The sequence below is a fragment of the Miscanthus floridulus genome, chromosome 4, assembly GCF_019320115.1.
Source record: "Miscanthus floridulus cultivar M001 chromosome 4, ASM1932011v1, whole genome shotgun sequence".
Lineage (NCBI taxonomy): Eukaryota > Viridiplantae > Streptophyta > Magnoliopsida > Poales > Poaceae > Miscanthus > Miscanthus floridulus.
Genome location: NC_089583.1, coordinates 100246371 through 100316641, shown reverse-complemented (window position 1 = coordinate 100316641; position 70271 = coordinate 100246371). Strand labels below are relative to the sequence as shown.

Genomic DNA, 70271 nt, shown 5'->3' with positions numbered 1-70271 from the left:
GATGTCGGTGGGGTGACTGGCGGCGCGGTGAACCTCGTGTCGCGAGCCCCGGCCCCCACCTTCCTTTATGGCGCTGTGCGACGGGAGCCCACCAACCATGTAGGGTTGGGCGCCCCCGATCAGGGCGCGAGGACAAGGCCCAGTTAGGCCGTTGGTGGGAGATCAATACTAACACTAATGTCTTCTAACAATTCGCTATTAGTTTGCTCAAGACTAATGCCCGAGTGGATCTAAATTTAATAGGTTAATCCTCTTTTTCAATAACTTGTTGCCGTACAGAGGGAAAAATTTTAGGAGCTGAAGAATCTTGTTCGAGTTGATGTTGGGCTCCGCGACGTCTCTCTACACTCTACAGTCGCGGCATCTGCGCCGTCCATGACGATCCCATCATCCCGACGACGAGCCTGCGAAACTCGCCTAGGACTAGCAGGCCGCAGTCGAGCGGGCTCTGTGAGTGCCCACGATACCGTAAGCTGCTGCACTCACCAACAATCTTGCCATGGCCCATGGGCGAGTGCAGCTAGCTTAGGGGGGATATGCTTCTAGTCCAAGCCCGACGACAGCCTCCTAATAATGACGATGTTGTCTGCTCAAAACTGACGGTAGTCTGATCTGGTGGCTCTACGGCCGCGTACTGCACTGCAGCTTAAGCTCGCGCGTTGGGGACTCCAGTTTGACCACGGCGAAGGTGTGCTTAGATGGGCCACTCGTCTGGCTGCTCTGACGACTATAGGAGGTTTTGGGGGGCTAGCGGCACGGGCGTCACGGCGGAGCTCATCGGTGCCCTGTGATTAGTGGAGGATGGGGACGAGCAGGCCACCGGTGATGGAAGCCGAGGGCGGGGACGGGGACGAGGGCGTCGGGGCAGAGTTCACTGACGGCTGTCGTGTGGTTAGGGAAGGGCAAGGTCGAGGAGACGGCGACGGGAGGTGGCGAGCCACCTGCTGCGGGTGGTGGATGCGTGAGGGAGGTGACGTCGAGGGAGGGGTGTGCGCGGTGGAGCAGAGGCCGCGAGGGAGTGGGTGTCACGACGGAGAAGAAGACAGGTCGCGACCCGTCGCACAATAACGCCGTCCATCCTTTAGTGAGGCATACTCTTTCATCCTTAAATATCGGTTGTTGGAGGATTGGACTGGTTAGGAATCTATGCAAATGGCAAAAGACCTAAATACCCCTACATAGCAATGATTTATTTTCTGCATTTTTTTATGGATATGCCATCAATCCTGTATTTTTTGGCCTCGTTCGGCTAGTCTGAAATTTAGCTTGTTCGGTTTTTTTTTTTCAGTCGAAACAATATTTTTCTCTCACAATATTTTAGTTAGAACCGTGTTTTTCAGCCAAGTTTCAGACCAGCGAACGGGGCCGAAGAAGACACGCGTGCCACACATCACCGATTTTTTTTTACATTAAATAAATCACCGTTCACATCCACTTTTTCACAGTCGCGCGTGAGTGCGTTGTTTTGCCTTGAATAAATCAAAGAGGACACCAAAACATGCATTTCACTTGGCGGCAAACACCACTTAATGCCAAAATAAACCCTGGCTCCATTTTTACACAAATAAAGCAAACTAAAATTTGAAACTAGCGCCATTTCTCTAACACCTGTGGCAATAAAAGCGTCGGAGAGCCATGGCAGCGTCGCGTGGAGTAGGAGCCCACGCTACTGGCTCCCTGTAGCCCAGTGTAAGAGCGGCATGTTCCGCTGATATTAAAGCCGGCTGAAGCTGTTTCGTTGTGAGAGAAAAAAAATATTGTAGATTCTAGCTGATAACCCGGCTGATAAGTTCAAGTGAACAGGCCTAAGGTTCTCAGTGAAGGGGAGTCAACAGAGAACAGGCGTAACGGCGAGGTTGAGGATGAGGCTAGGATTTTTTTTTAACAAAAAATGGTTGTGCATGGTGATGTGAGGCCGCAAGGAAAGGAAGGGATAAGGCTTCCTGCTCAACAGTGCAGCTACATGTGGAACCCACGTTAATAAGCAACGAAAGTTATTTCAGGACATCTTGCTATTTCACTGGCGACAAATATTTAGAGACGGATGAAGTAAGCATGACGCTAATCATAGCCAATTGCTAAGGATGAATTGTCCTTATTTACCAAATTATAGGTCACTTTAGATTTGTCTTAACTTAAACTTCTAATTTTGACAATTTTTTTATAACATATGACAATATCTAGGTGTTCAAATAACTATGTTATCAGGATATATTTCATGAAAAAAATAATGAGACAGAAGACAAACTATATTGGTGGATTTTACCATTTAACTGGTCAGAAATTTAATTTAGGACAAAGCTAAAATGGTCTACGATTTTGAATATAGGGAGAAATGGATAAAACAAATCAGCCATATTTATTTTTTATCTATTGCAGCACCATCAGAGAACTTGTGTCTAAAGTCGAATACACCAATATATATCTCCAAAGATACCGATACAATTTTTTTTCCGAGGATAGACCGGAAACGATTTGGTGGCCTATTTCGTCGTGACATCTTTTTGTGTTGCAAGTATTCACAATTGCATTGCTGATCTCCTACGGAAATACTGGGACTTGCCTGCTCGTGCCATATGTAATATACTCCTTTCAACTTACAAGAGTTTTGGCTTTCTATGTATATTGTTTTTGTTATGTATTTAGACATACACTATACCTAAGTGCATAACAAAAGCTATGAATTTAGAAAAGCCAAAATATCTTATAATTTAGAATATAGAGTATATCATCTTTATTTTGATTACCCCTTAGCCGTCAAAAAAGTGATGAATAAAATTCATGCAACTACTTCAAGGGAAACCTTAGTAGGACTGCAAGCTAAACCAGTACATGCATGACGAATACACGACTGTCATTCTGAGTAACTGGATATAGTATTGAACTTGAGCAAAGACTTCGATTGTTTATAAAATAAAATGCAAACCACAAACTAACACAAATCAGTAACTGCAATTATAACAGCGAACAGAAAAATGCATCCAGTGCAGACACTATTATCCAAGTCTCCTTCAGAGCACAGGGACTTGAGACTTTAGTAGCAAAGCCTTGTTCAGGAGGTTTTCAGTGGTCAAGGACTAGCAGTAGAACATGAGCCTTTTCAGTTCACCCTTGATCTCCGGAAGTGGCTTCGGACCAGCAGCAGCAGCAGCAGCGGGAGCAGATGAACCAAAAGAGCCGACACTTGTCGCTGCATCAGAGCCTTGGTTGACGTAGAAGCGGGCACGGAACGCTAGCTTGTGGGCGTAGTATGCGGGAGGAGCTGTCAATTCAAAATAAGGTTATTTCCTAAGTTTATCCCTTTTTCCATTCATAATATGTTACGTATTTATGTTGAACAGAAGCAGTTTTATATTAAATTAAATACAAAAAAATCCATAGCAATGTTTTGCACTGGAAAATACATAACTAAAGTTCTCGATGACACAAGAGGACATACCGATTGACACAGAGCGAGTGCAGCTTGAATACCTGAAAGAAAATACAAGAGACCCGTCAGACAAATGAGTTGCAAAAAAACAAGATGGCAGGGAAGGGCATGCTTACAAGTAGCATAAGTTATATGTGAGAGACTGCAGAGCATCTGCAGTGAACTTATTGTCATCTCGCAGCACATGGTAATGCGTAGGTCGACTTGTTCCCTGCAATTTCGCAAGCAGCTAATCTTCAGAAGCATTTGGAAAAAAAATGTCAAAATTAGTTGCAACATGCTACACACATACCTTGATACCAGCATGGCTGCACAGGAAGAAATCAAATTCTGTTGGGTGGCAGATATTCTTATCAACTACAGTGCCTGCAAATTCCAGAAACATTTGAGCAAAATCATTGTTAAAAAACACACTAAAAACAGAAGCAAACACGCCTGCACTCCTAACCAGGTAGAATATTTCCACTCCTGTCTGTCCATTGGCGATCATTGGGGAAGAGCCTTGTGTGGTGCCTCTTCTGCACCACTATGAAGGTGATCTTTGGCTTCTCATTGTAACGAGCTTTCCATGCCTGAAGGGTAGGTATTAAGTATGAATGTTGTAACTGAGGCAACACTTGAAGTGCCATTCTCTCAATTTGTTTTTACCTTCTCTATCTCTGGGATTTCTTGTTCCAGCACTTGTTTGAATTGGCCCTCACTTACACCATCCCTAACGGTGAAAGAAGGGGTGGGTTTGTCAATTATCATGGCATCAGTCAGAAAACCAACAAGATACTAAGTTACTAACCTGTAGAAGATCAGCTGCTTGGGTCTCTGCTTAGACCGTTCCTCAAATGCAAGTAGGAGTTCCCTGCAAATATTTTGTAAATTAAGGAACTCTCAATCGAGTGTAAACTCTCAATGGGATGTCATTTAAATTTCAGAGATCACGATGGTCGTACTTGACAATGTCTTCCAGGCCATCGATGAGCTCTTTACGGTGACCTTGTGCACGGGCAATGCCATTATAGTTAGCCACCTTGGGCCAGTCTTGGGAGGCAACAACCTACATGGAACCAGGCAGAATGTGTTATTGTGATGAGATGATACTATCCCTATTGTAAACAGAAAAGAGCTTACAGAAGCAATGGAAGGGGCAGTATCATCTAGAGCAGCTGGGTGAGTGACATCGGCACCAAATATAATTGTTGGTTCAATCGAAACAACCGGTAAGCTTTCTTTGGGATTAGCAAATTCTAAGTTCCTTCCTCCAAACTGCGGAGAGAGTGAATATATTAGTATCATGTTGCTCAACAAATTTTGTGAAGAGATCTAGTTGAGATTAACCTTGGCATTGATCTTAATAGCAACATTAGCAAAGTACGGAGGACCTGCACTTCTAACATTTTTATCCAGGCAACACTGCGACATGATACCAATCTCTGTCTCGCAGATCCTTTTGAAATTACCTGTTGTTCAGAGTAGTCAGGAATGACATATATGTGATAATCAGGGAAGAAAGAAAGTTTGCTGTAAGAAATATTACCATATAAGTTGCCGTTTTTCTCTGGCAGTATAGCAAGCAAAAGATCTATCTTTTGCACTCTTAGCTTGTTCCGAGCATCCTGACACAGCCTATGAAGATCAGTTTCAACTTGTTCAGGACGAACAAGGTATATTGGAAGTCTCAAGTTATCCATGTCCTGAAACCAGAGTGAAATGGTAAACTGGGAGTCATGAAAGAAATGGTAAACTGGCAATCAAAGGCATAACGTAAATGTAGATTACCACTCCAGTAGTACGAGACCATTTAACCAGATCAGAGCAGAATTTACCAACAACATCTCTGGGCAATTCATGACAAAAGTTAACGCAGGCCCAGTTGCCCACCCTTGCACCATGTACTACTTGCTGCACATAACAAAATAGAAAGTGAAGACAATGAAACAAATTAATAACATATATTTACCCTCACAAATTCCATTATTCCAGTGCAAGAAATAGGACCACTTGAGTGAACATGTAGCTAGCCTATTGGGGTAATGACAGAAGAGACCCCTAGTATAGAGAGAACAAAACTCAAGCAACGAGTCAAGTTTCACCTATAAATCATGATATTTAGCACAGAAAGGATTTACTTGTCCATAGACAATACTATGTTGACCGCACATTGAATTAGATAAGGTTTTCAAAATGCTGCAATGTCAATGGTTGATCAACTGCTCATGACGTACCTTTTTAATCATGTTCCACTGCCCATCCTTTGGACTACACAAACTTTCAGATCCAGTGCCACGGTACTTCAGCTACAGAAATAAAAATAGAACATGGTTATAATAAAAAATGCATCACATTTGCAAAAACAAAACAAAACTGCTTGACACATGGAAGAAGGACTACAGTGGGAGCTGGCAGGACTCTGGCCTGAACTGAAGTAGGACGATAGTCAACCTCCATGCCAAATTCACTTGCACGCTCAGTTCTATTGTAGTCATTGTGCTCAACAACCTAAGCAAAAGAGATTTAGAGAACTTTAAGTTTGTTTACCCACAGTTTAAATCAGATAAAACAGAAAAAAAATGCAGAAATAGCAAAAACCTGACGAATGTTGTTCTCACGGTCAGATGGGCGCTGGCAGGTTGAGTCCATTAGTTTAGAGACTTGTTGGCTATCCAACTTCTTCCGGTATTGCTGTCCAGCTACTATCTTGCAAACCTGAAATCCAAATGGAAATTAAGAAACAAGAGCAGACAATATAGAAGGGAAAGAGTGGTGAAGCATAGGCCATAGTCAGTAACCTCCATAGGGAGGTAGTTCGGCCTCTGATCACTGCCAACTTGGAGGCATGGGAGAAAATCGTAGTGCATTTCCAGCTTGTATGCCTCTCTGAAGTAATCTGCGACAGACTTCTGAACTCCAGCGGACGATTCAAAGCTGTTGATTTGAAGAAAAAGTATCAAAATAAACGCTAACATCGAGAAGTTTGATCCCTGCATTTCTGAACTAGGGAGACAAGGATGTTCTCTTCAACATAGAGGAAAAGGAGTGAGGTCCTACAACTGTAAAGAAGGAGGACTGGTTGTCAGGCTGGCAATCCTGTACTTCCGGCGTGCGTCTCCTCGGTGTGTGACTTCAATCCTCACACCCCTGAGGGCTTTCTTGAGCTGCAAATTCAGAAGAGCCAAATCCATCTCATGCACAATGCTCTTTGTAGCTTAGAAATGAAAAAAAAACCCTACCTTGACAAGATCCATGGGAGTAATACTTCTAAAGGTCCTGCTATCTTTGTTCAGAATCTCCATCACAAATTCAATCAGTGGCATGGGTCGAATGAAAGCTGTCGAAGAAATGTCTGCAATGGAAATATGCAGCCGTCAGACATCTTAATAAAACATACAAAAATTTGAACTGGAATGTGAAAGACTCCTTTCAATTGAAACACAAAAGTACAGACGTTCCAGTTCATCTCACTATATGTCAACCAGCCATATGAAATCAAATTGCACAGTGCAGATCGTTTCTACCATATAAGCATCCCAGACGTGTTTTCTCAAGATATCACAGAAAACTTAGACAGATCATAAGAATTCCAATGTACAAGTGAAATCATACCTACGATCACAGACAGGCCCTTCTGTGTCGGCCTGATGCTCTGATAGAAACCCTTCCATCCCTCCACACCCAGGCCAAGATTCTTGGGTCCCTCTGGCGCTATGAGTGGTGAGAAGAAGGACCGGCCAACTGCAACGTACCTGCGCATTGTCAAAATAACAGAATGAAAACGTTGTCATCTCAAATCGAGAACGCTGAGAGGTGTAAAATAAACCCAAGCCAAGTACTTACTCCATGGAGTTGCGTTCGTTGAGCACAATGTCACGCAGCACAATGTCGAGCACCTGCAGCGCCTGCGTCGGGATGTCCGTAGGGTAGCCTGCCATGAGCATGAACAGCTGGTCCAGGCTGACCGCCGTGGCATGCTTGATCACCACCTTGTACCTCTTTTCCACCCTGCCAGGCAAGGTGACCACGAATTCCTTGCTTTTGAAGGGCAGCTCGCCGGCGGTGAACAGTGACTTCTGGCCGTCGTATGCGGGTAGGCGGCCGCCAAGCTCGGTCTGCCTGTTCTCAGAAACCAGCTTCGACATGACTTGCCTGTATATGCCCTTTAGCGTCGTCTCTGGTGAGATGGTCACCTGCAGAAACACACAAACCACCATAGCAACGGTGGGAAACGGTGATCAGATGAACGCCACGATGGATTGACAACGCGGCGCGGAGAGCGGTCTTACGTCGTAGTGGTGCAGGCCCTTGTCGACGAGGCCGACGAAGAAGTGGTTGGCCTTGACGACGCACGGCGTCCCCACGGCGCCGAAGCCCGGGCGCGCTGGGAACATGGGCGCGTCGCGGTAGATGTCCATCGTCTTGAACTTCTCCCTCAGCGCGGCCGCGTCGGCCGCGTAGCGATCCGCGAGCGGCGGACCGGCTTGGCGCAGATCAGGACGTGGAGGTTGCAGACCTCCAAGCCCGCGCTCGCGGCCGTAGTCGCTGCCTCCCTGTCCCTGGTAGCCGCGACCACCTCGGCCCCCGCCACGGCCGTCGTTGTAGCCGCCACCACCACCTCGGCCGCCGCCCTGGTAGCCGCCGCCGCCGCCACCTCGGCCTCCGCCACGTACTTCCTGGAATCCTCCGCCGCCTCGGCCCCCGCGGCCCCCTTCCGGGTACCCGCCGCCGCGGCCGTCGAAGCTACGACCACCGCCCCTGCCGCCACCACGTCCGCCGCCGCGGCCTCCGCTGTCGTCGCCGCCGTAGTACTGGCCGCCACGCCCGCCACCGCCGCCGTAGCCCCGGCCCCCCTGGCCCTGAACGACGTTGGGGTTCGCCTGACCCCGGCCGCCAACCCGACCTCCTCCGCGCTGATGACTCGCCATGGCAGTTGCTCACGCCTCACGCCCCTGGGAAAGATCAAGCGCCCATGATCAACTACTAGTACAACACAGTCGCAACTCGCACGAAAAGAAAGGAAGGCAACGGAGACGGAAATAAAGATGGAAGGTGCTGGCGGGGAAATAGGGAAACAAATCGCATTTCACCGTTCGACGTTAATATCCAAGAATCCAAGAAGAAATGTGAAAGAAGACTCACATCATAAATTCCATAAATGATTGTTAAACTTTAATTCCGGGAGAAGAAAGAACCGCGACAACTTAAAGATTTTTTTTTGGATATAAAAATATGGAGCACTGTTCCTCATCGAACCCCCCACGACTCACGGAGCGGAACCAACAAAGAGCATGTGGTAGGCAAGAAAACCTCGTTCTCATCGGACAGTCTTTTTTAAATAAAAACACATATACATCTGAAAATCCATGAAAATTCTTAGATCAGAAGCTTCGAACACATGGTTAGGGATCAAGAACCCCACCGATTCAAAGAAAAGGAACCGTGTGTCCACGAGAGCTTCTTTTGTAACAGAACAAAGCCAAAACAAGAAACAGAAGTAACCATCAAGAAGAACTGACGGTGCGAGACAAAGCGAAAGAGCCAAGAAACAACCGAGCGACGAGTCCCTTTCCAATCGTCCCCAGAGGGAGACAAGAGGTCACCGTAGACCGCAGTGGCTGGACCCCGTTACCCAGCAGATCCCAAACCAAACCGCGTCGCTCGAAAAGAATTCACCGCGCGTTCGAGAAAAAAAAAAGGAAAGCTCCAAACAATCCAAGAAATCAAACGAACATCGCAGAGATGCGAAGAGGTCCGCGACAGCGATGGGGGGAACCTTTCTTCTGCGCTCAGCGACGGCCGGCGAGGAGATGCGAAGAAGTGGCCGCGGCGGCGGCAGGGGAGAGGGAACGGCCGTCTGGCTGCCTCGCCGTCTGCGCAACTTCCTTTGTCGCGTGGTTTGCCCTGCGAGTGCGGAGCTGTGTACTGGTACTGCGGCTCTGGTGCTGCTGGAAGCCTGCACCGCAGGGCCCAATATATATAGGCGGGGAGGGAAGGAGTCATCAGCAAATCAACAGGTCAGGTGGGGGCCCACCAGGTCTTTTCGGAAGGTGCGGTGGATGTGGTCCCCACCATCACACAACCGTCCCGTCGTCTCCCACGAGCCACGAGCCCACGACTGACCACGACCATGAGTCCACGGCCCGTTTGGCTGCTCCATCTCCATGGACAACAACAGTCTATGGAATGACTCCGCAGTTTAGTAGTTTTCGTTTCTATAATACTCCTAGAGATAATTATATTATTCTTAATTTTTTTGTAGGATATCATCACATAGGATTTGCTTTGGCTCTTTATTTTTCTTTTTCGAAAATTACTCTGCTCTCCTTCAGACGGAGCCCTCCAACAAGCTAAGTAAAAGACTCCCCTCGGCTATTTTTTGGTTTAAAAAAAAACAATGCTCCAATAGGTGGCCAAACAGGCTCTCCCTCATCCCATCTTTCTCGCTAGAGCCGGTCAGACGTGTTCTTCCCCAATCTGATATGACATGTGTTGTTGCCCTCTCCCAATTCACATATCCCCTTTGTGCGCACGGCGCACCTATTTAGTTCGAAGCGTGGTAGACAGCTAATCTTGCCATATAGCTATTCTGACTATTCAGCGACCAAAATCAACAGCTTGGGATTTTTATCTGGCAGGAAAAGTTGCCAAACCGGTCGCCAACCAAACAACTCAACGACCTTTCTCATGCACATAATGAAGTACATGTCCCGGGCCAGGTAGTTGAATAGAGCCTCGTTGCCTAACCAGATTAATCGGATGATAGCTCATTCATTCCTACCCGAATATAGGTGTCTGGAGCTGGCTATGGTTGTCTACCTCTTGGTCAACTTGTTGACAATCCGTTTCTGGTTGGGATGCTACTGCTGGCTATGGTGGGCTAGTGGCAAGGCGTAGGCCACGTGACAACGGGTGGCAGCATGTGACATGACGGTGCAACCTTTTGATCAGAGCAGGTCGACAAAATTGGTTAAAAGTGGTAGCCTTTTTAAAACAAAAAAGAGAATGGATTAAGGGTGAGTTGTTTTCTGGGGGAGTCAAAGTTTTTTATGCCTCCAAAACCAGGTTTTTGTTTAATCTTAGAGCTCCTTCTAATCTAATAAGTACAATTGTCCTAGAGATAATTGTTATTCTTAATTTTTGGTAGGATATCATCACAGGGGATTCGCTTTCGCTCTTTTCTTTTGACAATTACTCTGCTCTCTTAGAGCGATTTGGCATGTGCTGTTGCCCTCCCCCAACTCCACTATCCCCTTGTGCGCACGACGCACCTATTTGGCTCGAAGCCTCACAGATAGCTAATCTTGCCAAACAGCGATCCTGACACTATCCAGCGACCAAAATCAACAGCCTAGGATTTTTACCTGGCAGGCAAAGTTGTCTAACCGGCCGCCAACCAAACAACTCAGCGACCTTCTCGTGCACCTAATGAAGTACTCGCCCCGGGCCAGGTAGTTGACTAGAGCCTCATTGCCTAACCAGGTCAATCGGATGAAAGCTCATTCATTCCTACCCGAATATAGGTGTCCGTAGCTGGCTATGGATGTCTGCCTCTTGGTCAACTTGTTGACAATCCGTTTTCTGGTTGGGCTGCTACTGCGGGCTACAGTGGGCTAGTCGCTAGGTGTAGGCCGCGTGACAACGGGTGGCAGCATGTGACACGACGGTGCAACCTTTTGATCAGAGTAGGTCCACAAAATTGGTTAAAAGTGGCAGTTTTTTTTTAAAATAAAGGAGAATGGATTAAGGGTGAGTTGTTTTTGTGGGGGAGTCAAAGTTTTTTTAGTGCCTCCAAAACCAGGTTTTTGGTTAAAGTGTTAAAGAGCCTCTTAGAGCTTCATCTAATCTAATAAATACAATTGTCCTAGAGATAATGGTTATTCTTAATTTTTGGTAGGATATCAACATAGGGGATTCGCTTTCGCTCTTTTTTTTTTAAATTGCTCTGCTCTCTTTGAGACAGAGCCCTCCAACAAGCTAAGTAAAAGACTCCTCTTGACTATTTTTGGGTTTTTTTTAAAAAAAACAATGCTCTAATAGGTGGCCAAACAAGCTCACCCTCATCCCATCTTTCTCGCTAGAGCCGATGAGACGCGTTCTTCTCCAATCCGATATGGCATGTGTTGTTGCCCTCTCCCAACTCCCCTGTCCCCTTTGTGTGCACGACGCACCTATTTGGTTCGAAGCCTGGCAGACAGCTAATCTTGCCAGATAGTGATCATGACTATCTAGCGACCAAAATCAACAGCCTAGGATTTTTGCCTGGCAGGCAAAGTTGCCTAACCGGTCGCCAACCAAACAACTCAGTGACCTTCTCGTGCACGTAATGAAGTACTCGCTCCGGGCCAGGTAGTTGACTAGAGCCTCATCGCCTAACCAGGTCAATCAGATGATAGCTCATTCATTCCTGCCCGAATATAGGTGTCCGTAGCTGGCTATGGTTGTCTGCCTCTTGGTCAACTTGTTGACAATCCGTTTCTGGTTGGGCTGCTACTGCTGGCTACGGTGGGCTAGTCGCTAGGCGTAGGCCGCGTGACAACGGGTGGCAGCATGTGACACGACGGTGCAACCTTTTGATCAGAGCAGGTCGACAAAATTGGTTAAAAGTGGTAGTTTTTTTAAATAAAGGAGAATGGATTAAGGGTGAGTTGTTTTGTGGAGGAGTCAAAGTTTTTTTAGTGCCTCCAAAACTAGGTTTTTGGTAAAAGTGTTAAAGAGCCTCTTAGAGCTTCTTCTAATCTAATAAGTACAATTGTCCTAGAGATAATGGTTATTCTTAATTTTTGGTAGGATATCAACATAGGGGATTCGCTTTTGCTCTTTTTTTTAAAATTGCTCTACTCTCTTTGAGACAGAGCCCTCCAACAAGCTAAGTAAAAGACTCCTCTTGACTATTTTTGGTTTTTTTTTGAAAAACAATGCTCTAATAGGTGGCCAAACAAGCTCTCCCTCATCCCATCTTTCTTACTAGAGCCGATGAGACGCATTCTTCTCCAATCCGATATGGCATGTGCTATTGCCCTCTCCCAACTCCCCTGTCCCCTTTGTGTGCATGACGCACCTATTTGGTTCGAAGTCTGGCAGATAGCTAATCTTGCCAGATAGCGATCCTGACTATCTAGCGGCCAAAATCAACAGCCTAAGATTTTTGCCTGGTAGGCAAAGTTGCCTAACTGGCCGCCAACCAAACAACTCAGCGACCTAATGAAGTACTCGCCCCGGGCCAGGTAGTTGACTAGAGCCTCATTGCCTAACCAGGTCAATCGGATGATAGCTCATTCGTTTCTGTAGCCTGCTATGGTTGTCTGCCTCTTGGTCAAATTGTTGGCAATCCATTTCGGGTTGGGCTGCTACTACTGGCTACAGTGCTAGTGACTAGGCATAGGCCTCGTGACAATGGGAGACAAAATTAGTTAAAAGTGGTAGCTTTTTAAAAAAAAAAGAGGAACGGATTAAGGGTGAGTTGTTTTTGTGGGGCAGTCTAAAGTTTTTTTTAGTACCTCCAAAACCAGCTTTTTGGTTAAAGTGTTAAAGAGCGTTTACACCAAAATTTGGAAGAAGAGTCGCAGGGACTCGAAAGCTCCCAAGATCATGTCATCAAGGGATAAATTGCGTGCAGATCGGAACCAGCTGATTTGGATGCAAAAACTGGAATCGGCTTTCTTCAGATAGCATCGGCGGATAACGACAAAGGCTACATTCGGCGCTAGGACGAAACAAGTTAGACTCTACAAAAAGGAAAAGATTAGAGTCCAAGTTATCTTAAATTAGGAATGTTTTCTCTAGGGTCAAAAATTGTAATAAGTCGTGCTTAGACAGGAGTCATGCACAGGGCCCGGGTATAAATACCAAACCCTGGCTACTATAAAGGACAACAATCAATCCAATACACAAGTTATTTACTTTTTTGGCTCCGGCCACCCCTTAGGAGTAGGAGTAGAATAGATCTTGGTGAGTTCTTCAGCAAGTACGGCTGCATCGATCCGGTCGACCTCCACTGCTTGTTGTAAGTACTGTCATGGCTTATACCTCTGTTCGTACGGTTGCATCGATCCGGTTGACCTCCACTGTGACTCTGGTATAACTTAGTTATCGATTCTTGCCTAGTTCAAGTATGGTTGCATCGATCCGGTCGACCCCCACTGCATGAACTAGATCAAGGTCAAGTTATCGGCTCTACCTTAGAGTGGCAGTCTTTGGTAGATTCATTAAGTTACCAATATTGCTTATTGCTTTCATTATTTATCTAATTATAGCAATATCACTCTGCCCGATTGAGATTGATCTAGATCGGCCTTATATCTTGTTTAGTCTATCATTTGTTAATCTAAAACTGATCTAATCTATACCTTAAACGATGAGCTACGTTTTATCGGCTGTTTTACTTCAATCTTGATCGTGCATAGCGTGCGGTTAAAGCATGTTGCGTCTTGAGTAGATTTATTGGCTAGCGAGAACCGTTCCATGGCCCGTTATCACGGCCTATATGATTCTGCCTCACACCCCACTGTTAGCACCGTGGAGTGGGGATCGTTATTTGATAGATCTATTCCTGATAAGGCATGACTTTAACTATGCGCTATGCCTGAATCGACTGTTTTAGCCGATATCGAGTGCTTTCACGAATAGTTCGCATCACGAGACCGTTGAAGTAAAGATAGGTTGAAAGATATGTTAGCCCCATGATCTTATTATTGTATTACGGCCTACATGATTCTGCCTCATGCCCCACTGATATTAGTAATGAGTTAGGGTCATCGAGTCTATTGTTATTTCTACGGCCTGCATGGTTCTGCCTCATGCCCCACTGGTCATAGTGATAGATGAGATCTAACATGTTCATTAGATTTATCTTTATTAAACGGTTAAATAATGTCGAATTATTTCTTTATATAAAAGGAGTTCGGTTGCTTGTAATCATTGGCTCAGCATAACCCAATTATTGTTGATATCTTATTGCCATTGATTAATATCTGCTCAAATAACGACATTTATCTTGAATGATAATTGATTCTTCTTATACAACCCAATGAGCTTTAACCAATTTATTCTCATGAATATGCTGGAATCGGCTGTTTAGTCGATCTCCTCTCATATCGGCTCTCAGAGCCGCACATTTGGAACTGTTTGACAACACTGGCAAGTTTTGCCCTTAATTACTGATGAACTTTCTCTCCTTGTCAATTACATGGTCAAATTGACTGACATGTCTCAGGAGGAGTGCACAGGATCGATCATCCCTGTGCTGAAGCTAGGCGGATCTATAGCTCCATCGAGCAGATCCTTTCGGCTTGCTGCGTGTGTCCTCGGCACGGAACAAAAATTCTGTGTCGACACACGTTTCTGGCACGCCCGGTGGGACACCACAATCGTCATGGCGGTTCACAACAATGATGACATCCTTATGCTGCATTATGAAGATCTACCTGATAGGGATAAGGGTATCATCAGCAAAGCTATAGAAGAGTTTGAGAACAAGTGTTTGTTGTCCTACACCAAAACATGTGACAATACAATTGTTCAGAAATTTCCACTACCAAGAGTTCTGTTACACGGGCAGACAGATACAACTGAAGCTGAAGACATGCATTTCTTTAAGGAAGTTGTAAACAAATCTGTTCGTGATGCCATATCAAGCCACAACGAAGCTTTCATGGACATATTCCACAACGCCATGAGAGAGGTGATTCATGGATTTCTAGTTGGTCAAGGCGGATCGGCTTATTACAACATTCCAGATCCGTCGACCCAAGGAACTAATCAAGTCGGTACTAGCCATCAAGAAGTAGCACCAGCTAGTAATGGTGATGTCTAGATAGTTCAGGGTTTATCTGAATAAACTCAAGGAACTACTACAAATCAGGCATAGTATAATCTTGTACCGTCAGTACAGCATGTGCAACAGCCGGCGGGGCAAAGTCAGAACCAGGTGATCAATTTTGACACATCAGGCAACATACCGTCGATGGCTCAAAAAATAGCACCATTAATCCAAAGGATCCGTAGAGATATAGATCCTTATGTCTACAATTAGAGACTTCAAGCAGCAAACTAGCAAAGAACCCAGTAGATTGAGATTTTACAAGGGTATCACTATGGCACAGATTATAACACCCTCCACATGATGCCAAATCCATGATATCAAGGCACGTGGGATTTCAATCCACAGATGAGTCAGCAGGTGTAGAGAATCCAAATCCGCAGGCTGATGAATTATTGCTAAGGGTGACCGAGATGAAGAAAAATTAGTTCGGTCTAAAGCCAAAAGGGCTGACATTTTTGTACAAATGCTCATATCCAGAATGGTATGATTTGGTCGCTCTTCCCACAAATTATAGGCTCCTAGAATTCACCAAATTCACTGGCCAAGATAATACAAGCACGATAGAACATATCAGTCGGTATCTTACATAATTGGGTGAAGCGTCAGTTGAGGATGCCCATCGAGTTCGTTTCTTCTCTCTGTCCTTATCAGGGTCAACATTCACTTAGTTTTCATCATCAGCAGTCAATTCCATTGCCAATTGGGCTGACCTGGAGAAGAAGTTTCATACATATTTCTACACTAGGACTGGAGAAAAGAAGATTACTGATCTAACAACTATAAGACAGAAGACTAATGAATCAGGCACTGAATTTCTTCAGAGGTTTCGAGAAACCTGGAACTCGTGCTTCTCCTTAAACTTGGTTGATGATCAATTAGTTGCTTTAGCTATTCAAGGAATGCTACCGATGTGGAAAGAAAAGCTGCTGGGACAAGAATTTGATAACTTGGGTCAATTGACTCAATGAGTAGCAGCGCTCAATAGCCAATTCCAGAGTATGGGCAGAGATACCCGGTTCCAGAAAAATACCACAATAGCCGAAGCTTATGATCCATACTCAGTCGATGACGGCTATGAAGATGAAGAAGAAGAGGTTGCTGCGGCTGAATGGAATTGGGGCAAGAAGACAGTGATGGTGCCAAATCTTTGGGGAAGAGAAGCTGAGAAGAGCTATGACTTTGATGTCACTAAATTAGACAAGCTCTTCGATTTCTTGCTTGAGAAAGGGCAGATCAAGTTGCCCGATGGTTATGTCATGTTGCCCCCTGATCAATTGAAGAATAAGAAGTTCTGCAAGTTCCATAATGCTACTTCTCATTCCACTAAAGAATGTAGAATTTTTCGGCAGCATATACAGAGCGCTATTTAGTAGGGGAGGCTCAAATTTGATATGCCTCGGAAAATAAAAGTTGATGATAATCCTTTCCCAGGAGATCAAAACATGGTTGATGTTGGGTTATTCAAAGAAAAAACTAAGGTCCTAACATCAACCAAATCAAAAGAAGCTGGAACAGTCGATCCCAAGATGCAAATATCGACTGACGAGTACAGAGAGATTAGAAGATGTCGTGCCGGGCAAAAGAGCCGATATGAGCAGGGGAAGACGTCAAAAGCAGAGATAACAAAGCCGCGGGTCATATCTCGGATTCTGTTGAATAAATGGCAGTGGCAAAAGGAAAAGGATTATCAACGTTGGTTGGAAGATCAAGTGTACCAGCATCAACTAAAAGAAGAGAGGTATGAAAGGAAATAGGCCGAATTACATTGGAATTGTCCTTTCTTCAGATATTGCTGGAATGAAGGTTTGAAGTTGCCTACCAGACATGACTGTCCAGAATGCAGCAATCAATATCGGGAATACAGGCAGTCTCACACCAACTGCCGGTCTATCCATGCTCAAGATGCATATCATCATAATAACATGGATCAGTGCTTAAAAAAATAAAAGTGTTCATGATCGGCTTGGAAAAAGAGTCGTTGACCAGGAGTGGGTTGATCATGAAGAGGAAGGCAACGGAAGAAGATGTGTGTGGCAGGAAGGCCAGTGGTGCCCAGAAGGTTTGACAAGAAAGCCAGAAGAGAAGGGTGTAACGCCTAAGGAATAAAGAGATGGAACAAGCTCAGGCATCTGGTAAAACTCAAGTGTGGCGCACCAAGCAAATGGTCGATACGAAGCAACCATCGGCTAATATCCAAATGGTTTTTCTGTTACCATCGGAATTCAAAGCTCTGGTAGATCAAGAAGTTTATTCGGATTTTGATGAATCAGAGTATGAGGAGATAGTTGCCAAGTTGACGGTTGTACAACAAGCAATATTTGACAAACCAGTCAAACATCGGCACTTAAAAGCTTTATATATGAAAGGTCTTGTTGATGGTAAGCCGATGAACAAGATGTTGGTGGACAGAGGTGCTTCTGTCAATCTTATGCCTTACACTACTTTTCGTAAACTTGGCAAAGGACCAGAAGATCTGATGGAGACTGACATGATGCTTAAGGACTTCAGAGGTAATACGTCTAAGTCCTGGGGGCAATAAACGTTGAACTAACGATCAAAAGCAAGACTCTGCTCACCACATTCTTTGTCATCGATGGAAAAGGGTCATATAGTTTGCTCCTCGGTCGTGATTGGATTCATGCGAATTGTTGTATACCATCGACCATGCAACAGTGTTTGATTCAATGGCATGGAGATGACGTCGAACTGGTTCGCGCTGATGAGTCTATGAGCATCGCAACAGCCGATCTAGTCTTTTGGGAACAAGGAGATTTCAAATGTTTTTCTAGGAAGTCATGGGAAGGAGGCTTCATTAAGATCAGCAATGAAAGCCAACAGTCGATACAAGCGATCGTCTCTGAGAGTTTGTTTTAGTAGAAAAATCATGGCTTCACATCAGCCATTTGATTAAAGGAAAAATAAGCATTGAGTCTTGGAGATGGGTTTAGGCCGACGTATGTGAATGCTGAGTCAGAGTGTGAATGCGATTCAGAGTTAATGGATTTCTCAAAGAAGTTTTGTTTCACTTAATAAGACTCTTGACTTGGGTTGATTGATCATTTGACCTTTGATATGAAAAAGTTCCGCGGGGTGTTATCCTAACATTTGACCAATACTTGATAGCCGATTCGTTCTTGGCTCTAATAGCCGGTACCAGGAGGGTGTCGCCTCTAGTTCAAAAAATGAAAATCTTCAAAGACAATAAAAGCCGATACGATATGTATCGCCTATAGAGCAAAAACAAAAGATAAAAATAGTCATACACAAGAGCATGGTACTGAGGTACATTCATGGAAAGAACAGGAGTCTTTGTTCATCAGATGACCCTATATACAATCTAACCAAAGATCTTGTTCACCACATCCTGGGCGGATGTGATGTCTACTATGGCCTCTGCTGCCATGACAAATTCTTCGAGCAGGTCCTCATGCTCCTCAGGGCCGTCGCCCATTGGGAAACCAGTCTTCATGGCGTGGAGCTTGTACCCAGTTTGGACTTGTGCCGCGGTCAATGCCACCGCCGCACCATGATGAACGTCGTGGAGGGCGATCTCCCGAACATGGACCGGGACGTCTTGGAGACAAGCATCGATAGGGGAACCCCACGCATTGACGGCATCCATGGCCACGTTCACCGCCAGTTGGAGAGACTCCAACTGCACCGTCAGGGCTGACAGTCATAGGAATAAAAGACTATCAAGATAAAAATAATGGAAATTGAAATGAGGCGTTCCTAGAATTTATCTTACCCGCCACCATGGCATCAGACTCGGCTAGCCGTGCTCGGACGGCGCTGGCCTCCTCCTCAGCCACATGAAGGGCGGCCTGAGAGACCCCGAGGCAAATCTCCAGTTGGCCGTTCTCCCAAGTCACCTTAGAATAGCGATTCTGAGCCATCCTCCACTCGTGAAGGTAGCGTCGGGCGTCGTCGCCATTGTAGGAGTCAGAAGAATCCGACGACAAGGCCGGCATAGAAGATGCGGTGTCAGAAGGCCCGCTGGCCCTGGGAAGAGGACGGAGACTGTCATTCACAACAAACCTATAGGTGAGTCAGAATTGTTCATCATCATAAACAAGAAATGTCAATCGCACCTCATACGTCGAAGACGTTGGTTCATCGACATATTCTCTTCTAGAATTTCTTCCGCCGCATGCTTGCCTCGGTTGTCTTCACCGGCCATGAAGGATGATTGGATCTACGAAAGGGAGGAGGAAAACCGCTATAGGATTTCAGCAAGCGGAGAAGAGCAAATGAATAGTTGCGAGTGGAGATGTGTTCGAGGCCAAAACCACTGGCTGGTATTTGAAGACCTGAAGCGAAGGGACGGACGCCTCGGGACATGTAAAAGGCAACCGCAATTAATGGATGGTGAACCGCCACTTCACTAATGCCGATGGGAGTACGGCGTTGAGCAACTGAAGGCAGGAAATCAAAGGGTTCTCTTAATAAAAGCTGTGTTTTTAGACTTGATTGGATTAAAAGTCTAGGATCAGCTGTATCAAATTGGCTCTTTAGCCAAAAAAGGAAGCGTAATTAAATAACGGGGAGCATGATTGATTCCACATAAAATACACGTTGACATGCAGATCTCAAGTCTGGAACATCATGGGTCGCTCTCAATATTTCCCGCCGAATAGCATCAACTCCTGCGATCTGTTTGACTTCTTTGGCTGATCTAGGGATACTCTCGAAGACGTACTTATGATAGCCAAAAGTGAGATAGCCGGTATGGTCACCTAATCAGGAGAAAACTTATTAGATCAAGCATTGTGCGCTTGGTACATTTTTGAAACACTGAGAAGAAGAAGGGTTCGACATCGAATGGGGAATATTTAAAGGAATATTACCCTAACGTTTAGATTAATATTTGACAACCAATTTGCTCGGTTGACAACTCTAATGGCCGATACCAGAAGGGTATCGCTTCTGGTGTGAAAATAAACCCATAAGGGTAAAAGTTGGTACAGTATGTATCACCCATAGGAGCAAAGCAAACATGGACATAGTGATGCATATAGTACGAAACGAAAGGAAAAATCACTCAAGACAGAGGAATTGTTTGCTAATATCACCTATTACAAACTACAGGCCAGAAAACACTTTGGCTATTATATCATCAGCCTAGGAGATAAGGGCTACAGAGTTGGTGGCATCGGAGAAATCCTTGACTAGGTGCTCATAATCTCTAGGGTATCCGGTGGTTGAAGCTCCATGGGGAAGAAGCCAAAGATCGTGGCCAGAGTGAGCTTGCGCAGCAGCCAGCGCCATGGCAGCACCATGACGACGCCATGAAGAGCAACTTCTCTGACGCAGTTTGGGATATCATGCAAGTGAACCACCGGAACGACGCCCCTGGCATTGACAAATCCTGTCGCATGGTCCGCAGCTAAACGGAGGCTTTCTAGTTGAGCCGATAGATCTAATAGATTTAAGAAAGAGGTGATCAGGATCTTAGAGGCAAAAGTTAAGAAGACATAGAAAATTATAGTAAATGTCTCACCAACAATTCTGGCTTTAGCCTTGGCCAGCCTCTCCCGCACCAGGTTGGCCTTAGGAGGTGATCGGCCCTGAACTATGGCCAGGGCCGACTCCGCAATAGCGAGGCAGTCGGCAAGTTTCTCTCCGGTATGATCGATGGAAGCGATCAAGTCATCGTTATCTCTTGGCCTCCTCAGATAGCGGGGAAGCTAGCGACAAATTGGTGCTAAGGATGACCTCGAAGGCTAAGCAGAGTCAGCCCTTTGCTCTAAAATGATAGGAACATCATGAAGTGCACCCTCTTGACGAAGGATGCACTGGCGTGATGAAGCAGATCCATCAAGAGCCTCCTCAACAGATCTATTGCTATTCTTCATAATCTCAAGCCTACGAAAAAAAGCAGAAACTATACTAGGGATACAGGAGTTTTGAGACAAAGTGGTAGTTTTTCGATCCAGAGCCATGGCCCGTATATATAACCCAGGAAGGCGAAAAGATAAACTTCGCTGGGGGTGTAAAACTAAAATCAGAAACGGAAATGGATCGACGCTCCGAAAGTTCAAGGGACATATAACGAATTTAGACTTATTGCTTACCCGAATTACAAAATATCATGGGGCGGATACGAAAATTTACATTGACCAGAGACCAACCCATCGAGATTTCTTTAGATTGAAGAGAGTCCAAACCCTCACAAGGCCGAAGGTCATCATGAACAAAGTCATGTCGGCCCGTTGATAGAATTATGCCAGAAAAGGGGAAAGGCCATCCAACAGATACCCAGCTGATTCCTTGGTGAACTATGGGAAAGAAGCCTATGGCTTCCATGGTGGGCATTTGGTGGAACGAACAAGGGAAAGGTGTCCACACATTTTAGCCCTTGCAAACACTAAAACAGCTCTACGAGCATGGTGAGAAGACACAGGTGATGTCATAAGACTTCTTCTAGCCATAGTAGCTGATTCTCTTGCTTGATAAGGCGCTAGAATGGGCGACACAATCACCCTATGCACAAGAATTCTTCTAACCGCTCAAGATATTCATAGCAAGAGAATGGACCATGGAGGATCCGGTGGAACTAGAGGCGCTTGAGGGAGCAGATAAAAGAAAAATATAGCTGAATTGTTGAGTTGCTCTCGCTAGGGTCGGATAGGCATTTTATAGCTGGCCCGGGAAGATGAATCCAAGTGCCCGTGAAGCAGTGATGCTCTTGTAAAAAGTTTTGAGGCATAGGCTCATGAGTGGACGCAAGCAGCAACAAACAGTGGACCCCAGATCAAGGTTCTCTACCCATGACTGTGGACCAATCAGGGATACAAACATGATAATTTTGGAATAAAATTACTTTTATCCCAAAATTGGGGGGCATGTGTTTACACCAAAATTTAGAAGAAGAGTCGTAGGGACTCGAAAGCTCCCAAGATCATATCATCAAGGGATCAATTGCGTGCAGATCAGAACCAACTGATTTGGATGCAAAAACTGGAATCGGCTTTCTTCAGAAAGCGCCGGTGGATAACGACAAAGGCTACGTTTGGCGCTAGGACGAAACATGTTGGACTCTATAAAAAGGAAAAGATTAGAGTCTAAGTAATCTTAAATTAGGAATGTTTTCTCTAGGGTCAAAAATTGTAATAAGTCGTGCTTAGACAGGAGTCATGCATAGGGCCCGGGTATAAATACCAAACCCCGACTACTATAAAGGACAACAATCAATCCAATACACAAGTTATTTACTTTTTCGGCTTTGGTCACCCCTTAGGAGTAGGAGTAGAGTAGATCTCGGTGAGTTCTTTAGCAAGTACGGCTGTATCGATCCGGTCGACCTCCACTGCTTGTTGTAAGTACCGTCATGGCTTATACCTCTGTTCGTACGGCTGCATCGATCTGGTCGACCTCTACTATGACTCTGGTATAATTTAGTTATCGATTCTTGCCTAGTTCAAGTATGGCTGCATCGATCCAGTCGACCCCTATTGCATGAACTAGATCAAGGTCAAGTTATCAGCTCTACCTTAGAGTGGCAGTCTTTTGTAGATTTATTAAGTTACCGATATTGCTTATTGCTTTTATTATTTATCTAATTACAGTAATATCACTCTGCCCGATTGAGATTGATCTAGATGGGCCTTATATCTTGTTTAGTCTATCGTTTGTTAATCTAAAACTGATCTAATCTATACCTTAAATGATGAGTTACGTTTTATTGGTTGTTTTACTTTAATCTTGATCGTGCATAGCGTGTGGTTAAAGCATGTTGTGTCTTGAGTAGATTTATTGGCTAGCGAGAACCGTTCCATGGTCCGTTATCACAGCATGTGTGATTCTGCCTCACACCCCACTGTTAGCACCGTGGAGTGGAGATCGTTATTTGATAGATCTATTCCTGATAAGGCATGACTTTAACTATGCGCTATGCCTGAATCGACTGTTTTAGCCGATATCGAGTGCTTTCACGAATAGTTCGCATCACGAGACCGTTGAAGTAAAGATAGGTTGAAAGATATGTTAGCCCCATGATCTTATTATTGTATTACAGCCTGCATGATTCTGCCTCATGCCCCACTGATATTAGTAATGAGTTAGGGTCATCGAGTCTATTGTTATTTCTATGGCCTGCATGATTTTGCCTCATGCCCCACTGGTCATAGTGATAGATAAGATCTAACATGTTCATTAGATTTATCTTTATTAAACGGTTAAATGATGTTGAATTATTTCTTTATATAAAAGGAGTTCGATTGCTTGTAATCATTGGCTCAGCATAACCCAATCATTGTTGACATCTTATTGCCATTGATTAATATCTGCTCAAATAACGATATTTATCTTGAATGATAACCGATTCTTCTTATACAACCCAATGAGCTTTAACCGATTTATTCTCATGAATATGTTGGAATCGGCTGTTTAGTCGATCCCATCTCATATCGACTCTTAGAGCCGCATATTCGGGACTGTCTGGCAACACCGGCAAGTTCCGCCCTTAATTACTGATGAACTTTCTCTTCTTGTCAATTATAGGGTTAAATTGACTGGCATGTCTCGGGAGGAGTGCGCAGGATCGACCATCCCTGCACTGAAGCTAGGCGGATCTATAGCTCCATCGAGCAAACCCTTTCGGCTTGCTGCGTGTGTCCTCAGCACGGAACGAAAATTATGTGTCGACAAAGAGCCTTTGAGAGCTCCTTCAAATCTAATAAGTACAATTGTTCGGTTGAGCAGTATCCGCTTTAACAAACACATCTTGCTTTCAAACAAAACCATAGAAAAAAAAGACATCATGACTAGTGTATAACATTGTAGGTCACAACGTGACACGTTATTTCTTTGGTTGGACATTCTCAGTTAATGTCTTCTATGTGGTTCTCTTTGGCTTTCTATGCTCTAAGGCAGTGTTTAGTTGCTGGGATTTGGTGGGATAGGATGAGATGGACCTCTTCATCAACTTGTTTGGTCTAGAGTCGCATGGGGCTAGGACGTCCCGCTAGGAATATTCATAGAATATCCACATGACTCCTGTCCCTCCAAATCAAGGGGACGGGGTCATCCCCAATTCATGCCGTCAGCGCCGGCAGCTAGCGCGGAGAGGAGCCGTGAGAGGCGCAGGGGAGCGGCCGGCGGCAGCGCCTGGAGCTTCCGGTGGCGGCACCTGTGGCAGGCGGTAGACGTGCGTAGAGCGGGCATAGGGCACACGCGTGGGGCAGTCTGCGCCGCAGCGAACACGCCTGGGGCGGCCGGTGGACGTGCCTGGGCGGTAGACGGGCCTAGGGAAGGCGGCGAACGGGCCTGGCCTCTCTATTTCAGGTCTGGTCCTTAGGTGGAAGAAGAAAGGTGAAAATAGATTAGGGAAGTTTTCTAGGGTTCCAGATGCAAATCATGTGACTCATATGAATAGTGATGCAAATCCTTAGAACCCTAGGGTCCCTGGTGAAAAATGTTTTCTATTTTCTGTTATCTTTTTCTTTATGCAGAAAATAGGCTAAATTTACTAAAATGCATAGTAATTAGTAGAAACATTATAAAATAGCAAACTCAGTTGTGTTGAACTCCTTATGATTAGGTCTATCGATAGATATATAATTTGGCATGTGATTCATATCTACAGTGGCTAACGGCGTTAATCCACCATTCACCCCATTTCTATTTATCCCTTCAACCAAACACAAAATGGGTCGATCTCGTCCTTTGTCAACCAAACAGCAAATGGTGTCGTCCCGTCCCGTCCCATCCCATAAAACAAAGACAGGACCATCCCACTCCACCTTGACTCCCAACCAAATGCTACTTAAGTGTCTGAGTTGTTTGTTTTCTTTTACTTGGAACTTGTTCGAATAGTTGTTAATGTACTCATTTTCTACTATTTTGTAGAATAGTCATACAATGCGAATTATATGGGACTAACTTAGAGTATCTCCAGCAACCCACCAAAATTTTACCCTCAATAAGCAGGTATTGTCGTGTTAGGGTAGTCCTATTACTGGTTTTGTAACTATTGGGAGAGTTGATGCAACAATGGCCCCGTTCGCTTCGCTGAAAAAAACAAGCCGAAACATTGTTCTGACTGATTTGTTGTGAGAGAAAAATATTGTTCCAGCTAAAAAAAACAAGCTGAAAAGTACATATTATATGACAAGCGAATAGGGCCAATATACTAATACAACTCTCCCAATATCCATCTGACAAATGGAGCGCACATGTCGATCCCTATATCACTCTTCTATCTTCTCTTATGCCTTTCATCCCATCCGCGCACCCTCAAGCCTTCAACTTCTTACACGGCTCAATCATCGTCGCCACCTCCTTCCCTAGCTCAAGGATTGGGACATCGATGAGTGGCCTAGGTACCTACGACTCGGCTTGGCCAAGGGCGACAGCTCCCCATCTAAGGGTTACCAGGGATCTAGACCTCGACGGACATCCTGCTAGTGATGGTCGTGGGCTCTGTCTTTCTCCTCCTTCCCACAAGACATGTCGGCACTATGGAGGCCGATGAGCGGCTTGCCGTGGACGAGCTGGCGTAGGCGCACCGTGAAGGCCAACCTACGGCAATGTGGAAGAAGAACAACGATGTAGAAGAAGGTCATCTAGTGAGTGACATTTGGGATGGGTCCTAGGCTCCTATCCTAGTGGGGGATGTAACTCCCCTTTATTTGAGGGGAGATGAGAGAGATATTAGCGGCCATAAAAAAAGAGAGCTATTAGAGGACTGTTAGAGCAATGAAAAAGACTTATCTCCCCTAAGAATGAGACAAAGATTTTTGCAATATTTATAAAGATATATTGAGAATAAATGACATATGAAGACTCAAGTGGTGGAAATAGACATATCCTTTTGATCTTGAGTGTAGGTATGTCGTATTGTTATTAAGAGGGATGCAACATGAATAGTTTGACAAGTCTCAAGTGCTCAAACTAACCGAAAGTCCAAAACCCGAGTGCTAACATGAGAGGAACACATAGCACAACGCTTGCACTTGTTTTTCTTGGAGCTTGCTCTTGTTTGGGTTGGATAGCACTCTGAATAAGCTTTCTAGAAAGTCCACGATCATCGAAATCGAAGTCCGGAACTAAAAGTTATGGCGTTTTTCGTAAAGTAACAATGTGTTGTGATGTTGGAGGTTCCAACATACCCAAAATCCCGGGAGGCATATAACATGTTATTATGATTTTGCATCCATTTTTCCATCTAAACACTAGGCAATAACAAAACTAGCAAATAACTAAGGGTTCATAGTTCATACAACAGTGCTCATACATGAAAACATGAACTTATGAACAGTAATAAATGACATGAGTTGAGTAATTGTAGCTCAATGTTCATAATATTGTCAAAGTACACACAAATACTAGTAGAGAACAAGGACTCAAGTACATCACAATTCACCCAAAAAAACATAAGGACTCCAGAAAAGTATCATAGTTCACACATTCACTCGCACAATCTGTGGTACTTTGGGTGGTACCAAATCCATGCAGCCTGCCTGTCTCGTTACGGATACACGATCCATGTAGATTCACCATTAGAATTTTATATTTGCACCCCTATCTATCAGGCACAAGACCGACCCCACCACAGGTCCCGCTGCCATCCCTATTCACATCCTCACTTTGCATGCTTTCAGATTTTAAAATGCATGGCTAGCACTGGCCACACGCATGGCTGGTAAACCCGATCCACGTACGGGTCGAGAATTAAGGACATGGTATTACCGTCTGCTTTGGCGGCCAGCACCATGGCCTTGGAGTAGAGGATGAGTAGAGTAGAGGCTGAACGGACGCGATGGCCGCCGCGCCGGATGCCGATATGGATCGATGCTGTGCAGGTGCAACCGGCAGCTGCCTTGTGCATTGTGATGGAGCAACTGCACCACGTGGGCGCGCGGCATTTAAGGGGTGTTTGGGACTGCTCCACAAACTCTGCTCCACAAACTCCACCGTGGAGCAGCTCCACAAAAAACTGGAGTTCGTGGAGTACCTCTTTAGGTGCTCTCACAACTCCACCCTTTTTCCTGGAGCAGAGTGCGTGGAGCTAAAACCGTTTGGCTAAAAAACGTGGAGCAGAGCTGAAAAACGTGGAGCGGAGCAGTCCCAAACACGCCCTTATAGACGGGCAACAGGTGAAGGCGGACGATCCTTCGCGGGAAGCCGGGAAGTGGAACAACCTTTGGCGGGCTCCAAGGCCATGTTGAGTTCACTCCAAAATCCAAACTTTGGCACTATGCAAAAAAAAGATTTTCCGTCACATCAAACTCGCGGTACATGTATGGAGTACTAAATGTTGACGAAATCAAAAACTAATTGCACAGCTTGGTTGTACTTTGCGAGACAAATGTTTTGAGCCTAATTAGTCAACGATTGGACAATTATTACCAAATAAAAACAAAATGCTACTGTATTTTCGGCGGCGCCGATTCGGGTGAACTAAACACGGTCCAAGTAAAAGTAAGCAAGGACATGACGACGATGACTGACTGGCTTAGGAGCATTACTGTACGCGTACGTGTACGTTGCAGTCATCAGTCAACGAGCAGGGTGGTACGGTGCGAATGTGAACACGCAGAGTCAACGAGCAGCCTTTCCCACACAAGAAACAGTCGTACACGCACGAGTTATTATACTCGAAGAAGATAGTGGCCAGTGCTCTGTTGCTTAAGTACGTCAATGCCAAAGGAAGACTGGCTCCGTGCTGTGTTGCTTAAGTACCTCAATCCCCAATGGGCCTGCCCATCACTCCTACGCGGTCCTCTTCCTTCGGCTCTCAACCCCACCTTTACCTCACTCATAAGCCCGTGTTTAGTTCAAAAAAAAACTTCCTAAAAAATGTTATAGTACTCATCACATCGAATCTTGCGATACATGTATGGAGCATTAAATGTAGACGAAAAAAAACTAATTGCACAATTTGGTTGGAAATCGCGAGACAAATATTTTGAGTCTAATTAGTCCATAATTAAACACTAATTGTCAAATAAAAACGAAAGTGCTATAGTAACCAAATTCCGACTTTCCCCTAACTAAACACGCACTAAGTACGTCAATACGTCCGCTCTTCAACTTCAATTCCACAGGTCTCTTACCTCATCTTTCTCACTCCTCACCTCCACCTTTCTCACTTTCACTCTTATTTTCTTTTTTGAGAGGATCTCATTTTTTTGAGAAGTTCTTCCTCTGTCTCATTCCATTTCCTCAGGCCGCAGCTCGCACATCCCCAGGCCACCGCTCCTCCTTGTTTTCCCCCACAGCATCTTCTCCTCCTCGCGACCTCGCACCCGAGCGGTGCTGCCCCCTCCGCCCTCACCTTCCTCTACCCCGGCCACCGCCACCCCACCACCACCTGCCTTGCTCGGTGCCCCCTCTTTGCTCCCCAGGTCAACGAGATCTGCAGCAGTGGCCTACTGCGTGACGACGCCGGCACGACGTCTGCGGCGTGGCGTGGCGGCGTCCCGAGCGTGCGGCTATGTGGTGCGCCGGCGTCGCGGACGCGCGGCGACGACACGGGCTGACGGGCAGACGGCAACGTCACGGGAAGCGCAGCGGCTTGGCGCGACGACGGCGTGGCAGGCCAGGGCCGGCACGAGCACTGTGGGCCGTCGTGCCGTGCGGCCGGTTGGCCATATATACCTATAAGCTGTCCTTCACTCCTATGGGTCCGTCATCCGGTCATCCCTCACCAATACTTCAATTTTCTCACTTTCACTCATATCAGCCCATGACGTCAGCTTCATACGGCCTATCGAGAAGACCAAAGCGGTAACAGCCCAGAGCGCAAAACTCCATCAGCATTCAGCCCAAAAGTGCCACATGAAAAGCCCCAAAGTCCATCTCAACCAGCTCAAATACCACTGGGCCAAAACCTATGTACATTGCGGTTTCTCTTTTGTCCAAACAACTCGTTTTTCAAGGGACAAAAAAAAAAAAAAAACCATCTCATACTTGTGCACTAAAATTTACACCTGTAAACTAGTAATAATAAAAGAAATGCCCAGTCAGCCAGACTACTTTAGTTGCTTGGATCAAGCGTAAAGCCAAAATGATGGTAAGTGTGCGTGGATTATATCCACGGTGGGCAAACACAAACAACGAACATGTTAGGGAGGCTACTACGTACTGCTAGGCTGTGACAGTGTGGCTTGTGGTTTAGGAATAAAGAAAACAGGAATGCCAAATTCACTCCAAGTGCCTTGATTAGTTACCATAACGAATTATACCGAGTTAAGTATCAGCGACGGAGGGTGAATCTGAAATTAGGGGGTAATTTCAGAAGCTGCTACTGTAGCCACGGGCAATAGCAGGCATGCACTGCTTTCAATACCGTATCTTTTCTCCTTTTTCAAGTCACACCACGAAAAACTTGTAACTCGCTTTGAGTAGTTCGTTAGTGGCTCGACTCGAGCTCGGCTTGTTCGAATTTTTAATTAATGAGTCATCTCGAGCTAGCTCAGTTAATTAACGAGTCAGCTCGCAAGCCAAAACGAGACAAGTTAATTCACGTGACAACAACGGCAATCGGCCCATATATCTCTCGGCTCAATCCAACACAACTTTAAACAGTCCATATATCCATCTACCTATGGCCCAACGTGATTAAACACTACAACCCTAGACAAATAGACCCCATGGCCCTACCCGTCACCTCACCAGTCTACCCCACGGCATCATGTTCACGCGAAACGAGTGTAGCATCCGGTTTTTAGAACAAAGGCCCCGTTCGGCTGGCAGAATCTTGACTGAAACTGGCTGGCTGTGTGAGAGAGAAACACTGTTTGGCTGAATGGATGAATAGTGCCATGTGAGGGGAAACCAGCCGGCTGGTTTCTTAAGACCAGCGAACAGCCCCAAAACCAGATACGCACCATATATGAGCCCAGAAAGTCAAATTTCACATATAGCTACAAATAAGGATAATATTAAAAGACAATGCTCAATATATAACGTACTTAGTATAAAGGACATAACCTTATATAGCAAACAACGGAAAGATAACTCCGATCTTCGGGTGAAGACTCTAATTCCATAGGGACAACTGACTACTTGATCACAAGCCCAATTCCTCCAAACTCTAGCCATCTAGTACCCATCCGGGATTTTTTCAAAGATTTAAAAAGTAAAGCAAGCGTAAGTACATGTCGTACTCAACAAATATAACATGGGGTTCATGAGGCTCAAAAGTCTGACATTGGTTTAACTGCGATTATCTTTTAATGGGTCATCTTTTAGCAATTGGTTGGCAACAAGTTTATTCACAAAGCCCACATAAACATATGATCAGGTAAATATGAATAATGAATAGCATAAACAATAATCATCAGGAAGCATCTTCATCATCAGTAACATCAGTGTTCATCATCTATTCCGTAAGGGTTCAAGGCCACTCGTGACCGTGAGCACGGCTGTTATAACTGTTTTACACTCTGCAGAGGTTGTACACTTTCACTGTGAGTCGTGATTTATCATTTCGCCAGAGGTAGCTAATTTCTTGACCCACTTCCAAGGAAGGTCAACAGGGTTCACTATGAAGCCTTTCAAAGGTTCGTCTAATAAGTTAGGACCATTAGATTCACTCGGCAAACAGATGTAGGCCCCCCCTTCCCGATGGCACAATGACGCGCAACCTATACACAAGGGGACAGAGGCCGCACTATACCCGATTCATCAAGCCATTCTTACGCCAATAAAGGTAACCACTAACAAGCTAGAAAAAGTTCTTATACTGAGCTAAAGCCAGAGCCATGTAGCCCTCACAGATGTACTGTAAGTCCCGGATGTTCGCTTACAGATAAGTCCTTAGGGAGAGGAATCTAGAGCATTATAAAAATAGCACAATGCTCTAGCCCCCTTGTTTCATGTTGGTAAAAAACATCTTTTAATGTTTATTGCATATTCCATTAGTCAAGTTACAAGATCATGGTTGTAGTTGAGCACTAGCATCATACTACCCAATGCAATACCCCATAGGTAACAAGAAATCCAGGATATTAAATAGCTAGGAAACTTACTACGGTTGCCAAGGTAGACACATGCATATGATTAAATCATTAAAGTGAATAGGACAGCAAGGGAGATCACATGTTGTACTAGCCTTAAACTCATATCCTTCTTCTACTAAATTGTAACCTCCAAAGGACTTTTTCTGGATCACCAACTTCTTTTATATCACCAACGCAAAGCTCACCGACTGGACATGATCATAAAACACCACACAAGCATACATGCAATCACACACAAAGCAAACAATAGAACTAAATTAGAATAGTACACCAAACATATGAAACATCAAGTAAAAAGGTTTTAAAGATGTTCTGCACGTTGCTACGAACACACAGACACGAAAAAACACTCTAATAAGAGCTATAACGAAAAAAGTTATGAATTAAACAAGATTTCCTTTAATAAAATAATAGATTAAATCTAACCTCAAATTTCAAAAGTTGAAAATATATTTAATAGTAGTATAAATATGTATATTACACAATTACGAATCTAACGTAACTTGAACGGTCAAATCAGAGTTAAAACGGAGATTTTATGGCCTACCGAAGATAGTGGCATTTTTGTAAATAGATGAAACCTGATTTTCGAATCCAATTTTAAATCTGCCCAAGGACGCGGGTACTATTTCATAAAAAGACATGGGGTCTTTAGCAAAATTGTAGGGACGACGGGTTCTATATTAAAAATCCGAGGAGTTTTTTGACAAAAAGGCAAGGCGAAGGGGTACCGGTAGATCTAGACCATTGGATCTGAAACGGACGGCTAAGATTAGAAGGGAAAGAGAGAGAGAGGGGATCGACCGGCCAGAACAGGGATGGCGCGGCGGTGATTTCGCCGGCGAAGACAGATTTCTCGTCGGAGAAATTGGGGAAAGAGGATACCGACCTCGGATTGGCTCGGGGTTAGCACTAGGAGCTAGATAGGACCACGGCGAACTCGGCTCTGCAATCTACGGCGGCTAAGATCAAGCAGAGGTGGTTGGCTGTGAGCAATGGCGGCGGCGGAGCGACGGCGACACAGTGTAGGCCAAAACAGAGCGAGAAAGAGGGAGATAAAGGGCTATGCGGGTTCGAGAACTCTACGCGAAGCTCGGGGATGCTCTTACCATGACGGAGGACCAGCTAAGCAACGCGGCGACGGCGGCTTCTTCTTCGGCGATATTTGGGCAGCGGCGCTAGGGCACAGGATGGCTTAGCGGCTCGGTTTAGGGTTATGCGGGGGCAATGCAGGCGACACGGCGCTCCTATTTAAGGGGGGCGGGATGCCTGGGAGGCACAACAACGGCGAGGCGTGGGCGGAGCGGAGTTCGGGCGGCGGCTGCAGAGTCCCGTTTGACTCCGACCAGAGGTAGGAGAAGGGGAGTACAACTGACGGCTGGGCCCATGTCATCAGTGAGAGAGAGCGGGGACGCGGCGGCGTGGCTGCTGGGCCGGCCCAAGAGGAAGAAAGGGAGGAGAGGAAGCGGGCCGCGGGGAAGAGAATGGGCGGACGCGGCCGACGCTGCGCTGGGCCGGTGCGAAGCTAGGCTTCGACGCACGGGGAAGGAGCTGGGCCCGCGGGGAAATGAGGAAGAGGAGCAGGTCGGGCTGAGGGAGAGAGAGGAGGCCTTTGGGCGAGGAAGGAAGGAGGGAAATTTTCTTTTTCTTTTATTTTTAAACAAATTTTCAAAACCAAATTCAAATCAGATTCAAATTCTTTTGAAATTTTGATCAAACCCAATCACCACAAAATAAATATGCAGCAGCATGTATGCACAAATATGTTTCTAAACCTTATAATAAATTTTAATTTCATGAAAAATTTTATTTCCTATGTTTTAATGAGCACAAAAATCCAAAATTAAATCTTTTTAACCCTATTTCAAAAAGAGCAATTTTTAGGGTGTTACAACGTGTCCAAAATTCATATATATTTTGTTTATTCCTTTTTAAATATGCATGTGATATGTTTGTTGCTAACTTGCGGTTATAATTTCTATGTACTGTTTTTTTGTGCTTTGGCTCGCGAGCCAAATGAGCTAGCTCGAGCTCGCTAACGAACTGAGCCGAGCTAGTCTTCTGGCTCGTTTGTATAACGAGCCATAACGAGCCGAGCTAATCAAAACCAAACAAAAATATGTGTAGCCTTTTCGCCTTTCCCTTCAATCAAACTAGTAGTTAGTATGCCCAGCCTTTTTTTTCTTTTCCCTCACAACCACACTTCATAGATTCACAAGCATCTTCACTGTTCTTTTTCTCAAAGAATTACTTCCTGCCATACTCCATCTATCCCTTTTTATTTGTCGTTATGATTTGCGTGTCTGTCAAACTTTCTTAAATTTGACTAGATTTATAGAAAATATAAGCAACATTTTCATCCATTGAAATCCAACCATACATGTCCTCCATAACAATAGATTCAACGATCTATTTAATGATAATAATTATGTACCATAAATATTAATATTTTTTCTATATATTTGGTCTCCCATGTTGTTATACTCCCCCTGAAAACATAGAAAAAATGGAGACAATGTAACGGCCTATTCTGAGCACATCGGCAACTGCGAGCTTTGATCATCACACACACTTTAACCGACTAAATGCCAACAAGTTGTCGATTTGGCAGTACAATTACTGATCCAAGATCATCCTAACCTATGGCAAGGTGTTAAAGGCAATCTGTCAGTTCATGAAGACAGAGACTCTATTATAAAATGGAGTACATGGATTGAGTCCTCGATTATTATTGCTGGTTTAGTTGCAAGGGAAGCTCGAGAACTAAACTTTCACAGTACGAAACACATTTCTTCAGAATCTTCTTGTAGTTACATCTCCACTGGACAGCTAGTTCCCACCTTTCCAGAGATCTGAGAAGTCGAGCAGGGAGTTGGTTGTTACCAGAACAATCCAGCTCCACTTGATGGACCCGGAGGAACACTGCAAACTCCTGCTCAAAACCTGACCGCTTCACATCTGTTCTGCAGTTGCTACTGTTCTGTATTGTGCGTAAAAAGACAAGCAGACTTTCATCAAATTCTACTGTCGTAGGCAATTGTTGCAAAGTTCCTTCACATTTTCTGATTAACCATTTCAGAATCCCCATCTCGTTTTCAGTCGAAAGAATTGATCCAGAGTAAATCTGATGACTGACAGCCTTTCTACGGTTTGCGGGAGTTGACCATAGCCTTAATGCACATAACAATGCAAATGAGGGGTGTCCGTTTCGATGAATATACATCGAATCTTTTGGCCAAGTTCCAACTGAGCAAATATCCAAATCTAACTCAATGAAAGTTTCCTCGTTAGGGTTCTCGCCCAAAAGAAAGCCATAGTGTTCAAGAAGTTCCAGGTTTGTGTATGTTCCATAACCAAGGAGGACCTGAAGAAAATGACATGAGTGTATAAAAAAAATGAGATGTCAAAAGAAAGAAAGAAAATAATGTTATATTTGCAGAACTAAGAACAGACCTGCTCTCCCTTTTTATATTGTTTTCTTGCATACAAACAGTATGCATTAGAATCTTCATATCCACCATCTGTTAATCTCTCAGATGAATTGTTCAACTCATTCTTCTGCTGGCAATTCGTAAGTTCAGCTGTATCCTCTTCCTCCAATAAAGTATCATCATCAGGAACAGCATAATTGAACAAATCACCCACAGGGCATAAGCAGCCAGCTTCATCCCATGCAATATGTAATGTGCGAGAAGATACCTTAACATAGGAAAAATCAAGACTTTAGAAAACAAACATGTAGAATATATATATATATATATATATATATATATATATATATATATATATATATATATATATATATATATATACACACACACACACACACTAACTAAAAAGATTTGGGGCTAAACAACCTATATAAAATCCTGAGTCAGTATGGCTTTCACATGGTAACTAAACTAATAGACAAAGCTACCATATGAAAATAAAAAAGTATTTGACACAAACCGAGAATAAAAACAACTATACCGTTGCAAATGCCCAGAGCCAGGATTTAAACATCAAAAGCTTAGGTTTAAATTTCAATTCTTTCATTAGTGGTGTCGCATTTTCCCAGTCTGATATTATGGCACTTTTAGCCTTTTGTGCAACCCAAATAGCATCATCAACCTGAGAACAACAAAAATCATTGGGTGCTTTTGGAGTGTACAGCAAACAATGAATAATGAGAAATTTGTTGTCAGATCTACCGAGTTATACTTGGAGAGTTTCGACTTCAAAATCGTTGAAGGTAGCCAAGATAGTGTAGTAGCTGGGTAGCTGAGACAGATAAGGGTACCGAACAGAATTCCTCCCTTTCCCCACTTCAGCCAATAAGCACACTATGAGTATCTGTAGAATTACAAAGAGGAGGCCAGTAAGCATTTAAAGGGATGCTCAAGAAAACGTATCAAGTTAAAAGTGTTAAACGAAGAGTGATTGATACTGGCACTTTGAAAGAAAAAACAGAAACACCAGTATTTTATACCAGTCACGATAGTTTTGCAATTTGCTAGTGAATCTTATACCAGTCAGGATAATTTTGCAATTCGCTAGTGATAAAACCAGAATATTTTAATATGCATTTTGTTTGGTTACATAAGAAAAAGGGTCGCTATAAGTTTAAGCTGAGCATACCAACTGCGTCCGAAGCAACAAACTTGGTAGCACAGCCACAATTTGTATCCAAACTTACCCCAAATGCATGGTGGAGCAAATACTATCACCCATTTACCCTATAGTTACAATTCGCTGCTCAATCCTAATAACCACTTATCCCAACAATTCCTGGTAACGTCAAGGGCAGCTTGATACGAGCATCTTCCATTCCAACCTGCACGGAGGAGAGGCGGGGCCTGTGGGCGTTGACGCAGGCGGCGATCCTGGGGTCGTCTGCCGTGATGCGGTCGCTTGTGAGCAGCGCGGCGCGGGGCGCGCGTAACACCAGCTCGCCGCGCCGCAGGTCGCGCGCCGCCGCGAGGCCCCTCCTGCGGTCGAAGCAAGGTAAATGCGGTGAGGCGAGCGCTGGGAGACCAAGGACCGCGAGCGGATGGGGGGCGGGGTTTTACCCGCCGGCGTCGGGGAAGTCGGCGACGACGAGGGAGCGGCCGAGGCAGGAGGACGGCGAAGAGGAGGAGGTGGTTCCAGAGGGGGAGGAGGATAGGGGCGGGGGCGACGGCGACGGCGAGTCGGAGACGCCCAGCTCGGCCGCCCACTTGAGGAGCGCCTCCATCGGCGGCGGCCGCCTGGGCCCTTGGCCCTTGGCCCTTGGGTTGACAACTTGACACCCACACCCTGGCTCCTCAAGCTGTGATTTACGTCTTCACTATTACGGGAAGTAGCGGCAAGAGATGCCCACTTTTGTACAACCATTTCTAATGTATCCCTCCTATTCTGATTCTGGCAACCATTTATATTGCTAATATTTGATTTTAGAAACAGGGGAATCACCACAAACTAATCGAAGTTTCTTTTCCGGTCATAGATGCACGGAGACCAAAAGATTTACTTAAAACTTCGTAATCATAGAATCACCGTGAAGACGGTCCACCAAATCTTGTTAGAAGTTAAAACAGGATCTCGTGACTTGCTAGGCAAATTTTTGCCTCCAATTAAAAAGTTCTCAGCATTTTTTTTCTTGAACACACACGAAAGTTGTGTATCATTATATTACGAAAAAATAGGGCAAGAACCCATAAAAAAAACTTTCGCACACAAAACACAAAGATCCTAAACAGACAGTCGCGCCCTCGGCTGTGCTTTTCAGCGCTGTTGTTGCTGCCTGCTCCAGACACATCTCTCAGCAAGCAAGTACTGTGCAAAACAAGCAGCCACAGGCCCACAGCTCAACCAGCTGCTACAGAAGTGCAGGGAAGAGTTAAGAGACAACCAGTCAACCACTACCAACCAATAGACAAACAGCCCCTGGGGTAAAAATTTATGCCTCTTGCCCCCAACAAACCCCCCCAAAAAGAAGCTCCTTACTAGCAAGCAATAGTGCTCTAGCTAGGTTAGGAGCTTCACCATCAAACACACAACGATTACAAAGATTACACAATGCACAATGTCCAAGCCGCTAAGATGATGATCACCATCAACAGTAAAAGTTTCCAGCATTAGAGCATTATAAGCTGTGTATATATAACATGGTCCTACCATAGCAATGGCTTCCATCCAGCAAATTTTGTTACCAATAGTCACCATTCAACAGTAAAGCTTGGATTTATAGGAAACACAGTTCTATACTACATAATGTACAGATTGAGCTCTTTTTATTCTATAATACAAGTAATATGGTATACATATCACGTGTACATACAACTTCTACATCAGGGTTAGTATGTACAGTAAGAAAAGGCAATCCTCTCCAGCTATAACGAGCTTCCGTTGAAATATTTACTGAAAGCTTCCTCTTCCTTGCAGTGCACCCACAAGACCTTGTACACCTCAATTAGCAACTTCGGAAATCGGCTAGCAAAATAGCGATCAAATCCCTCTGGCAATGACCCAAGTATGCCCTGGAATTTGTATCCATCAATTGTGAGCTTATGAGAACAAAACAAAGGTTGACTTCTTTTGAGGAGTCAAAACAAAGGTTGACTTGACTGATGAACAGAACAAAATTGCAATATAAAGCATAAATTGTGTCATTAAAACATAATTAATATGGTGGTAGTCAAACATCTTGCCACCTGAGGTAGGCTAGGAAATTTACAAAAAAAATCAAAAAATGCTAGGGAAGATTAAAAAAAGATGAACTATCCTAATTCCTACAGATCCCTCAAGCAATACCCTTCTATAATCAATATGGTGGTAGTCAAACATCTTGTCACCTGAGGTAGGCTAATTACTCAGATCTAAGTGTCATGGCATGTATCAAAGGTTTAAAATACCAAGGGAAAAAATATGTAATTTATCAGATTCGGCTGCATGTAAAAGCCATCATTTAGCTCCCATGTATGATGAATTTAAAGTGTCATTAAAACATAATTAGGCATAACAGAACTAGGGTTTCCTCCTGCAAACTCTAATACCACTGCCAACTAAATCTGGATTTGATACTTCACAACTGAAACTTGAACTGCAATTTCATACATTGGCTTAAGCAAAGCAAAGCATTTCTCGGCACAGAACAGAACAGGACGAAAGGCATGGAGAAATCAGAAATGCACAAAATATATGAAAAGTGAAATGCCAAAACAAGCTAATTCATCATAGTTTGTTCAGTTAAAAGTTTATCCTTCATTCTTCAAAATTCTCTGCTATTCATTCACAACATGCATGTTCTTTCGCATGCAGTTCAGACTGAAAATCTGGTCAAAACTATCAGGTAACGCACACAGCCTATGCCAATTAGTTCAGCAACTAATCGACAATTTAACTGCATTCATACAGCATGACAAAATCAAATACAGTAAAGTGCAGCACCAACAAACCTTGAGATCATCTGAAAGTTCTCTGTAATGGCCCGATTTATTTCTGATATACCTCAGAAGATCACGAATAGACTCGAAGTTATATTTTCTATAACGACCCATGTCTGTAACCAAAGCAGCATCCAATTTCTCTCCCCATTTCCCACCAAACGCCACTGGGGCTATGCTTTCCAGTGCGTTTATGAGGTCAGTTTCACTGGTTTTCTCAATTCTGTCACTGGTATCCCTTAGAAACGAAAGGCGAAATTCAGGGCTCCAGAAGAGTGGATGATGCATGACATATACTCCTGTTGGTCTGTTAACGTTAAAAAAGAGTCAATTCAGTGAAGCAAGAAGACACCCTCTGAAAATAAGGGAATCTAGGCTGCACAGGACCTTAGTTCTTACCTTATCTCAGGGTTTGGTTGTAACAATTGAGATATAAGATGCACTGCTTCTGGTATGTGGTCCACCACAAAGAGATCAAAGCGATTGTTTACAATGTTAGTATCACGTTCATAGTACTCACCAAACGGATGCTTGCCTTTAGTGATACAATAGAAAATAAGGCAGCCCAAACTAAAAAGATCCATTGCACGAGTTTGACGACCATGACGAAGCTGTTCAGGTGCTTGCCAGCCAGAGCTTCCAATTCCTGCAGTACACCATCAAGGATTAAACTGCTAGCTAAGAAATGCACTTAAGCACTTAAGCAGTGTGGCAAACAACATACAGAATGTATTTCCTAATAGTTCAACTCTGACAGGGTAAACCTCTTTACCTGTACCATGGTGGCTAACAGAAGTCATGTCATCTTGCAGGTGCTTACTGATACCCATATCAGAAAGCTTTGCTCTAATAGGTCCTTCTGTGCTTATTAAGACATTCTGAGGCTTCAAATCACGATGAACAATTCCCAAGTTATGCAAATGCACAAGGCCAGCAACCACATCCCTGCATAAGAAAATTCACAAAAATCAGAGCAGCAATAAGTATTACAGGTACTCATTGGAGTATACCCAACATAACAATAAGTATAAGAATATTACGGGTTAAGGATGTTCCAAATAGAATGTTGCAGAAGCAAGAATGCACAAAATGCAGATAAGTCCACATGTTGATAAATGTGGCACCTTTAATTGGGATCCTTTTGTTTTTCTATTGAAAACCATGCTTCCTTACTACCTAGTAACTAATTACAGGTTTACAACATCTGTCTCAGAGCCAACATAAAAAACAAGTTGTACTACAATTGGTAAAAAAAACTTGACTAACTAGATTACGCAATAAGATCAGCACAGAGCACACGGCTCCAACCACAAAATCTTGTGGAAAAGCCAAGACAATTCATTCAAGGATAAGTTCCAGCTATAGAGACTGAGGAACTAAGGGCATGCTAGTTTCACGCTGAACTGCGCCTCGCCTAATCCACGGCTGCGCCCACCACACCTGCGGCGCGAGTTGGCGATGAACTACGAGCCTATGGCGTGAGTGCGGTGTGCCTAAACCACGGCGGCAACCAAACAGCGCTGCGAGACGCCACAGTTTTGGCGTGATGATCTGTGGCACATATAGGCGTGAACCAAACATGCCCTAAGACCTAAATATAGAAATTGTAAATGGAAAAGGGAATGGTGCTGAAAACATAAGCATACGACAAAACATAAAACCTAATCAGCATCACCAGTGGAAAAGATATGAGATCATTCACGTACCTCATCAGCTTCAGGAGATGTGCTGAAGGAAGCCCATCCTGCGTCCACAATTCCACGTCTATTCCCTTAACATTTGAAATCTTTGACTTGATGTTGATACTGACCTCATTGTTAGAAATAGACTCTCCAGAAGACAAATATGAGTGTTTCTGGATTAGATCAGCCAAGCTACAGTGGCACCTCTCAAGGGAGATATAAACAAAATCACTGTCATGGTCACAACCATAGAGTCTAACAATATTAGGATCACGATCAGATATAATAAGATTCTGAGTCTCCTTTTCAGCTATGTCATTGTGGGAACGCAGCAGACGTTTCACAGCAACTTGACGACCATCATAAGATCCTTCAAAAACAACTGTGCCATTGCTCCCTCTACCAATTTCTTTATTGGAGACATATAGTTTACCAATCTGACGACCACCAAGGGCATCTGTTAGCGCAGAATTTTCCATTGGTGCCTCAGTTGACCCACCAGTTTCACTGCAGTCCTTGTCAGATGCTGTCAAGGTCTCAGGGTTATTGACAAGTCCATCCTTCTTCCGTGTTTTTCTTCTTTTAGGAGTCCCCTCTGACCTGCCTCTAATATCCACTGATTTCTTGTTATGCGTGAATGGCTTAATAAGCTGAATCACAAATTGCCTGCATGACTTGCTTGCAGAGATCAAGCTCAACAGATAACCAATGACCAAAAATATGGGAAACAAAGGGAATAACCATCCATAAGTGTTCCTAGTGGGGTTTTTGGTAGCTTCGGGATCAGCAGAGATTACATGAGATTGAGCACCATCATAAGTTTGATTTTGAGAATCATCCAATACGATATTTGACTTCCCAGCAGTGTTTGGTAGCTTCCTTGGGATTTGAACTGGTTCCAGAGCATCAGAACCATGGATGGAAATAAAAGGGGTACCATCTTTCAAGACAATTACATTAGCTGAATCTGAATCTGAATCAGGTAAAGCAAGTGGCAAACCCTCAGTTCTAATGCATGGAATATCTCCTCGCAGGCAAGGTGACTGATCAAGCATGTCAGGATGGTTGTATTTCGCATATTGGTTTGCAGTGAAAGAAGTTCTTGTCCAGTTAAATAAATGCTTGCCAAGATCTGATGCACTGAGAGAATAGTCAGTTCTCACAAGCACTATGATCTTCTCACTGCCATCACTAGTACGGGCATTTAGCTTGGATGGTGCTCCTTCAATCCCTGGTCCTTCCAATTCATTTAACGCAGCTGGAATACTGTGCCTGTAAATAATCTCACCAGTATCAGCATTAACTACAAAAACGGTTGAAACTTTTGATCCAACAGTAACAACAGAATCCCAAATATATGGGCTTCTGGCAACGAATTCCTCCAATTTCCATGGGAGCCTCTGCAGGAATAGAGAGACAAGGATGAGAAACAAATATCTGCGCAAGGAAGGTTTCAGAGAAGCACTGCGCCTGAGAAAATCATACCACGTTGTTCCCATTACAAACCTCCCAAAGTTCAGTCCCATTCCCATTCAAAGGATAAATGAGGTAATTCAGACCAGAGTCAGTGGTAGTAATATGATCTGAGAGCGGAGGCCCTGTGGTGATCTCCCACAGAGGAGACTGTGACAACTGGTCCACAAGCTGAATTGTGCCATTGTCGTAAAACTGGAGCACAGGGCTGTTCACAAAGACAATCAAAAGTCATTCCAGAGTCAATCAGACATGCCAACAAACCTAGGTGCATAACTGGTATGCCACTTCCAGATGCCCCAAGAATGTACTAAACATGAGTGAGTAGCCCTCAGTAGCACAAGAAGTATCATGCCAAACCAGTGGCCACACTCCAAGAAACCTAATCAGCAAGGGTTCCTCCTTCCGTGCTCCAGAGCAGCACGAAACAAGAGCATGCCCAGAATGCTTCACTTTTGAGATAAACCAAGAAAGCCCCTTCGCTACAAGAAACCTCATGCTACATTTCGCGCTGTCTATTGGTTCAAAAGCTCGCCAATTCGGCCAAGAAGCGGCAGCCGCGCACAAACGACGCCACCGCAACGGGAACGGGGAAGGGAGACCACGGGGCTCACCTGGGTTCGGCTTTCGCCTCGCCGCTAACCAAGTTAGCCGGCTCGTGGCGCGCAGGCTGCGGCCGGACAAGGAGCTCCCGGAGGCTCTGCTTCTTAGGCCCCGCTGGGGCGACGATCTCGGTGGAGAGCGCCCCCACCGCGACGATCTCCGTGGAGCGCGAAGCCGCCGCCCCATCGTCCTCCGGAGCGGCTCCTCCGGGGAGCGCGAGGCGGGGCCGAGGAGCGGGAAGCGCGGGGGGCGGGGGCGGGAGGAGCGCGGCGCCGCCATCGTCCACGCGGAAAGCGAGTCCCGCGAGGAGGACAAGCGGGATGAGGACCCGGCGGAGCGACCTCATCGGCTGCGGGGCATGCCTAGCTAGGGCTTGGTCGGAGGAGGGGAGGTGGGGGTCCGGATCTGGTCGGAGCTTGGACTCCGGGAGAGGATTGATTGCTTGGCGAGGAAGGGGATGGGGGAGACGCGGGAGGAGGCTTCTCGAAGCGGGGTGTGATCTGTTTTTCCGCTTCGCTGTTGAGAGTCAAAAGCGATGGGTTTGGGAGCACGAGGGAAAGAATGGCGGCAGCGTCGGACGGTGGTTCGTAGGAACGGACAGCCAAGTTTCAAAAAAAAAAAGTAACTAAAAATCGTGTCCAAGCATATATACCTAAAAACATAACCCAAAAATCTGGTTTTGCAACTTCTCAAAAAAAATATTAGAAAGAAAAAATAACCCCTCACTAACAAATCCCAATAATTTGCACATAAAAATATAAAATAGGCATATTTAAATATTTTTGACAGTTGTTCATGACGTACAAATGATGCCGCCAACTGCCTCTAGAGATGTCAATGGGGCATTCTCCATTAGGAGGTTAAGTTCTCATCCCTTTCAGCATCTACACCCGATTATTACAGTGGCTCAAAACACATCCTCTTGTTTCTCTAGTTGGTGAACTTAGAGTATCAAGAGAGTATGCCTAAGGATATGTGTAAGAGACTGAATTTTTTTATAAGCTTAGTGGCCAGGGATGTTTGGAAGCATCGGAGTTCTTGTGTATTTGAGTGTTCTTTACCAAATGTTCATGGGTTGCTACATGCCATTAAAGATGAGGATGAGTGCAGCCTCTAGTGCTTGCATTTAAGGTTGGAGTTTTTCCTCTCTTGTAATTGAGTCTAGCATCTTAGGCTATGGGTGTTTGGTCTTGTTTGTCTTTTAGTTTCTTATTTACAAGTGTGTGTGTTTGTACTTAGGCTGTGTTTCTTTTCCTCAGTTCAGTGTTCTTTTATCCTACCTTAATGAAACGGTAACACAAGGCTCATGGCTCATCCTATATCTGCAAAACCCAATTTTTAAATTTGTTATTAGAAAGGTTATGAAACTAAGATTGTTAGGATGAATTATTTTACCATTGGATATGCTTTAATAAAATTGCAAGACCCTCTTTGGATTGTAGGGAAAACAAAGAAAATGGAGAATTCATATATGAATTGAATTACTATAACGTTCTTTGGTTTGTAGGAATCAGAAAACGTACAAAACTTTCTTTTGTACTTGATTTCATAGGAAACCCACGTGAGAAAACACATCCACTTAAGCTGCAGGTTTCTCGCTCCTTGTATTTTTTTTAGGCTGATCCAAACACCTATTACTACAAAATTCTTGTGCTTCCCATTACTTCGTCTTGTATACACATTTCCAACTTATTCCTGTTTTCCTCCCTCAACTATCGTGATTGTCCAATTTCAAGCTAATTTCAAGCCATGCACCATAATATAGAGCATGATTTTAGGAAAAAAAATCTGAAGCTAGTTTCATAGTTTTCCATGCTAAAAACAATATTTCTAAGATTAAATCTAGTTTTATGATTTTTAATTGCATTATTCTTTCTTGTAGAAATATATTTGGATAGTTAAAAAAAAAATGATTTCTAAGGTATTTTTTGTGAAAACATTTTCTAGTCCGATTAATCTCCTTTAACTTTTAACTTGGTTCAATTTATCCTCAGCAAAACCATCTTAAAAAACGCTCTGGTGCAAAAATAAATGATTTTTAGAAGTTGAAGGGGTTTAGAAACTGAGTTTATAATTCAGGACCAAAAAAAAACGTACGGCCGCCATCAACCGCGTCAGTTTTTTTTAGTTTTTTTTTATCTTGAGAAACGCGTCATTTTTTTGTTTTTTTATTAGGGAGTTAAATCCCGCGTTCAAGGGGGGCCTAAACGAGGTAGAAGGGCTTTCTGGGCCTCTAACGGGCCGGACCAGCTATCAGCCACTCGCTCAAACGGCGATTCCTTCCTTCTCCTGCGGAGGGCCACCGCAACACATCCGGCCGTCCTATCCCCGGAGGTCGCCGCCGCCGTCTTCGTGGGCGGCCGTACCTGCGACGATGAACAGCATCAAGTCGGCTCTCTTCTCCGGCCACCGTCCGCATCCCCTCGCGACGGCGGCGGCGGCGGTCCCGCAGCAGCAGCTGGGGGGCGCTGCGCCGTTCCACTCGACACCCGTTCTGCAGCGAAAGCGCAAGACCCAGGAGAAAATTGGAATTTTGCCTTTACGCCAGGTGGGCTTCGTCAAAATGCCATCAAGTTTGTGCATTTCGCTGAAATGCCCTTATAAAATAGGTGTTTCACGCTATTTTGCCATTTTCTGATTTTAGACCATCTTAAAAAAATTTCAGCCCAAATTTTTACCTGATCTGACCATTTTACCCTTGCCTCCGTTACTCCTCGTTCTCTCTTCTCCTCACGGACGGTAAGCCGTCTCTCTCTCTCTCTCTCTCTCCCGGCGGGGATATCTCCCGGGCGAGAGCAGGACGCCGGCGACCGCCGTCCCAAGCCGCTCCTCCCCAGGCGCACCGCCCCATCGTGAGTCGTGACTGAACCGCATCGTCCCCCGCGCCGACTGATCCGACGAGTTAGGCATGGCGGTGCTGCAAACGCACCAGCACGGCTGGGCCCCACCCTGCTCCACACGAGCGCTCGAACTTGGAACTGAGAACGAAGAACAGAAGGAGCGAGTGCTGCAAGGCCTGAGCCGATTTCTGCAAGACCGAGCAAATCAGAAACGTTGCAGCAAGGGAAGGGCAGGGACTGCACTGCGCCGTTCCACTTCACACCGGTGGCTACTGTCCCCAACCAGAAACGCAGTTGAGCGGAACGAACAGAAAAGGGCGGCTCCAAGAAATTCAACCAAATCCTACCCAAACCTCCATGAACCGCTCCCAAACTTTGCACAGATGCAATTCAACCTAGCACGAACCTATTCCCCAAAAATCATTGTCTTAGATTGACCCAAACTCTGAAAATCAGGATTGAAACAAAGAACGAAAATGGGGAAAAATAGGACGCGTGGTCGCCGACCTGGCGCGGACGGTAGGGGCGAGGATGCCTGGTGATGCGCGGCCTGGCGCGGACGGGCGGCGGCAGTCGGCGTCGACTGGAGCGACGGCGACAGCACCATCATCACGCTGCTCCCCGCGGCTTGGCTGGGCCGCCTTCGCCTAGGGCAGGGAGCCGTCTTGGGGGCGGATGACGGCGGCGAGGCGCGGCGCGGGGGTGGGGGCGGCCTGGGGCGGCGGCGCTCAGCGCTCTGCCTTTCACCGGAGCGAGAGAACAACGAGAGGGTGAGAGATGAGAGTGACTCTCTCAACGAGCTCAGGGGCAAAATGATCACTGGAGGCTAAAATTTTGACTGAAATTTTTTAAAACTGTACTTAAACCTCAAAATGGTATTATAGCGTGTTGGACTCGTTTCATAAGGGCATTTCAGCGAAGCCCACAAAATTAATGTCATTTGGACGAAACCCACCCGCCATAAGGGCAAAATTCCGATTTTCTCAAGACCCAGTGGCACAATGTATAAATACGTAATCCCGCTTCCGTCCGCCCCCCTTTTCCTGCAATCTCTTTGATGACAAATGGTGTCTCCTTCTGTTTGATCCGAGCGTTATTTTTATCTGGCCCGGAATATGTTTGATGGGATGGAAAGCCTGTGTGGAACCAGGTCTGCCGCACCATTGATGTGCTTTTGAGGATCACACACTTGGTGGACTATTATTCAGGGAACGATTGGTGAAGCGTTCATGCAGAATCCTATTAGATAGTTTCGCATTATAAAACTAATGTTACTAGATTTTATCTGGTGTGTTTGTTTTTCCTTGTTATCCTGCTCTGCACAGGGTGATAGATGCAAAAATTGAGGATACTCACAGTGATTGGTTGAAGTAAAATGACAGCACCATAATTAATTAGCTGACCCAGAAAAAAAATCATTAAATACCCACGTGCATCCCTACTTGTGGTAAATTGCGCTGTGCTTTTCAAGATGAATCTTTTAATCGATGTTATACTCACAGTGATTGGTTCAGCCGGTTTCTCTGTTTTACCTGCTTAGGCCCTGTTTAGTTCCCTCCCAAAACGTCAAATTTTTCAAGATTCTTCGTCACATCGAATACGAAAACGCATGCATGAAGCATTAAATATAAATAAAAAATAAAACTAATTACACAGTTTAGACGAAATCCACGAGACGAATCTTTTAAGCCTAATTAGACTATGATTGGACACTAATTACCAAATAACAACGAAAACGCTACAGTGCTCATTTTGCCAAATTTTTCGGATCTAAACTGGGCCTTAGGTTTCAATGAAATAGCATTCTATCTTTCTAGAAGCTTGTGCTAACTGATCAGTCACAAGCAACGTTGTTTCTTACTACAAAATAGTTTGTGCTTTTAATAGTGAAAGAACCAATGCGTACCTTATGCTTGAGCAGAGATTCAACTATTATACGAGACGTAGGAAGAACAGAGAAACTAAAAGGTCGATGCTACGGAACATGTCAGAGTATGCAGAGTATCTTTTCCAGGTCAGTGTAATGAAGCATTTCACATTTTCATGATATTTCAGTTTTGATCACAAATCCTGTAAGTCTTCTGATCTTGTTACTCTTCACACTAGTTCAGTATATTAAAGTATTATATTTTTATCATATTCCCTTGCATACTAAAGAAAGAGTCCTGAAAGAATTAGAATGGTGTGGTGGGTTCCAGAAGCTCTTACTAGATTCCACATCATAGCACAACAATTGCAAATTGAATCCCTGGAAGATTTTGGTATTAGTTGTTCGGAATCAGCTGTTTATATTCATGCAAGAAGACTGGGTAGTGTTTGATGCCTTACACTTGGGGGCTTTTATGTCTATATAAGGACTCCAGTACTCAATACGAAAGAATGTGCCTTTTTTGTGAAATTTGGGATAGAGTAAGAAAGAACCAACTTATTTTTGAACCCCCTCCCCCTCCCTCTCCCTGTTCTGTTTCTGCTTTCCATTGTTTAAGGCATTTTTAGTTCATTTCGCTCTTGCGAAAATGTTGGTTCAGCTTTCAATAATGTCTCTCAAATGCTTAATGCAGATACAGAATGTTCTGATCCATTTATATTTTTATATTTTTCTTGATGTTCAGAGTTGGCGTGATGAAGATGTGAAAAATGATGCATCTAGTGGGCCGTCATGGTTTAGAGGACATCGTTGGGTCAGGAATTCAAACAACAATGGTTTCCGTACACATGATTTTTATTCCGGGAATTTCAGAAGCAAAGGTTCAATACCTTTTCCTTTTCCTATCTTATAAGATATTTCAGTTTTTCTTCTCTATAGATCGTAACTTGGATTGAAAAGTTCTTCTGCTGGCCTTCAATGTCCAGCAGTTTTTGTCAGAAATGTTACAGATGTATATAAGTGTGCAAGGCATCTTATGTTATGAATATTAGAATTACTTCGATGATATCAATGCCTTTTTTACTAGCCGGCATACCATGGATCTTATGGAGTGTAAACTTTATTTATTTGTTGTTTGGCTACAGGAGGATTTGATTTTTGCACGAGTGATGAGGATGAACCAGAGAATCTGTTTCGTAATGTTTTCCGAGACCAAGGCACATACTATTGGTCTTTTTCATCTGATAATTTTCAGAGGAACTCCAGACGTGCTCGCTCAGAAAAATCCAGAAATTGGAGTTCTGAAACAGAAACAGACGAGGATGATGAAGTACCAGCTCCATCAGAGGTATCTTTGGCACGACAAGCTCTTGGATTGAGCACTTCTGGTCCGCTAAAACTTGACGATGTTAAAAGCGCGTAAGACCTTTGAGCATTTTTATGTCTTTGAGTCCTTTTTTCCTTTTTGGCAGAGATTGTGTGTATACTTCCTTTTGAACTGTTCCGAAGATTATTTGATCATTTATTTCCTTTCTTTGATAATAGATACCGAGCATGCGCTGATGCGCACTTAGAGGGCATCCAGATCGCCACAGTGGATCATCTAAGGTATTGTTCTACATTACAACACAAATAATTAATATTGTTATTTTACATAGCTAATTAAGCATATGGGGTTTGTTTGATGGACAGGCTACAGCGGAGGAGAAATTCAAGCATTGCAGCGCAGCATACAAGACCTTATGTGATAGTTTCGCTGCTGCATAGATAATTTTGCTGGTGCATAGATAATTTTGAATGAAGATGGACTCTGGGCGAGTCCCTTTCAAACTTTCTAGCTGCAAATTCTGAAGAGCTGCCACATGCTTGTGGTAGTTCCTACCACCCCAATCCCAACAGTCGCATTTCTCTTGGCTCGGGCGGGGGGGGGGGGGGGGGGGGGGGGGGGGGGGGGGGATTGTGTAAACTCAAAATTGAACAGATAATATGAGTTCAGTACCATGTAAAATCTTTTCTCAGAGGTTATTGTTGTATTCTTTATAGAGATAGGAAGAAATTGTTCATACCGGTCAATAATTTTTCTTGGCTGAGTTACTGTACCACAATTTAGGCTGGATGTTTTTTATGGGTTCGTGTGATGACAGACGATTATATTTACATTACATTATCGTCTTTGTTGCTGACAAAGTTCTTGTGGACGGTGAACCATCTGATATTGGCTATGTTTTGCCTCATGTTATATGTTCATCACTAGTCCTTTGGACTTGGACATTTTCTCTTTTTCTACATGCTGCTCTGGAAATAGATTGCATATTCTGGAGGGGTGCCAAATTTCAACAGCACATAATTCGTCAGGTTAATAGGTACGGCTGCACGATTTCAGGCACTCAATTCGGACACCATTTTATACTATGAGAATGACGAGCAGTCATATTCAGTCCTGAAACAGAAATCCGGCAGCACGAACACGAGCCTGACTGGATGTCCGGGTTCATCAAGAAAATAAAAGTTACTCTACTTGCAAAAGGGCATTTTGAGATCTACTTTCTACCTACATAAGAAATTCCCTGAGAAATAGAAACATCCATTTTATGGTCTTGAAGTTACATAAGAAATTCCCTGAGAAATCTGGTTTCAAACAGGCCTTGACAGAATGTTGCCATAAAAAAAATGCTCAGCTGTCTTTTTTTAATAAAAAAAATGCTAAACTGTGGTTCCATATATTTTTGAGAAAACGGTTTGAGTACATGAAAACTAAGTAGACACAACCTGAGTTTTTTTTTTTTTACTAAAATAGGGTCAGCTATACACAACTAAATTTTAAATATGTTGCTTGAAGTAGTCACATCTGATATCAGGTGTGCTCATCAATGAAATTAAGATATAAGTTCACATATCCTTCATTAGGGTGTCATGTATTTGTAATGCGTAAATGGACAGCATGTGCTGGTTAAGCCTGGATATCCTTATCTTGTTGTCGATATACCTGCAATGAGAGAGAGAAAAAAACTCATTCAGAATAAGCATTAGTTCTCTGCTATCTTGAGCCACCACTCACCAGAAACCGAAATTTTTCTAAGTATAACTTGCATATTTAGATTTCAGGAAATCAAGAATGACTTGCAATATCTCCATGACAAATTCTCCTTGAGCATCCAAGGGAAACTGCAAACCACCAACTTGAACAGCTCCTTTCATGGACACGGTAAAGGTGTTGCCACTCCCTTTTTTGCTGCAAGTGCAATGCGAAGCTGATTCAGAACTGGAAACCAAAATGCACTTTCGTGCAATAATTTGTACATTCTAGTACACCCTGTCTTACTGCAAAACGTTCATTTCCCTCCCTGTATGTGCACAGCTTATTTTTTTATGTTTGCACTAACAAAAGTAAGTATAGCATAATGTTTCCTTCAGGTAGAAGGCCAACTGCTTCAACAAGTATATATCACGCATACTGGAGGAGTGGAATAAGGAGTTCTGTTTTTTCTTCATTAAGACGGTCTTGCACAAATGCAAACTATCCTTGACAGGAAACACAAATAAATATTGATTCTTGGAGGCTCTACAGACTTACCCTATGTTGCCTGTTGCATTGAGGGTGAGACCTGGGAAGGGGCTAGCTGAATTATTTAATTTCCCGTCTTCTTTTATAATCTAAACAGAAAGTCCATGTTACTATTAGTCATGTGAGGTGCCAAGTGCCAATAAACACACTAAAGTATCACACAATCACTTTACTGTTTGACTTCATTCTAAAACTGACCTGGAAGTCCTTGAGAACGGCAGATGCAACAGATGACCAACTTTCACCTTCAGTCTGCAACCATAGAAAGGCAAAGCACTTTCAGGACTCCTAAATGTATGCAAATTTAACCAGTATGAGAGTCTAGTTAAGTATCCAGATTAACCTGTGAACTCCACAATAGTTGCCATTCACCCACCAGAATGCTTAGATCAGTCTTTGTTCCATTTTGGCTTGAAATAAAATCATTGATGACCTGTTTAGCCAAAAAGAAAGTTTGTACACATAACTTGTCTCCATTTGGTGCGACGATGGATGATTCAAGCTGTAATCACACACCTCTTCTACTCCTGTTCTTGCAGATATAGCTGACAATAAGATCTGTCTTGGCTCTGCACTCTTCTGTAGGACAAAAGTGGTTCCCTGCACTACAGATTGTTTTGAAAATATGATGAAATACAAGCAGGTCTATACAAAGCCAAATAGTTTCCATATAGAAGGGTTATGGACTTGATATGCTGCAGATTTCTACTAAATCAGGAGAATATACAACAAATCAGAACCTAAAATGCTTCAAGGCTGCATTTATGAACATTCCAATGTTGTCAAGGTAGTAAAATAACATCAAGATTATGTCATCGTACCTTGTTTCTCCTTGAAATACGTATGTTCCCAGTGTGGGATAAGTATGTTGTGTCAAGCCAACCCTTAGCTTCATCTCCAAGAAGTCTAAATGGCACTGGGTATGGAACTTTAAATGGCAGAAACTTGAAGGCGAATGCTGCTCGGTCAAAACGGAAGTATGCGCTTTCCATCCTTAATAGTTGCTTCTGCCTGGTTTTATTTTCATAAAACACCTTATTGTAAGTATTGTAAAAGAAATTTAAAGTAACAATCCCTAAGGCAATACAAGTATTTATTTCTTTACAGTTAACTCTCCCTAAGGCAGTATAAGGCCTTATTTCTTTATAGTTAACTCACACTAAGTCAGTACAATGCTTTGTTTCCAACATCCTCCATGTTTATTATGACAAGATTGATGGTTAATGTTGCAGAACCTCTTCGATTACAGATTAATTTGGATGTTACCGCCTATTCTGTTTTGCCTGGGAAGAATAGCAGCAAAAACAGGGATAAGGTAATGAAGTTTATTTCTTTGGGTTTAGTGATAACTGTGTGCTATACTGTCATTTAATGTGATGCTAAGAGTGTAGGTTTCCAGTTTATCATAACAGAATAGACGTCATAAACAATTGGCAAGGTCAGGTGCATATCTACTCCCTCCGTTCCAAATATATGACATTTAAGACAAGCTAATTAACAAAAAATGAACTAATTATCATGTCCTAAATGCTATATATTCTAAAACAGAGGGAGTATTCTTTTTAATCATGTATTGAATAAGAATACTAAATGCCAATTTGTTTTTCACTTGTTAAAGCTTGTTGAGAATTTGGTATTGACATGCTAAGTTGTATGTGCATGTAACACCTCAGACATGATTGCTAATTAGCATTGGATACCAAATAAAATATGACAAGCATCCACTCCCTTTGATAAGTTTATAAGTTCAATAACAAATTTCATAAAGTAGATACATTATTAATATTTCCTGAGTCTCTGTAATGTAAAATTTCATCACTTTGATACATTTATAAGTCTAATAACATATTTCGTAACAAGTAGATACATTATTAATATTTCCTGATTCCCTGTAATTTAACATTTCATCAATTATGTTGGAGTAAAATTAAGGTGTGCACACACACATTGAACGTAACACCAACACTTCACTGTAATTCAAATGCACGTAAACCAATAAAGCTCTTTATGGAATGTAGATACATATTATTAATTCAGAGAACTGCACTCTAAAAATAGTTTGACATGAAGGATAATAGTAAATGAAATGGCAGGATCAGGGATGCAGGAAGCACAAACAGATGAAAGACCGACTAGGAAAGATGCAAATCCCTAAAGCCCCATGTCGAACCCGCCGCCCCCGCACTCGCCCCCACCAGCTAGCCCCCTGGCTGCCGCCACTGCTCCCTTGCCTGGACCGGACGCGGCGCGACGGCGCGGCCGCAGCCCTGGACGCCGAGGAGGGCCTCGAGCAACACCAGCTCAGGTTCCGTGTACGCCTCCGCCTCCGCGGCCGCTACCGACGGCGCCGCTAGCGCCAGGGCCCGGCGCCGGCGAAGGCGAAGCCGGGGCGGGGCCCCCCAGATGCGCGGCGAGCGGGAGGCGCTAGCGCGAGGCGACACGCATCGCGGAGGCGGAGGACGGAGGTGCATAACCTCCGCAATGTAATAGTGAAGCAAAATGAGTGGACCCCGATACAAGAAAACAAGCATCATCACTCAGTAAAGACGGCAATGTTCAAAGAAACATAGGAGCGGTGCTATCTAAATATCTAGGACCTACAGCGTAATAAAATATCTCATATCTTTTCTCGACCGCCTGTTTCATTGGCTGATGACTTCAATTATCAACTATTGCTACAGTAGAACAATGCTATTTTAAGAAAGTGGAAGCGGAGCAAGAACATTCACCGCCCCTGGTTTTTTTTGGTATCACTCAGATATAGCATCGCTTGTTACAGCGTTGTCAGTGGTTCTTATTTACTCTCTCTCCAAACTTGGCACCACTTAAGCGATACGTTGTGGAGGGAGGCCCTCCACATTGTACTAGTGAAGCCAGAAAATGAGTGTTGACCTAGATACAATAAAACAAGCATCACTCAGTAAAGGCTGCAATGTGCAAAGAAACATAGAAGCGGTGCTATCTAGATACCTGGGACCTACAGTGCAATAAAATATCTCATATCTTCTCTCGACCGTCTATTTCATTGGCTGATGACTTCAATAATCAACTGTTGCTACAGTAGAACAATGCTATTTTAAGAAAGTGGAAGCCCAGCAAGAACATTCACCTCTCCTGGTTTCTTTGGTATCACTCAGATATAGCATGGCTTGTCACAGCGTTGTCAACTCCAAACTTGACACCACTTAAGCGATACGTTGTGGAGGGCCAGGCCTCCGGGTGCAGCTGGGGCGGTGGCTATGGAGCGGCGGGTGCACGGAGACGGGGCGCAGAGTTCGTGGCTTGCGTTCGCGCTTCTCGTGCGCCGTGCGCGTGGGTGGAGGGTCGAGGCAGCGGTAGTTGTTCGATTCGTGGGGGCAGCTGGGTGACCTGTGACTGAGTCTGTGACCAACAGAACGCTGGGTTCGCGGACCGTTTTTCCGCCAGCGTGGAGTGCTGTGCAGCATTCCTCCTTTATTTTATCATTCGTGTTTTACACTGGTTTGAAATCCAGGAATTTCACAGTAATCACGTTAAAAATTAGTTCAATTTTACAAAAAAAAAACATACAAACAAGATTTTCTTCCACGTTCCAAACAAGCCTAAGTTTTTAAGGCCATGGGCCATGACGTCCAAAGATGGTGTATCCAATTGCCGACTTTCGCTAATGCTCCTATCAGGACGTCCGGACGGACGGGGACGGGAGGACCCGCCTCACACCACGCGCCCTGTGCCTCCCCGCGCTCGCGCCGTGCGCCCCTGCACCTCGCGCCTCGCACGGTCGCACCAGACCCACCTCGCGCCGCGTGCGCCCCACGCCCTCGTGTCTCGTGCTACACGCCTCGTCTGTGCCTTGCGTCGTCCGCGCCTTGCGTCTCGTGCTACGTGCCGCCCTCACTCTCCCGCGCCGCGTCAACTAGCCTCCATTAGACGACAGCAAAATAGATAAACACATGTTTCAATCGTATGTTTCATGCGTTTTAGATGTATGTTACATATGTTTTATCTGGATGTTACAAAAGTAGATCCGGGGCTACATATGTTGCAATGGCTATACACGTATGTTTCAACTGTTTCAAACGTACGTTGCAAGTGTTTTATCTGGATATTGCATATGTTGCAGTAGCTATACATGTATGTTGCAAGTGTATGTTTCACTTATTTCAGACCTATATTGCAAGTGTTTCATTTGGATGTTGAATATGTTGCAATTGTTTCAGACATATGTTGCAAGCGTATATTCAAAATGTTTCAGACGTATGTTGCAAGTGTGTTTATTTGGATGTTGTAATTAATATACACATATGTTGCAAACATATATTTATAAATGTTTCACCTATTTCAGATGTATGTTACAGAAGTGTTTTCATGTTGCAACATTAGCAGACTTAGGAAGCTAGCGCATGCAGATGCGGAGCCCGTGGGCATAGCTGTCTCCACGTACGCGGCAAGCGAAGCGAGCGTGTGGCGCGTCAACAGGCATGTGACGCGGTTACGTGCACAACTTGCTGGCGTAGCATTTGCATACGGCATGCGGGGGCGAGCGTGCATGCGCAATAGTTATAGGCGGGGCAGGCGCCGTTCCATTTCTTTATGAGTGAAGCGCATTCGCGTGGGAACCATGCGTGCGGAGAAAAAATTGTTGCCACTCCTACAGCTGCATGCATTACAGAGGGGGCGCTGCTGGCGCATGCGAGACTGAGGAAGCAGATAACCTGTTTGCTGGTTGGTTTCTGGGCTGATAAGCCTGGCTGATGCTGCTTTGTTATGAGAAAAAATACTATTGACTGACTGATAAGCCCTGACTGAAACCAATAAGCGAACATACTGAGAGTGTGTAGGTGGGTGCTCAACGCTAGAGCGAGCATGCAGGAGGAGGTGAGACAGTCAGGACGGACAACGCGAAGGGGGCAGATGCGGACGTGATGTCCTGACGCTAGCCACGCCACGATCGACTTTAGCTTTAATCGTTATATACAGTACGTTAGATCTGCCGACAAAATACTTTAGCTACGCTCAATTCACATAAATATACTTCCATAATCGTTTATAGCCTTTTATGTTTTGTTGCGCAAAGGCTAGCTCGTTCGGCTGATCAGTTTTTGACTGATTTTGGATGATTTCGGATGATTTAATAGTGTTCTGTGAGAGAGAATAAGCTGAAACAAGCTGAAACAAGCGGATAGTGGAGCAGCCAAACGAGTAGAAGAGCTCCGCTGTTTGATTCTGCAGCCATTCTTATTCTCCAACGAAGTGATTTCATTAGATTCTTAGGAGAGCAGGGTGCGGAGCTGATAAATTTCTCTGCTGATCTCCACCAGAATATAATAGAGAGAGTGAATGGAGAAATGATTCTCGGACATTTTAACTGTTTAGCTACTTAGGAGTAATTCTCTTCGAATAAGCTGGAGCTAGAGCTCTCACAAACGCCCCTAAGATTTTTTTAACCAAATCTACTTATCTCTGTAATAATTCTGGAATTCAATAAAAAAACTTCGTTGTCGAAAAATATTATCAATATAATAAAACGAAATTTTGAAAAGTTATCGGTTTATTGCGAACTGGAACTGTGTGTCTGTAAACGAACGACCTTTGACTTTGACCCGCGGCAGTCAAATCTTCTGGTTTCCTCATCCATTCCCCAACTCCCTCGTCAGAATCTCGCCATGCGCTCGACCCACCTCGTCGGCGGCGACCTTGCTTCGGCCTCGGCGATGGGAGGCCACCCCGACCGTGTGTACAGGGCGCTGGCGGTCGCCTCACTCTACATCCTTATCCGCCGGTGGGGTCGGCCTCAGTGAGCGGCCGGCGCCGGCGGAGATCGCTGCCGCGGCTGCGCTCTGCACCTCCGTGGCGTGGCTGTATGTGCTCCCCGCCCTTGGTCTCCGTCGGAGCACGCACCGACGTCGGCCTCAGTTGAGAATATAAAAAAGGAGAAGAAAATTGTTAAAAAAGTTATGTTGAAAATTATTTAAAAAGTTGAGATATACATGGAGAGCTCGAGGATATGTTGAAAATTATTAAAAAAGTTGAGAATATAAAAAAGGAGAAGAAAACAAGAGAGCAAAAAATGTTGTTATATTGAGAAAATAAAAAAGGAGAAGAATAAACAAAGAACAAAAAAAAGAGAACAAAATTGTTATGTTAAAAATTATTAAAAAGAGGAAATATATGTTGAGAGTGGGATTTGAACCCACGCCCTTTCGGACCAGAACCTTAATCTGGCGCCTTAGACCAACTCGGCCATCTCAACTTGTTATGAATATACTTTGCGATAATTCTTTAATCCTTTTTATGTTGAATCCATGCTTTTCACAGTACGTCAGAATTGATTTCTTACCCATGGCAACCACATTCCAGGATTCAAAATTCCCCTACTTTTAGTGTTCTCGAAGACAAGCACAAATGTGTTTTTTATTAGAAACTGTTTTTTCCGATAGAAATACTTTTATTAAAATAGAATAGTTTATGTGTCACATGAGACGATGGAAATAAAAAAACTGCCTCTGTAATAAAAGAAAGTGTCTATAAAAATTATTTTTATATTAGTGCCATGGAGCTACATGGCCCACGCTACATTCGCGAAGTCTGATTTTAGACACTCGGGGCTACGAGTGCTTCTCTGGTTCGGTATCTGTCTAGGAGGTTTTCGACCCAAACAATCCTTTTCACCTCTTACGGATCTAATGCCGCAACACAGCGGCAGTATGAAATTTAGGAATCTAAAACGAGAGAGATTGGATTTTAAAAGGCATATAGCACACATAAAACAAGCTTAGATAAAGAGTTTCACCTTTACCTCTGATAATAGGGCTTTCACAGCTTTCCTGGCAAACCTATGCTAATGTAATCTACTTCTAAGAGCACCCTCAACAATAGAGTCTACTTGTTAGCTCGTATATGAAATTAAAGAAAAAGATAAAATAGAGCAGCTATCATGCATGCTAGCATAGGAAAGCGTGTGAGTATATACATATGAATCATAGGAAAGTGTGGGAGCTTATTAGCTAATATAAGAACTACCTAGTTCACCCACCGCAAAATCAGAATCATAGATGTTTCCACCATGCCTCGTACGAGTGTCCACGCATGTACTGTGATTCAAGAGAAACCCATAATAATTGACTTGGATAATGGCGACGACTCCATGTTTAATGCTACGTCCTTATAATTGCAGCATCTTGTTAGTCCAATCGCAAAGCAAAGTGTAATCCCTAACAGCCAAAGTTCGCTGATAATATATAGGACAAATCAGAAAGCTAGTATGGAGTAACATTTAGTAATAAAATCCTTCGTCAGATCGGATTACAGATGGTGCCAACATATCCGTGTTTTCCCAAGGCAAGGAAGACAAATTTAATATACTTCCTGGTCCTGTTAGTTTGTTTTGCTACAAACTCCCTCCAGTGATAAATGAACTAGTAGTAACATTTTGAAGGAGCTGGCTTCATAAAAAAAAATTAAACTTTTTTTATGAATAATTTTTGGACCTCATGCCGCGGAGCAGCATGCCATAGTACAGCTCTTTCTAAACATGGTTTTCAGTAATTCGTTGGCACTGCTCGGGCTCCTGACCAGGCCATCGACCCAAACGCCTCCAAAAATCTGGACAAGCTTACATGGATCATAACTTATGAAGGTCCTGTTTAAATCCATTAGTGGTAATAGTTAGCTCCTAGCAGCAGATGTAAGCCACCAAATAGCTTTTTATTAGTGGGGCTATTAGCTAATTAACCTACTAGTTGAGCTATGTTTGGATCCTTAATAATTAGTAGCATTTAGCTAGGACAAACCAGTCAATAACTTTTTTTATTAGTTAGCTAGTTCATTTTGAGTTATTAGTTAGATTTTTAGTTAGGGTATTTGGATTCACTAGTGCTAAGTTTAGTTGCTAACAATTAGCACTAATAGATTTATTTGAACTTTTGGCTTTACTAATAGCTTTTTTTGGAGGTCCAAAACTAGAAGCTCAAATAAACATAGCCTATAGTTTTAAGTCTTTGAGAGCTTTTCTTCGAGTTTTTACGGTTTCGTCTCTTTTTGTTCCATTCTTTTTTTCTTTCTCCCTGTAAGTAGAGGAGGGAATTAAATTCTAATGTAAAATAGAGAATTAAATTCATAACTTTAGTTTTAAACAAACTAGAAGAATAGCCCACGCATTGTTGCAGGACTTTGAAATAAAACATTTGTAGAATATTAAATTAAGTTATAGGAGAATGCAATAGGAAAACAAATAGTACAATGTGGATATCTTGCATGTTGATAGACTAAAAATAGTAATTGCATTTAGTGGAAAATGCTATAGCAATTATTAAGCGGATGATATGGCACTTAGTGGAGTATGCCATGTGGTGTCCTGCATGTGGAGATTGAAAGATAGTGAGATTTGTGTTTATAAGAGATATAGATAGATATAGATAAATTTCACCACTAAACTATTGTTGTGTTAGTTTTTGTGCACAGTTATCCTCTTGAAAGTGCATTTGCCCCCTATGTGGGTTTTGGTGTATTGATGACATCCAAATTAGGGACTAATGTGATCTTAATGAGATATGTTGCAGCTATTAGTCCCATGAAAGATTCAAAGAGTTGATAAAGATGAAATGGTATCCCTCAATTCTTGAAGTTGTAAAGGCGGACGAATTCAAAACGATCTCCAAAGGTTTTAATTTTGTTTTTGAGTTTAGGATCCGCCGCACTATAAAGAGGGATGCAAGTTTAGTTGGTCTGAGGAAGATAGAGTGCTCAAGCATTTAAATAAAATCAAAAGAGTGTCACTCTAGCACTTCACGAGCACATAGAATAATTTTCTGTGACTTTCGGTGTCGGAAGTCCCGACCTAAGCCAGGAGTCCCGGCACCTGTGCTTCTGACTACTCGCTGTCTGTGCACGTCGGAAGTCCCGACGTTCGCCAGGAGTTCCGACACTGACCTGACCCAAGCCGGGAGTCCCGGCCTCAGCAGTGCTGGCTGTTTGATTAACTGTGCTCGTCGGAAGTCCCGACGATCGTCGGGAGTTCCGACCATCGGAAGTCCCAACGTTTGCCAGGAGTTCCGACACTGACTTTCACCCGTGGACTTCTGACCCTTTGGGAATAGTATTTTCTGCTTTCGTCGGAAGTCCCGGGATCTGTGTCGGGACTCCCGACATAGATCTGAACGGTTGGATTTTCACTTGGAGTATAAATACTCCTCTCTTCACTTCTAACCGTTACGGACTCATTTCACAGTTGACTCACTTCGTGCTGAACAGCTCCCAAGCAACTAAAGCACCCCTCTCTTTCCCCCTTTGCTCCAATCTTCGATTCCCTTAGTTTTTGAGTAAAAGGAGAGTGGATTAAGTGAGAGCATCACTTTGGATAGCTTGAGCACTTGATTTCTTCGTCAAGCCGGTTGTGTTTGCGTCTTTTACTCTTGGGGCTTTGCCCCTAGCCGGCTAGGCGTTGCCCAAGAGCTTCCATCTTGTGGAAGAGCCTTGGAAAGTTTGTATCACCCTTCTATTTCTTAGTGGAAAGCTCAAGTGACCTTTGTGGTCGCTTTGAGAGAGGCAAGGAGGTGGAAAAGACTCCGACCTTAGTGGTCACCTCAACAACGAGGATGTAGGAGCTCCTTTGTGGGGTTGCCGAACCTCGGGATAAATCCTTGTGTCCCGCGTGCTTGTTGTTGTTGTGATTGCTTGAGATTACTTGTATGTGTTTGTCTCTTTGTCTCCAAAATCTCCATTTTAGGGTTTGGACTCGATCTACGGTTTGGAGGCATTACGGCGTCAAGGGAGTGACCCAACATCTTCACTAAACCACTAGGAAGTGAGGTTGTAAGTTTATTTATCCGCAAAGTTAAATTTGGCACTGCTTTTGTAGTTCACGTAGGCGTCGGAACTGCTGACGTTTGCGTCGGAACTTCTGACAACGTCGGGAGTTCCGACCCAAACGTTGGGACTTCCGACAGTGGCTGACAGATTTGAACTTAGCATTTGCAGTAAATTTTTAGATACGCCTATTCACCCCCCTCTAGGCATTGTTAGATCCTTTCAATTGGTATCAGAGCAAGGTCTTCTCTTTGCGTTTCACCATGTGAGAAGAAACAATGTCGAAGACCGACAAGATGCAAGCCGTTGCCGTCGAAATGGCCAAGAAAATAGCTGAAGAGTTGATGAGTACTCAAGTCAAGCTCTTTCAAGATGAAATGAAAAAGATGCAAGATGAGATGAGCAAGTTGAAGGAAGAATTGAGCAAGAAGGTTGATGATGCAATAAGTGGCAAGAATGATATTAGTGACAAGAATGAAGTAAACAAAGATGCCGCTAGTGATATTGGAGCCGGTGAGCATGCTCATGGAAAAGGAATATATTCACACATGAGTTTTGACTATGGACAAATCATGAAAGGTTCAACACTACATACTCCGTCCATCAATATTGGCAAGCCACCTCACTTTGATGGAACAAGATACACCGATTGGTCTTACAAGATGAAGATGCATCTAATAGCCGCAAGACTTTGGGAAGTTGTGGATGTTGGTGTGATGATTCCTACCGATGAAGATAGAGAGATAACTCCGGAAGAAGTGCACAACCTCCATCAAAATGCACAAGCCATAGCATTGCTTGTGTCAAGCCTAGCTCCGGATGAGTTTAGAAAAGTGAATGGAATGGAAAGTGCAAAGCAAATTTGGGATACTTTGAAAGTATCATTTGAAGGAGATAAAAGTGTGAGAAAAGGCAACATAGAGTTACTTCATGGTGAATTGGAAAGATTTGTATTCTTGCAAAATGAAACAACACAATCCATGTTTGATAGGCTCATGGCATTGGTCAACCGCATAAGAGCTCTTGGTAGCAACGAATGGGATGACAACAAAGTTGCTAGAAAGATGTTGAGAACCTATAGAGCCAAGAACAACATGCTAGCGTCCGTGATCATGGAAAGGCCCGGCTATGATGAGATGACACCTCAAGAAGTTCTTTCAAAGCTCAAGCATCATGAGTGTCTAGATGAAGATGCAATCAATGCTCACAATCAAAATCCTAATGCAATGGGATTCAACAAGAGTGCCGCCTCTTAAAGCAACTCAACAACATGAAGGTCAAGTTTCAAGTCAAGAAAAGAAGAAGAAAGTGAAGGATGATTCCTCAAGTGGAGAAGAAGATTCCGATGCGGAGGTTGCATTTGTGATTAGAAATCTTAGAAAGTTTATGAAGAAGAAAAGCAACCGCAAGACCTATGGTGATGGTAAGAGAAGGTTCAAAAAGAGATTTTGCTATGGATGTGGTCAAGTTGGTCACTTCATAGCCGATTGTCCTAATGAGAAAAAGGAAGCACAAGCATGACAAGGATGAAGATAAGAAGAACAAAGGCAAGAAGAGAGGTGAAGCTCATCTTGGGGAAGAATGGGAGTCAAGTGATAGTAACTCAAGTGATGATGAGAAGAAGAAGAAGGGAGCCGCAAACATCGCCATCCACCACTCTTCTTCATCGACCATGATCTTCCCCGACTCAACTTCATCATCAAAGCTCTTCTCCAACCTATCTTCATCACCGAGGCTCTTCTCCAACCTCATCGACAATGACTACTACACCCCAACTTGTCTCATGGCAAAAGGGGAGAAGGTACATACTACACCCGTTTCCTCTAGTGATGAGTATGATAGTTGTGATGATAACATAGAAGAAATTGAAGCAACCATGATAAAGAAATTTGGTAAAAAGGCATTCACTAAAATAAAAATGCTAATGAAGAAATTAGAGAAGAGGGATAGATGCTTAGAGTTGCAAGGAGATATAATTACTCAAGAGAGAGAGAAGAACCTTGCACTTGAAGCATCTATCGCCGAGGAAAAGATGAAGGTTGAGAAGTTAACCGTTGAATTGTCTTTAGCCAATGACTCAATTGGGAAATTGACTAAGGAACATTCCTCGGTTAATGATCAAATAGCTAGCCTTAAGAATGAAAAGAGTATAGCTCAAGAAAGCCTCACAAGCTTGAAAGAAAAATATCAAAATCTTGAGCTAAACTATAGTACTCTTTGGGCTAGCACTTCAACTTCTCCTAAGGCAACCGAAGTCTCTAATGTCTCCACTAGTGATGGTTGTAAAAGATGCTATAAAATTGATGTAAATGCATATGCAACTAACCTTGTTGAGTTAGAGAAGAAAAACAAGGAGATTCATAGGTTGGAGATGATATTGAAGAATGGGTGTAAGTGTCAAGAGCAATCTAACAAGACTATATACAAGTCATCAAGGCACCCATCAATCAAGGAAGGCATTGGCTACAATAGGTATGATGGAAAGGCAAATGGAAGGAATATAATAAATGGTGTGCCTTGTGTGAAGTTCAACAAGGGCGTTGCTCTTGATGAGCTTATATGCAAGGCCAACAACAAGGTATACATTCCAAAGATTCAATCTACAAATACCAAGACAATCAAGACAAAGCAATCCGATGTCCTCAAGCCACAAGCACCACTTCCACGGTGCTATGCTAGTGACTATATGTGTTGTTGGGGCAAGGATGGCAAGATTGTGGTTAAGTATGTTGGTGCCCAAAAGAGAAAGGAAATTATGAGGAGTGTTTGGGTGCCCAAGTTTTATGTGACTAACCCCTTAGGACCCAAATCTTTTTGGGTACCTAAAACAAAAGCATAATTTGTTTTTGTAGGAATATTCCTCCGGTGGAACAAGTTGGGTGCTTGGATAGTGGATGCACCAATCATATGACCGGAGAGAAGGACATGTTCACATCATTTCAACCAAGTCATGATCAAAGTGGAAATATTGTGTTTGGTGACAATGGAAAAGGTGAAGTACTCGGTTTGGGTAAAATTGCAATATCAAATGATAATTCCATTTCCAATGTCTTACTTGTGAATTCGTTGAGATACAATTTGTTGTCCGTTTCACAACTTTGTGAGATGGGTTACAATTGTCTCTTTACGGATAAGGGTGTGGAAGTCTATAGAAGGGAGGATTCCTCTATTGCATTTACGGGTCATTTAAAGGGGAAACTCTATCTAGTTGATTTCACATCAAATAGAGTAAATCCCGAGACTTGTTTAATGGCAAAATCTAGCATGGGTTGGTTATGGCATCGCCGACTTGCCCATGTTGGGATGAGGAACTTGGCCAAACTTCAAAAAGGCGAACATATCCTTGGACTAACAAATGTTTCTTTTGAGAAAGATAGGATTTGTAGCGCATGCCAAGCGGGAAAACAAGTTGGAGCTAAACATCCCGTCAAGAATGTTGTGACAACCGAAAGGCCATTGGAGTTGCTTCACATAGACATATTTGGACCCGTCGCTTATATAAGCATCGGTGGTAACAAATATGGCTTTGTAATTGTTGATGATTATTCTTGTTTCACTTGGGTATTCTTTTTGCGTGAAAAGAGTGAAGTCCAAGGAATCTTCAAGAAGTTTGCTAAAAGAGCCCAAAATGAGTTTGATGTCAAAATCAAGAGAGTTAGAAGTGACAACGGGACGGAGTTCAAGAACACCAACATTGAAGAGTTTCTTGATGTAGAAGGAGTCAAGCATGAGTTTTCGGTTCCATACACTCCACAACAAAATAGTGTTGTGGAGAGGAAGAACCGAACGCTCATAGAAGCCGCAAGAGCAATGTTGGATGAGTACAAGACCCCAACTAATTATTGGGCGGAAGCGGTCAACACGGCATGTCATGCCATCAACCGCTTATATCTTCACAAGATAAGAGAGAAGACCGCCTACGAACTTCTAACCGGTAAAAAGCCTAAGGTGCACTACTTTAGAGTTTTTGGATCCAAGTGTTTCATACTTAACAAGAAATCCAAAAGTTCTAAGTTTGCACCAAAGGTTGATGAAGGTTTCATGCTTGGTTATGGTACTAACGAACATGGATATCGTGTTTTCAATAAAACCACCGGTTTGATTGAAATTGCGGATAGACGTGACTTTTGATGAAACCGACGGCTCTCAAAAGGAGCAAGTCAATGTTGAGAATGTAGGTAATGAGGAAGCCCCACATGAAGCAATCAAGAAGCTTGCTATTGGTGAAGTGAAGCCCGTTGAAGACGAAGATGAAGACCATGTTGTGCGTAATGATCTTGATCCAACCATTCATCATGTTTCATCAAATGAACATGGTGAAGCCTCCGCAACAAGAAACAATCAAGATGGGAGATCAAATGAAGCACAAGGTCAATCTCATGAAGATGGTGTCAACAATGAGCGAGCTCAACCACAACTCAACAATGAAGAAAGAAGTGAAGTCAACCCTCCGCAAGCTCATGATTGTGATCTTCCAATCAATCATGACTGTGATGATGATGATGATGATGGCCCTATCCAAAGATCAACTCAAGGGCCACATCCTAGAGTGCATCAATCCATTCAACGGGATCATCCCGTTGATAACATATTGGGGAGCATTCGACGAGGGGTAACTACACGTTCCCGTTTAGCAAGTTTTTGTGAATATTACTCGTTTGTTTCTCCCTTGGAACCTTGTAGGGTGGAAGAGGCACTTGATGATCCGGATTGGATGATAGCCATGCAAGAGAAGTTAAATAACTTCACTCGGAATGAAGTCTGGTCCTTGGTGGAAAGACCCAAGCAAAATGTGATTGGAACCAAGTGGGTTTTCCGCAACAAGCAAGATGAGCATGGCGTGGTAACAAGGAACAAGGCAAGGTTGGTGGCTCAAGGATTCACTCAAATTGAAGGCTTGGATTTTGGGGAGACCTATGCACCGATGGCTAGGCTAGAATCAATTCGTATTCTACTTGCCTATGCCGCCCATCATGATTTCAAGTTATATCAAATGGACGTGAAGAGTGCATTTCTCAATGGCCCCCTATCCGAGTTGGTGTATGTGGAGCAACCACCGGGCTTTGAAGACCCCAAGTATCCAAACCACGTCTACAAGCTCGACAAGGCGCTCTATGGGCTCAAACAAGCCCCTAGAGCTTGGTATGATTGTTTAAAGGATTTCCTACTCAAACAAGGTTTTGAGATAGGAAAGGCCGATGCTACTTTGTTTACTCGCAAAGTCAATAATGATATCTTTGTTTGCCAAATATATGTCGATGACATAATATTTGGTAGTACTAATGTGGCTTTTTGTGAGGAATTTAGTAGGATTATGACAAATAGGTTCGAGATGTCCATGATGGGAGAGTTGAAGTTCTTTCTTGGATTTCAAATCAAGCAACTCAAGGATGGCACGTTCATAAGTCAAACCAAGTACACCAATGACATGTTGAACAAGTTTAACTTGGACAAGGCCAAGCCCATCAAGACACCCATGCCAACCAATGGACATCTTGATCTTGATCAAGGAGGAAAGGACGTCGATCAAAAGGTATATCGCTCCATGATTGGATCACTCCTTTACCTTTGTGCATCTAGGCCCGATATTATGCTTAGCGTGTGCATGTGTGCAAGATTTCAAGCTAATCCGAAAGAATGTCATTTGATGGCCGTTAAGAGAATTTTTCGGTATTTAGTGCACACTCCTAATCTTGGCTTGTGGTATCCTAAGGGCTCCACTTTTGAGTTACTTGGCTATTCTGATTCGGATTATGCCGGTTGCAAAGTAACCCGAAAGAGTACTACCGGAACTTGCCAATTTATTGGTCGTTCCTTGGTGTCTTGGAGCTCTAAGAAGCAAAATTCTGTTGCTTTGTCCACCGCCGAAGCCGAGTATGTGGCGGCCGGTGCTTGCTGTGCCCAACTACTTTGGATGAAGCAAACACTAAAGGACTTTGGATGTGAGTTAACCAAGATTCCACTTTTGTGTGACAACGAGAGTGCCATTAAGTTGGCAAACAACCCCGTAAACCACTCTCGAACAAAGCACATAGACATCCGGCATCATTTTTTGAGAGACCATGAAGCCAAAGGAGATATCGCCATTCATCATGTGAGCACCGAAAAACAATTAGCTGATATCTTCACAAAGCCCCTAGATGAGTCAAGATTTTGTGCTTTGAGGAGTGAACTAAATATCATTGATTCTCATAACGTGGCTTGATCCCTTGCACACAAATTTTGTTTGATCTAGTTAGGAGAAAAGGATTGTGAAAACATTGTGTGCCACTTTCAAAAACTACTTTGTAATTTTCATGAGTGACTATTGTTTTGTATTGGATGAATGAAATCTAGTCACCTGTGAAAATATGTGTGTCCATCATATTGTTGCCCCACATGGCAGAGCGAGTGCAGGTTAAGGTGTTTTTCTGTTTCCCTGCGTCGGAAGTCCCAACATTCGTCAGAAGTCCCGACGGCCAGGAGTCCCGGCTCGCGCCGGAAGTCCCAACCGCCGGAAGTCCCGATGTACGCTGGGAGTTCCAACACAGATCTGACTACGCCGGATTCGTTACCCGACTCCATTATAACCGGCCCTGTCCTCTTTTTTTTTACTGCGGTTTGGTTTTCCTCCCTCCTCTCAACGCCGACGCCGCCTCTGCCCCATCATGCCCTCCCCTCCCTCCGCCGCCCTACCTCGTCCTCCAGCCTCCTTCTTTCCTCCACCGCCGCCGGAGGTCTTGCCGGTAGTGCCGACCGCCCTCCCTCCCTCCCTTCCACTGCCCGTGCCCTCGTTTTCTTCGGATTGGGGTGTTCTTGTCGTTGGTGTGGAGGAGATTCCATTAGTGGAGGAGATTCCATTGGTGGAGGAGATTCCATTGGTGGAGGAGATTGTGCCCGTGGATTTGTTCATCGACGACTGCGATTCGTTTCTTTTCATCTCCTCCGTTCTCGTTTCAAGGTACTGCCATGGTGTTCTAACCCTAAATCCAATGTACCTTTTGTTTTGCCTCTATACTTTCTTCCTCTCTACTCCTCTATCTCCCTTGTTTGTGTGTGTGTTGTGATTTGAAGCCCCATGAATGAGGTGGTCATTTTGGGCGTCGGAGGTCCCGGCGGCCGTCAGAGGTTCTGACCGTCGGTACTCCCAACGTCTGGCCGGAACTCCCGACAGTCGAAAGTCCCAACCTTGGCCGGAACTCCCGACCCTAGAATGCCCTCTCCATTCATGTTTCTTCACTTCTCGATGCTCATTCGCGTCTCCTTGTATTATTTCTTAGTTTCACTTTGTATTCTTCATAGTCATGGAAGGCGGTAGCAGTCCCTCGCGCCATCGGGAAAAGCGTTCAAAGAAGACTCAAGATCGTGCCGCTGTTCCCAAGCCGCCTGGCCACACCAAGGCGTCTTACTCGCGTGGTGGTGCTGGTGTTTCCCGTGGCCGTGGTGACCAGGGGACATCGGCTGCCGCTCCTCCTCCTGTTGCTGCCCCTCCTCTTGCTCCTGCTCCTGTTGGGGCTGAGCCGATGGTTGATGAAGAAGAGGAAGCACTGGATCGTGCCGGACGCACCATTGCTGTTCCACCGCTTCGCACCCCGACTCGTGGTCCGCCGGGGACATTTCAGCTTGTTCCATTCACCGATGTGTCGCCGATCATGTGGGAGCCCTCCATGGCTCCGAATCCGGCTGGTGGATGGACGCCTCCCCTTCTAGTGGATTATCGTCACCGAGTCAAGGACATCCGGTACAACAGAGCAAGGAACCTGTATGCAGAGGATGAGAAAGATCTCCGCCTTGAGTATCGTTTCTGGCACCCCTTCCATTATGATTTCTATGATTCCATTCTTTATCGGAAGTTTTTGAAGAAGGAGCCACCGGTCCTTCAGATGAAGTGCATTGATGCATATTATTTTGGCAAGTACAAGGAACCCGAGCTGGAGCAGATGGTTCGAGATATACAATCAATGGGGTTGTCTTACCTGCAAGCGTTTCGGAAGAATTGGAACAATGAGCTGATTTGTCAGTTTTATGCTTCTTATCATCATGAGAGAGACCAGACCGGTGCTGTGGACATTATTCACTGGACCACGGAAGGCAAGCACTATAAGGTGGACTTTGTCAATTTCTCTCGCCTTCTAGGTTTGGGTCACAGTGACCGGACTGCAAATCAGCTAACTGAGTATGAGGATCTTGCTTTGGAGGAATATCAACACATGTATCTTGAGGGTCACAGGGCTGATGGACAGACCACATTTCTGAAGCCATATTATTATGTTCTGAACAACATCCTGAGACAGATATTGTATCCGAAGGTAGGTGACTCCACCTTTCTTCGTGATGATTCACAGAAGGTGCTTCAGCGTTTTGGAGATGAGTTTGAGAAGTTCTCCATCAGCCGCTATATCTGGTATAAGATTCATGATGCTTCTGAGGATCCAGTGAAGCATCTGCCCTATGCACCGTACATCATGCATATCATAGAGCATGTGTCTGGCATCCGTTTTCCCTATGACTCTGAGCATAAGGTCCTCAAGATATCCAACAAGACCTCTATCATTGCTGCTAGAGAACTCAAAGAAAAAGCTGAGGCAGCCCGTGCTACAGGGAAAGGTCCTTCGGGTTCTCGCTCTCGCCGTGGTGCTGCCACCACAGCTGCTGCTGCTGCTCGGTCATCTAGTGACGAGCCTCTCTCTTTGTCCTCCTCCGGAAAGAAGCCCAGCAAGTTCAAGTTTCTAATGACCTACATGTTTGGACAGTGTTGTGCTAGTGCTCAGCGTGAGCACGACATGCAAGAGAGGCTATATCGATTGGAACAGCAAGCAGGAATTGTATCTTCTCCTCCACCGCCTTTTGTGCCTCCTCGTGATCCGTTGGCTTTATATGATGAGGCTTGTGCGGCGTACGACGATGCTTCTTCTTCTCGCCCACATGGCAAAGGGAAAGCAACTGAAGACGATGAGGAATATCAAGAGGAAGAAGATGATGAAGACGACGACGATGGTGAGGAAAGTGACCAAGGCGAAGATGATGACTCCGACGATGAGTAGTTGATTTCTCATGCGGCCTACCCCTTTTGGCACTTATTGACAAAGGGGGAGTGTTAGGCTTTGATTTATTGTAATAAGTTAGTTGGTCTTTATGTTTTGGAATTTTAAAACCTTTAGCGTGTATGAACTATGTCGTGTGGTGGCAACCGTGTGATGGACAACTATCTATTTATATGTGTGTGATGGATGATTGTAGGATAAGTAATGTTTTAATCTATCTTGTTTGCTTGTGCTTATCTCTACTTGTCATGATGAATGTTTTTTTGTATGGCCATGTATTGCTTCAAGTTTCTACTTTGAAATCTTGGCCATCATATTTACTTGTTGTGTGAAATAACATGTCATATTGCATCTCTTTTCACGTCTATATACTTGCTCACACACACTTGTTGCACCCCATGGATTACAAAATTTAGGGGGAGCTTTTGTCTTGGTGTATGCAAAGCATGTATACATGAGTCCAATTGAAATTCAAATTCATGCATACATCAAGGGGGAGCTCTCCATAAATTTTGGGGTTCAAAAAGCTTTAGATTCTTTCATTCCTATAAAAGCCTAAGTTGGTTGTCATCAATTACCAAAAAGGAGGAGATTGAAAGTGCATTTGCCCCCTATGTGGGTTTTGGTGTATTGATGACATCCAAATTAGGGACTAATGTGATCTTAATGAGATATGTTGCAGCTATTAGTCCCATGAAAGATTCAAAGAGTTGATAAAGATGAAATGGTATCCCTCAATTCTTGAAGTTGTAAAGGCGGACGAATTCAAAACGATCTCCAAAGGTTTTAATTTTGTTTTTGAGTTTAGGATCCACCGCACTA

General features: G+C 43.9%; 4 protein-coding genes, 1 non-coding gene and 1 pseudogene across 14 annotated transcripts; 1 reads left to right on the top strand and 5 right to left on the bottom strand.

Annotated features, from left to right (window-relative positions):
- Nucleotides 1–2772: 2772 nt before the first annotated feature.
- LOC136552320 (protein argonaute 18-like) lies at nucleotides 2773–9342 on the bottom strand. The gene is made up of 22 exons (XM_066543860.1): nucleotides 9189–9342; nucleotides 7702–8364; nucleotides 7256–7605; nucleotides 7025–7164; nucleotides 6652–6764; nucleotides 6470–6576; nucleotides 6211–6346; nucleotides 6011–6127; nucleotides 5813–5920; nucleotides 5647–5718; nucleotides 5201–5323; nucleotides 4959–5115; nucleotides 4760–4881; nucleotides 4553–4687; nucleotides 4375–4478; nucleotides 4221–4283; nucleotides 4079–4142; nucleotides 3879–4002; nucleotides 3723–3796; nucleotides 3547–3641; nucleotides 3440–3471; nucleotides 2773–3262 (listed from the first exon to the last, which is right to left on the bottom strand). The coding sequence occupies exons 2-22, from the start codon at nucleotides 8338–8340 to the stop codon at nucleotides 3078–3080; spliced, it is 3060 nt and encodes a 1019-aa protein (XP_066399957.1). The 5' UTR covers nucleotides 8341–8364; nucleotides 9189–9342; the 3' UTR covers nucleotides 2773–3077.
- Nucleotides 9343–33630: 24288 nt separating this feature from the next.
- On the bottom strand, nucleotides 33631–36500 carry LOC136552319 (protein SET DOMAIN GROUP 40-like). Of its 2 annotated transcripts, XM_066543858.1 has the most exons (6): nucleotides 36256–36500; nucleotides 36021–36174; nucleotides 35408–35539; nucleotides 35177–35317; nucleotides 34658–34903; nucleotides 33631–34568 (listed from the first exon to the last, which is right to left on the bottom strand). In XM_066543858.1, exons 1-6 carry the CDS (start codon nucleotides 36417–36419, stop codon nucleotides 33933–33935), a joined length of 1473 nt encoding a protein of 490 aa, XP_066399955.1. In that variant the 5' UTR covers nucleotides 36420–36500; the 3' UTR covers nucleotides 33631–33932. The 2 variants fall into 2 exon arrangements, with proteins under 2 accessions (XP_066399955.1, XP_066399956.1); XM_066543859.1 differs by lacking the exon at nucleotides 35177–35317.
- Nucleotides 36501–37282: 782 nt separating this feature from the next.
- LOC136550142 (serine/threonine-protein kinase/endoribonuclease IRE1-like) lies at nucleotides 37283–42878 on the bottom strand. Its single transcript, XM_066541628.1, has 7 exons — nucleotides 42380–42878; nucleotides 41778–41973; nucleotides 40317–41692; nucleotides 39383–39555; nucleotides 39010–39256; nucleotides 38623–38917; nucleotides 37283–37704 (listed from the first exon to the last, which is right to left on the bottom strand). The coding sequence occupies exons 1-7, from the start codon at nucleotides 42712–42714 to the stop codon at nucleotides 37558–37560; spliced, it is 2769 nt and encodes a 922-aa protein (XP_066397725.1). The 5' UTR covers nucleotides 42715–42878; the 3' UTR covers nucleotides 37283–37557.
- Nucleotides 42879–44742: 1864 nt separating this feature from the next.
- Nucleotides 44743–48977, top strand: LOC136552318 (uncharacterized; annotated as a pseudogene).
- Nucleotides 48978–49568: 591 nt separating this feature from the next.
- On the bottom strand, nucleotides 49569–53195 carry LOC136552316 (probable plastid-lipid-associated protein 12, chloroplastic). 9 transcript variants are annotated; one of them, XM_066543849.1, is made up of 8 exons: nucleotides 51799–53194; nucleotides 51462–51651; nucleotides 51157–51240; nucleotides 50984–51073; nucleotides 50839–50892; nucleotides 50650–50729; nucleotides 50166–50307; nucleotides 49586–50061 (listed from the first exon to the last, which is right to left on the bottom strand). In XM_066543849.1, exons 1-8 carry the CDS (start codon nucleotides 51828–51830, stop codon nucleotides 50026–50028), a joined length of 708 nt encoding a protein of 235 aa, XP_066399946.1. In that variant the 5' UTR covers nucleotides 51831–53194; the 3' UTR covers nucleotides 49586–50025. The 9 variants fall into 9 exon arrangements, with proteins under 9 accessions (XP_066399953.1, XP_066399952.1, XP_066399951.1 ...); XM_066543853.1 differs by having other exon boundaries at nucleotides 50196–50307; XM_066543848.1 differs by having other exon boundaries at nucleotides 49599–50061; nucleotides 50200–50307.
- Nucleotides 53196–56791: 3596 nt separating this feature from the next.
- TRNAL-AAG (transfer RNA leucine (anticodon AAG)) lies at nucleotides 56792–56872 on the bottom strand. The gene has a single exon. It is a non-coding gene; the product is annotated as a tRNA-Leu (tRNA).
- Nucleotides 56873–70271: the final 13399 nt, after the last annotated feature.

What these genes read in the sequence shown, in the direction of transcription:
- LOC136552320 (XM_066543860.1), bottom strand. Translation starts at nt 8,340, where the DNA reads ATGGCGAGTCATCAGCGCGGAGGAGGTCGGGTTGGCGGCCGGGGTCAG. An exon ending in ACATATAACTTATGCTACTT is followed by an intron (nt 3,472 to 3,546) that starts GTAAGCATGCCC and finishes ATTTTCTTTCAG; the next exon opens with GTATTCAAGCTGCACTCGCT. An exon ending in CACTCGCTCTGTGTCAATCG is followed by an intron (nt 3,263 to 3,439) that starts GTATGTCCTCTT and finishes TTGAATTGACAG; the next exon opens with CTCCTCCCGCATACTACGCC.
- LOC136552319 (XM_066543858.1), bottom strand. Translation starts at nt 36,419, where the DNA reads ATGGAGGCGCTCCTCAAGTGGGCGGCCGAGCTGGGCGTCTCCGACTCG. An exon ending in CCCGCCTCTCCTCCGTGCAG is followed by an intron (nt 35,540 to 36,020) that starts GTTGGAATGGAA and finishes GTAATTCTACAG; the next exon opens with ATACTCATAGTGTGCTTATT. An exon ending in AATATAAAAAGGGAGAGCAG is followed by an intron (nt 34,569 to 34,657) that starts GTCTGTTCTTAG and finishes CATTTTCTTCAG; the next exon opens with GTCCTCCTTGGTTATGGAAC.
- LOC136550142 (XM_066541628.1), bottom strand. Translation starts at nt 42,714, where the DNA reads ATGAGGTCGCTCCGCCGGGTCCTCATCCCGCTTGTCCTCCTCGCGGGA. An exon ending in GAGGCGAAAGCCGAACCCAG is followed by an intron (nt 41,974 to 42,379) that starts GTGAGCCCCGTG and finishes CTTTGTGAACAG; the next exon opens with CCCTGTGCTCCAGTTTTACG. An exon ending in TTTGTAATGGGAACAACGTG is followed by an intron (nt 41,693 to 41,777) that starts GTATGATTTTCT and finishes CTATTCCTGCAG; the next exon opens with AGGCTCCCATGGAAATTGGA.
- LOC136552316 (XM_066543848.1), bottom strand. Translation starts at nt 51,830, where the DNA reads ATGTTGGAAACAAAGCATTGTACTGACTTAGT. An exon ending in CAAGAACAGGAGTAGAAGAG is followed by an intron (nt 51,074 to 51,156) that starts GTGTGTGATTAC and finishes TTGGCTAAACAG; the next exon opens with GTCATCAATGATTTTATTTC. An exon ending in GAATTTGTCATGGAGATATT is followed by an intron (nt 50,062 to 50,199) that starts GCAAGTCATTCT and finishes CTCTCATTGCAG; the next exon opens with GTATATCGACAACAAGATAA.